Genomic DNA, 72089 nt, shown 5'->3' with positions numbered 1-72089 from the left:
GTAAATCTATGAAACTACGAAGAAATGGAGAAGAAGAAGCAAACCGTGTGATTTACATCCAATGAAAGGGTTGAGAAGAAGAATGATTTTTCCATTGCCATCATACAAACTCCAAACTCTCTCCGACAGAGGGGATGAGAAGAATTGGCGACGATGAGGTTTAGAAGAAAGAGTGAAAAACATAAGAAGCAAGAAGAAGGAGGTAGGCAACCAGTCGATCGAACAAGGAGGAGAAAGGAAGAACGGAAGGCAGAGAGGAGAGAGAGGGGGAGCGCAGGCTACAAAAGGGAAAAATGATTTCCTCTTTCTTAAAACCCATTGTTTATACTTTTAAATTCGGTTTTTAAAAGATTTTTCAAAAAGAGTCCATATATTTTTCAAATATTTCAAACAACTCTATTTTCTGAAAGTATTTTCTAAAAATTTAATTGATTTTATAAAAAGGCTCAAAAAGGGCTCAAATTGCTCAAATTGTCATTTGATGAGAGACTATGAAAACCTTCACAAACAAGCATTTTTAAACCTTTATCGCACATAATTATGCATGATCACCAGACCCGGCCTTATAGGCCTGGTTCATTGGTGGGTCAGGTCGGCCCATTACCCACCACTAGTAATATATATATATATATATATATATATATATATATATATATATATATATATATATATAGTACAAGGAGATGCATTAAAAATGTAAAAATTGTAATGCATAGTTTTAATCACATTACTCATGATAAAAGGGTAATATTTTAAAATATGGAAAATGTTCGCATTGTTCTTATAAAATCACATTTTTTTAAAAATGTTTTACAATTTGCCAAAATTATTTTCATGTTATATATTTATTGTCCTTGTAGTATTTGTGTTTGGTTGTTGTCATGGATGCATTTATATTTGTTTGCTTGTGTTTTAATATTTGACACGGTTTGTTTTTTTAATGAGGTTAAGACTGATTGTGCACAACCTTTCAATTAGGGTGATGAGGTTAGGGTTAAACTAACCGGTTTTTAGTGTAAGACAACAACCATGATTGGTGTAGGTAATTGTGTTGATTGAATGTATGAAAACTATATGGATGAGTACATGTTATTTTTCTTTTATGTATGATATATTGTGTAGTTAGCATAGGTAGATCATGATGACCTCTTAAAGGATTAAAGTGCATTAAAATTTCATTAATGACCCTCATTGAAGATATATAATTATATCAAAAAATAAAATTTAGGACTTTGATGTCTTATAAAACCAGATATGCCAAAAAGTATTTGGGCTTCCCATATAGCTATTTTGTAGACATAGAAAGCAAAAAATGATTGATACTCATTCTTGGTGATGATGATGATATAGACTCTATGTTATGTAGTAGTAATGTTTACTTAATTATTTTCATCGTACTACATGACAAAGTTGAACTCCTTCTTTGACCTTTCTCAATCTTCACTCAAAGTGGTAGCTGTTTCGATGACATCGTTGAATATAGAAGGTCCTTAGGTCAATACCCGGTATCTTAATCCGTCCTTGAGTCCCCAAACAAATTTATTTGTCATGGCCTAATCGTGAGGGAAAAGATATGGGTAATGACATTCCAAGCTTTGAAACTTGGTGGTATATTCCACCAGACACGTATTGCCCTAGGTAAGGGTGGCAATCGGGTCGGGTTGGAGGGTCAGAATACCTCAACCCGAACATGACCCGTTTATTAAACGGGTCAGTTGTGGCAAACACGAACACGACCCGTTTATTAAACGGGTAATCCGACACGACACCATTAACCCATTTAATAAATGGGTCGGGTTGACACTCGATTACACGATGCCGATAGGGGTTTTTGAGTTTTTTCTAGTAGCTGCCGACACAGAACCCCTTTTGTTGGAAAGGGTTTTTTTGATAGGATGCTTGTCGGGGCTCACTGCCTCACCGACGATGTCCTATGTCTCTCCAGGGTTCATCGTCCTGCTGACGAAGTTTGCTGTCGTCAGAGATACAGAAGGAGCTTTTCCTCTCTTCGGTCTCAACGATGGTCGACCATTAGGCTGCTGTCGACGGAAGGCTCCAAGGACCTCTTTCGGAGGCGGCCATCGCAGGGTTGTCGGATGGTCACTGATAAACGACGTGGGTCACCAAGCATTGGCTGACGTTTTCTTCCTTTGACCCCAATCATGATGCTAATGGGGGATGGTTGCCATCGTCAGTGGCCTTTCGGCTGGTTGTCGGTGTCGGTGACCTCTGGCTACTACTCAGACAACGTGGGTTGGCTATTGCTCTCTTGCGGGTTGACAAATTCGTGTAAACAGGTTGATTCACCCGCCTAACCCGTTTATTAAATGGGTCAAACAAGTTGGTGGGTTGGCATACCCCTAACACGAATCTGACCCATTTAATAAACGGGTTAGGCGGGTTGACCCATTTAAGCCAAACCCTAGCCCGGCTAAGAAGCGGGTTGGCGGGTTGGGTCAGATTTTGCCACCCCTATCCCTAGGTGAGCTCTAAAAATTCTTGTTGTTTCCTTTGTCGTGCATGTGGAGGGAAACATGTCACCAGAAAAGCTGCCCTGAAATCTTTCCACATAATTTGTTTCACACTAAAAAATCAAACCCCTCAGACAGTGTCCCACCACTTTTGAGTGTCTCCCTTCAATCGATACATGCCAATGTTTGTCTTTTGGTCATATGGCACCGGTAGAACATTAATGTCTGGCTCAATTTCTTCGAGCCGACTCTCAACTACCTCGAGATCAGTTTTTCTTAAGCATTTAGGGGAGTCCAATTTTAAGAACTTCTCATAAGTCACCTGACCATTATGTGGGTTTGCTTGTACAGGCACTGCCTGAACCGATACTGCATGTCTGGGTTGACTTTGCATGTGCACGTTCAATGTCTGTGCGAGGTTGTTGAGAGCCTCCATGATGAAGCCTCTCTGTTGCTACCACTTATTAGCATTAGTAGTGTTCATGTTTGTATTTGTGTTTGCGTTCACATTCACGTTCCCGTTGGCATTTACACGGTGACTCATCTGCCATTTTAAGCAGCATTCGTCATGAGTGCTAGCCATTACACAACTAACTATTGCAATTTCAAATTAATAGTTTTATTGATGAAGATGGTACGATGTCAAATTAAATTCATTCTTACAGAAAGACTCATAAATAAATTTATTCATCGCGAGTTCATTCATGACTAGTTTCAACTACTAGTAAAAAAACTCATTGTCCTTCACGCGCATTATGAGTGCATCCTAAGGTACTCCCTCGTGTTACACATGCACCTTTGCTTTGGCGGGTGTTCTTTCGCTTCTTTTGTCACTGTGTCGGACAAGGAACGTCCCACCGAGTGACTTGATCTATTATTGACCATAGTTATCACTACAATGCACTTTCTCTCTACAACCTTCCTTATTTGGCAGTCTCTAATTGTGTGGTCCATCTCGCCATAGTAGATACAACCCTCCCTATTGTGGGGGTAGATATATCCCTCCATGTGATTATGATACCACCAACAACCGAGTTCTAGTTGGGCACCTGACTCAGCCACAACTCCAGGGTTGGCACTTCCCCAAACTGTCAGTTGTAGGTCCTAAATAGTTGTGGCCTGTCATTGCATTGTCTTGACCAGATCCTGAATAGCTTCAATCAAAACACTCATCTAGATTTCTATAGTCATATAGAATTTATGAAACAAATTTTTTTATGAAGTAAAATTTCAAAAAATATAGCTTCTACTTACAGAGTGTTGCCAAGTTGCTTGAACAGATCATGAGTTTCATCTTCCCATATTTGGGCTCTGATACCAAAGTTGTAACGTCCCAAATTTTTAGAATTTTTTTTAAATACATAGCAAAAACAATTATATGAAGTTGAAAAATCCTGAGAAGTTACAGGTCAGTGCATCTTAGATCAAACTACTAGAAATAAAACCATACCATCAAAATTTAAAAGTTATTACATCAAAGAGTTCCAATTTGATAAGAAATTTTAAGTTAAATGAACAAGAATTTTCATATCGACAAGAAAGAGGAGAACACCATGACTTCAGTCTAGCATCTCACAACAACTCCCATTATTCTTTCTGACCTAAAAATAGTAATTATTTAGGGGTCAAATTTCATAAGCCTTAGTAGAAAATTTCTTTTCAAGGTACATAAGTAAAGTGCCAGCACATAAGAGTATAATAGAGTTCAAACAAACCAATAACACATTGAATCTCAAAAGAACAATATTTAATGCAGGCATTACATCTATTTTCATTCATGTAAACATTCTTATTTGCATAAAGTAAAATTGTGCAGTAACAATTATGTTTTAGTTTATTAACCCTTTGCAGGTATGCGTAAGTCGTATATGTCAATACAAAAGAGATCAACTGGGGTCTATTATTCTTTGGGAGATTTAATACACCAGTTAGTTGACTATCTGGATCAAATTCTAAAAAGGGTGATATAATGATTGAGAGAAAACCCTTAAAGGCTTAGAGAACAGGATGCATCTGACTTCTGCAGAAGTTTTAAGACCTACCCACCTAGGATTTAATTTTGGTAGTCCAGGTCTCTTAACTCTTGTGGGTGGAGGACCGTCGAGTCATTATCACTCATAGCATGATAAGAAATGTTATGTGTTTCAACAACACCCCCCCCCAGTTTATATCATTTACATTCTCTAAGGTAACATCGAGACTGGATGAGCATGAATTTTATCAATTTAGTGTTTATGACATTATTGTACCTGCCTCTTTGGGCAACCAACGCTTTAGGAGCTTACATACCATACCAGGGTACACAAAAGTCTGCTCTCATGGCTAGAACATGGACTACACTAGTATAGTAGTCAATACATTATTTTATGGTACATTATAATCACCTATCTACTATACTCATGGTGTCGAAACACCGATGAGGTCCATAAACAAGCCCCCGTAAAAACCAATCGGACCATAATTTATGTTAATGTTCATGCACTCATTCATTAATACTATCTTGGGCGTACGTAGAGTACCATGTTGATCCAATTCGACCACATACCCAACTCGATGGGCGGTCACATAGGTGCACTCAGGACACCATCACAACAGAGTATTGGCATGACATACAAACATAATCTAAGTGCTCGTGTGGCACTATAGAGGTTCTATTGAACCCCTTTTGCTCATTTTTTAGCTTTCGCATAATCATGAACCACCACATCTATATAATCTATCAAATACATGCATTCTATATTCGGAACCATGGTCATGACATTCACATGCGAACAATATACAATCTCATGTGTTTGATAGAAAAAGAGTCTGTGAGACCCAATTATGCCAAAAAAAATTTGAAACAATTGTAAATGACTAAGCATCACAATTCTCATAATATATGTCCCAGAAAACCATTTAAGAAAACAATTTAGTCCCTTGATCATGAAATAATAAGTATATCCAACTTTGCGAAAGTACATCCACAGTTAATGTTTTGCATGAAATGATGGCCAAAACTATTTGTTTTTTATTTTTCTTTGTGCTACCAGAACACGATTTTTATACAATAGAATTTATGCATATTCAATCATTAAACATGCACATACAACTAATCAACATCCATGACACATATCTATATGTTTTGTTTCCTTTTGAACACATTATTTGCAGCCATTGAATAAGATATAACCCATTCGGTTATGCGAATGTCATATATATATATTATAGTTACAACCCCGTTGTGGCTGTTCATATCACGGCACACCAGCAGGGTGGCATATCTTGTTGGTGACCCAAAACCGATAAGGAGGCTCAGATCTTCTAACCCAGCTGCTGCATACTGAGGGGGCAACAACGACTGCCACCCTGATGAGCACAACAAACTTAGTCTGTTGTGTTCAGCAAGGTTCAGCAGGCGCACAACTTGAACAGAGGCAGTCGGCTGGCCCCAATCAACCCTAGCCGATCTACCATTGTCTTTTTTTTTTAACAGGTTAGGCAGACTACCAAAAACATTGTGGTTGTGTTGCAACTACAACATCAAGTCACAACTGGGGTCAATGTGACCCCAACTGACTATGCTACGGTGCATAGTGGTTGTCAGCCAAAGCAACGTATGACAATAGGCTGGAAATTCAGAAATTCACGGTATGTTGCACCTGCACTGGATCCTGGCACTCTGACCCACACCGCTCGATTCACACTGAGCCACACTAAGTCGTACAAGTCACACCCGACCAGGTCAGGTCAGACCGAATTAGACCAAGTCAGAGCCGACCAGTTCAGCCACGCTGGTCTAGTGTGTCCCATGGTACAGAAGTACCAAGGAATGTGGGTTGGGGGTCGAGCGGACCCTGCCCTTCCCTGGTTTCCTCTCCATGACTAACATATATATATATATATATATATATATTCATATATTCATATTCTTTTTTGTCATTAACAAAGGGTTTATGCAAAGTGCATGTGCATGTGGACGCAATAAAGTGTAAGGACCATATCAAACATGGATGCATTGCATTTTAAAAAAAAAAATTCTTTCCATGATGCTATTTTAATATCATGTATATAAAGAAGTGCATAGGTGAATCAATGATATCCTGTCAAAAGAATAATGCTCATGGATTATGCCTAAATAATCATTCTTCTTCATTTTTGAAATGATGATTAGAAAGATAATGCTCATGGTAAGTCTTTTCATTTTGATTTTTTTTCTCTCTTCCACTTTTCTAACTTCTTTCTTCCCTTATATTATGGCACGTATATTTAACCATTATCTTTCTTTCCTTATTATTAAATTTTGTTTGAAATATAGATAGAGATATAAAGTTGATCCTCTCTTTGAAGGCAAGTGGGTCCCACAAGTGGGCAACCCATATTTGCTTCATTTACCACACTTCATTCCCTTTTTGTTTTTGAAAAATGGATTAGGTAAGTGTTCTATCCTAATCTAGGGTTTTAGTATATTGTGATCCTATCACATATATAATGTCTAATATATACTTTTATTTTTATTTTTAAAGTTATTATTTATCTAACAAGGTAGGTGGGTCTCAAAGGGGGCGAGTCACCTTACCTTTCTATCTTATATATATATATATATATATATATATATATATATATATATATATATATATATATATATTGCTTATTCTTATTATTTTCAGAATTTGAATCCTCATCTTTCCTATTTGGATCAGGATTCAAACCCACACACTGGACCCAATGACTTTTGATACTGGATCATGGATCATTCTGAATTTAGATCCAATTTATAACCTAATCACCAATTTAAGCACAAAATTTGAATTTCATGTTCTAAATTCCTTAACGCGTTTAATTTTACTTGGACCTTATGATATTTAATAAGAATGATGTTTCAAAACGTTGAATAATTTCTCAATTATAATTTTACAAAATTTGCAGGTCTTACACTCCACCTCAACATTGGTCTCCTCTCTTTGTTGAGGATCATCCTCAAGCCTCTCACCACCCACACTTTGACTCTCCACCTTAACATTAATTTTTTATTTGCTTGAGGCGAATCTTGTTATTTCTCCACCTTCTCCTCCACCTCATCCTTGGCCTTCTCCTTTTGTTGAGGTTTCTCTTCTGCCCTCTCCAACCTTATGGTGTCCACCCTATTCCTCTCTATTTTATCATTGTCACTACAAGTGGCTCTGTCTCCTACTTCCTCCAATCGAGCATGTAGGTTAGTAATGATCAGGAAATCAAAAGTCATTGACACCTTAAACTTTTTACCCATTGATTGCTCAGCAACCCCCCCCCCCCTCACTTTAGATGCTTTTTGAATGAAGACATGATACTAGACATAAAATCAACAATATTTTTGTACAACTAATTTTCTTACAAATGGCTTAATTGGTAGTGCTTTCTAAGACTTTTTATTTGATCACAACAATGTCAGCCTCCTCTTACTAATGATGTATTTTTTGTGAATTACATCAGAAACCCATGCTCTTGGCCATAGAGCAGGTTCTTTGTTGATCCAACAATCAACCTTCTATCATACAACAATGTATAAACCATTAGTCACTGGGTATTTTTTCTAGAAAGATCAACATTTAAGAGAGAGTCACTTCAGTACACTATAAAAGGTTTATAGTAGAAAGAGAAATTCCAATCGGCCTTTTTATAACATGTACATATCTCACATGTTTCTTTGATCGACCAGTAGGTGTTGGTATAATACAACCTAAACAAAATATCAACCAAATTCAAGGATAGAAACTTATCACATTAAAAAAAAATAAGCAAAGGAGACTCACATGAAATTGAATTAAAAAAATATAACAAACTATTGAATATGCAAAAATAACTTAAGAATCATGTCATTATTTCACAAAATAAATTATTCATGGCATTGTTTCTCAAAATAAATGATTCAAACATTAAAATGAGTAAAACTTGTGCTTACCAGAAAATCTCATCGCCCATGATATGTCGGATGCTAAAAACTCACCTTTGATATACCATCACGTGACAAAGTTCAAGCAAGAACAATAACACCTTGCCAGAATAACTTTTCAAAAAACAGGTTAGGGACCCCAAAACTCTCACAAATAAACCTTAATTTATGCAAAAATATCCTTAAATGTGAAACACAACTTTTATACATGCATATACTCACATTTAATGTGTGTATGGAGCTTCACAAACATAACACACGAGGGTCAGAAGATTCACACAAAAGTAATGATAATATTTATGAAATTGACAAGTTCACATGCTGAATATGTGAATGTTCAATAGGCCCACAATTGAGGTCAAAAGATCTACGTATATGAAGAATGTTCACAAGTCATATGCACGAACGTCAGGAGCACATCCACAAATATATAACACGAACATGTCGAACTCGAACAAAAAAGCATGTGAAGGTAAGGACATTTACGAAATAAGCTTAAGACACATGTTAAATAGATTCATGTTGCAATAAAAAGGGGTTCATATACAAAGGAGATTCACAAGTCTTATGTGTGAACGTCAAGATAGAATTTTCAAATGTATGGTGCAAACATGTTGAACTCGAACCAAAAAACATGCGAAGGTAAGGACTTTCACAAAATAAGCTTAAGATATTTGCATGTTAAATATATTCATGTTGCACTAACAAGAGGTGCATATTATATTTGTGAATGCCAAACATTTGTGAATGTTACAACATACATTTGCAGACATCCTCACCTTACGTGAGTTTTTAGTTAAAATAGGTTCAATTGGCGTCTGAACGAAGGTCAAGACCCATAAATGTATGACGTGAATATGTCAAGCTCAAACTTTTAAATTCTAAAAGGTTTGCACCATGCTTACGAATAAGCAATAATAAAATCAAAAGATCTGTGCATTTCAAATGAAAATCTCCTGTATTGGGATTTAAGTTAGTCATGTTCACAATCTTTTTTAGGTTCACAATCTTTTTTAGGTTCATAAATTTTTCATATGAATCTTCTTGTTATTGAGATGTTATGACCTTTGGATGACAGTACATATCTATCATGCAAACATCAACATTTTTGCTTGTGTGAAGGGTAAAAATCTCCCCAAAAAGTCAAGAATAGACCATTTTCAGCAAGAAAAAGATTTCTACAAATTAGTAGGCATTATCATTTTTTAAGGACAATACTTGTTTAAAATAAGCAGTATTTAAAAAAAACAATAAATACGAGTTTAAAATAAGCAGTATTTGAAAAACAATACAATTTGGGAACAAACTTGGCCTATGAAATATCATTATTAAGTATCAATATTTTCATAGTATCACCAACAATTTTTAAAATAGGTATTGAATATGATGAAAGAAATTCAACAATGATCGTCAACATCTAAACAAGAATTTTGAGTAAGGGCTCAAGAGGCCCGCTAAATTTTTTGGCCACAAAAGCCGACCCGATAATTATCAGGTCAGGCTAAGGCCGAAAAACTATTTGGGCTCAATGTTGAAGCCTCTGCCTGAGATATGCCGAATCTAAAGATAAATTGTGTTCGTGTAATGGAAGAAGGATCCCTATTTATATTTTTTCCATGGGCAGTACTTTTCTTTCCTGAACGATGTGAGACTCATTCACCGTACAGGAAAACTCTATGTTTCTTCTTTTTTGAAATGGGACAAAACACTAATTGCACAACATTCATGAGAGATAAAGAGCATTAAATGGTGCTTCTATAAAAAGCAAAACCTTCTCTTTTTTAGCCATGGATGAATAAAACCACAAGAGGAGGAATGGCCCCATTAGGGGTGGCAATCAGGGCGGGTTGGCGGGTCAGAATACCTCAACACGAACATGACCCATTTATTAAATGGGTCGGATGTGGCAAACACGAACACGACCCATTTATTAAACGGGTAACCCGAAACGACACGGTTAACCCGTTTAATAAATGGGTCGGTTGACACGACATGATTATACGACACGATGACCCATTTATTAAACCGGTCAACCCGATAACATAGACACGATAACCGCACAGGCGCACACCATCACTGGAGAGGAGAGGTCTCAGGCTCTCAGTTGCGGGTGGGTAGGAAGGAGTTAGGTGGGTGACTAAAGTATAAAGTTAGGAGTTAGGGTTAGATAAGTTAATATATATATAAATGGGTTGCGGGTTGACGGGTTCGTGTAAACGGGTTGACCCGCCCGCCTAACCCATTTATTGAACGGGTCAAACAGGTTGGCGGGTTGGCATACCCCTAACACGAACACGATCCGTTTAATAAACGGGTTAGGCGGGTCGACCCGTTTACGACACAAACTTGTTTAAGCCAAACCCTAACCCGACTAAGAAGCGGGTTGGCAGGTCGGGTCAGATTTTGCCACCCCTAGGTCCCATATCGATGAGGAGAAGAGGTTAAAGAACTCTCCATTGTTATAAAAGCAAGAACCTTTCCATTTTTCTCTTGGTACACTGGGCCTTCAATATGACCCAAAAAAGTAATATGCTTTTTTTAATGTGTCACATAGGAACCCCACTTAGGCTGGAAAAAAATATGGCGTTTTTTAACAGGGTTGTTGGAAACTCTACTTACATGTGAGAAAAGTTTTAGAAATCGAAAACTCAATGTTTTTGGAAGTTGTGAAATGCATGAGAAACTCATTTCCCATTGAATGAGAAACTCGTTTCACATCAAATGGTAAAACAGTTTATTTTATACTTTCCCTTATTTAGGAAACATGTTTCTCGTTGAGTGACAAATTTTTTAAAATAGAAAGTTGAGATTCATATTTTAAAAAAAGTAATTAATTATTTTAAAAACTGATTTATATATTTTTAATATTAAGATAAATGCAACGTATTGGATGATATAGAAAAATCTCAAATTGTATTGTGGCTGCATTATTTTTACCTTATTTCTTGAATCTATTTTATTTAAACTATAAAATCATAAATTTCATTTAAATATTTTATTTATAATTCATTATTTTATTAAAAGTAGGCCGCCTATGCACTCATCTATTGAATGTTTTTTTCTTAAGGAAATTGTTTTTCGGAATATTTTCATTTTCAATGGCTAAATAATAAAAAGTGCACACGTGGACTCCACCCATGGTAGAAATAAGTCATGAACATCACCAAGTTGAAGGGACATAAGTTGAAGGGACATCATGAGCAGTGTGACAAATATCGTGAGATTTATGAAAATCTCACAATAATATCATGAGAAATTGCCTAAAAGTTTAAAACGACAATTTCTCGCAAGATTTACAAAATATCGCGAGATTTATGAAAAAACATAAATACCGTGATTTAAACGCGATATTTACGTTTTAAACGACTATTTATCATGAAAAAAAGTGTGTATTTTTTTTAAATAAATTTTATTAATATTTGCTTATATATTTTTTAATATTTTTAAATTAAATTTTTTATTGCCGAGATTTTGCCGAAAAGAATGCAAGATTTATGATTTTTTTCAATTTCTCACGAGTTTTTTAAAAACGAGAAATTGCCGATAAAAACGTTTGTCACTATGATCATGAGTTCCAAACCTATGGTGAGGACACCAGGGCTTACGAGCTCACTCGTGAGGTTGTTTTTTATGATTATCTAATAATAATAATAATAATCATGCCCTTGTGTCCTAATTTATAAAAGATTGCATATTTACCACCGAGGTGGTATCACATGTGGTAAGCAGGGTCCTGTGTCAAGCTAAAAGCCCAGGATCGAATCCCTCTCCCACGTGGGTCGGTTGTTGTTCTGGTAGGGGTCCACCTAACCCCAGCTGGACTTTCAAAAAAAAAACTGCATATTTGTACCTTGTATCGTAGTGTCAAAAGTGAAAAACGACAAAAATATTGGCAGCCAAAAACTCGTGGGAATTTGAATTTTTTTGGGCAAAATATCATAGTGATCCTTGTACTTTTTGGCAATAAAAAATAAATTTAAAATATAAAAATATATCTATAAAGAAATATAAATAAAAAATATTTAAAAATAAAAACTACATGTTTTCCATGATAAATAGAATATAAAAACACAAATATCATATTTAAAACATGACATGTATGTTTTTGACGAAAAACTCGCAAGAAATTGAAAATATCATGAGAAAATACTGTTCTTAACTTTCGGATAATTTCTCGTGATATTTTTCACATGAATTTCATAAATCTCGCGAGATTTGTCACTATGCCTTGCATGCAAAGTGTTCGTGTCAATGTGACATAGCTAGAGAGAGAGAGAGAGAGAGAGAGAGAGAGAGAGAGAGAGAGAGAGAGAGAGAGAGAGAGAGAGAGAGAGTTGTCTTCCACTTTTTATCAGCAATCAAAGAGTGGTAGAGAAATGACATATTGAGTTTTATTGCCTCACAATTGATTGAAGCTTCTTCCATCTCCTTTTTCTTTTCTCACTCTTATACACATTAAAATCCTTTGGAGCTTGGCAGTGAGGGAGGTTGTTGACGCTCAAAGGGGCATCTCTTCATGCAGTCGTAGAAGTTATAGTAGCATATCCCGTTCTGACAAAGGTAACAAGTGCGATTCACCTCGCCGCACATCGCGAAGGGTGTTTGGTTCAGATCTGGATCTCTCCTCGCCGTTTGTGAATCATCAACCGGTCCATGTCCTACGTCGCCAGACCACACATCTAAAAAAGATTTCAAAAGATCTCGATTTTAGCTGATCGGGATTAAGCATAAAACATACTCGTTTACACACAAAAACATGGCCAAGTTCAAGAACTTGATCGCTTCTAGTGCTACTAAATTCGTGAGGATTGGTACGCGATCAGGATTTTGAAACCAAACACCTCTCTACTACTGTATAGGTGGCTCATGAACAACTTCATTTTTCATCCAACACACTGAACATATAAGCTTTAAAATCTTGAAAGACTCAAGTCTTCAATAAAAAATTCGATTTCTTAAAAAAACTTGGAAAACATCAGCACATATAGAACTTTAAAAATTTATGAAAATCTATAAAAATACACACAAAATTAATGAAAAACAAAAAGTGCTTAAGAATTGAATTACCCTGAATCAACTAATTTTTTAATAAATATAAAAATTCTTATAAGTATTTTTTAATATTTTTTTAATATATATAACAATACACTATTGCTGGTATACATCAAAACAGTAGTAGCACTTTGCACCTACGGCTAGAATAGTTCCAAAACATTGGTTGTCCCAAATTTTTATCTTTTTTTTTTTTGCATTAAGCAGGAAAATGACTCAAACAAATTTTGACAATATTTTTCTGCTAGAAAATAATTTAAACACTTGATCTATATTAGCAATTTCTAATGCTGATATATATTGGCAATTTCTAATGACTCTCTCTCTCTCTCCTTAACTTCTAGCATGGCTGATCTCTCCCAAAAACCTACCAAACATAAAGGATGCCAATGAATCAGATTTTATCCAATATCCGATCAAATTAGATTCTGTTTAGTTGCATTTGATAAGCCAAAACTATGCCCTATTATAATTATAATTGGATGCAGATATGGTTTTTTTTCTTTTCTGCCAAATCAGACAAATATCCGAATTTGATGGGCATCCAAATCCATTTACATGTTAAAACGGATAAGTATGAGCTTTTCATCATCCATATCCCAATCTGGTTAGCCAACATCCGATTAGTCCAATATGATATTGGCCACATCCGATCCAAATCCGAATAGTTTACATCCTTACCACGACCATCATTGTTCTTCCTTTTGGCATTGGTCTTCTATTTTTGAATAATGTTTTTTTAATTTTCTTCAATTTTTAATGGACGTCAAATAAAATTTATATGCTGATTTTCTGAATCTTTTGGAAAATCCACAAGAACTTTAGAAATCCGGGAAAATTCTGGCAGTTCTTGGATTTCCAAACACTTAATCCGGTTTCGAAGACTTAGGGCATCTTCGTAGTTTTCACGCAAATTCTGAGCTTATTTAAACCTCCGCATGGTCGCGTATAAATAGTAAATGCCACTACTCCCGCGACTCCGCTTGCGTAAATTCCTTCCCGCCTTCCTGTGAGACGTTTGGGGGCGTCGCCGGGAATCTCTTGTATCGTCGCCGGAATTTCTTCGTTTTTCGGGGAGGAAGAGTCCATTCAGGAGAGATCTCGACCGATGGCGCTCGTTGTGATGTGCGGCCAGCCGTGCAGCGGGAAATCGACCGCAGTGTCGATCGTTGCCGGAATCCTCCGGTCGCAAGATCTCAAGATCAGGCTCATCGACGAGTCTTCTCTTCATCTCGATCGGAACGTCGCCTATGCCGGTAGGGATTCCTCTCTTTATTCTTCTTTTGTTCGATTTTGTTCCTTAGGAGTTTTCTTTGTCACGGTTTCTCCATTTGGTCGGGTGTAAGTGGTGCGCTAAAAGTAAGAAGGAGAAAACCAAGATCTGCTATGATGATGATGATCATTCCCTATAGTTCCCTTCTTCATACTTGTATTCCTTACGAATTTGCAAGCCTCGGTTTCAGGAAATTATGCCCTAGAACATGATTGAAACACAACTACTTACTCCTTAGGGTTTTGAAGATTAAAATTTTCTCCGTTATATGATCTGATGTCTCGGATGTTGTTGTTTCTGGTTGCTTGAAGTTGTTTGAGTTAGAACTTAGAAGTTGATGCTGTATGTTAGGGCGAATAGAGAAAACTAAGTTTTGAATTATAGGGGGACCAGTAAATTGATATGACAAAATGGAAAGCCGTGAAAATTGACAAAAATTAGAAATAGGAAAGCAAATATGGGTTATTTATTGAATTAGATGTTGGTGCTGTATTTTAGGGGTAGTAGAGAAAGTAGATTTTGAAGGGAAGTGGGCCACTAAATTGGTATGGCAAAATGGAAGGCTTTGAAAATCGACAAAATTTAGCTCAGGAGGAATAAGAAAAAAACATTGGTTATTTCTATTGAATTGGAAGTTGATGCTGTATGCTAGGCGAGAGAGAAATAAATTTTGAATTATAATGGGCCAGTAAATTGATATGACAAAATGGAAAGCTGCAAAAATTAACAAAATTTAGCAAAGCAGGAATATGAAAAAGCATGGTTTATTTATATTTTGGGTGAGGGTTAAATGTGTGGCACAAATGAAAATAAAATATCATAATTTGGTCTGTATATGCTTTTTCTTCTCTCAAGTGATAATTTTAAACTTTGCAATTGGTTGGAAAATAAGGCTTTATTGAGTAGATAAAAGGACCATGATAAACTAGTGAAAAACAAATAGCACCATTTATAAATAAGCTCCTTGGACAATTGGTTATAAGTGCATAATTTAGTGCGTTGCATTGCCTGCACTGAGATGACAATATGTGATATCATGGAAGACGTATGTGGTCAGGCACAAAAAGACCAACATTGATGTCATACTCTTGAAAAGGATTTTATCTTGTACCAGTCCTATAGCTTCTTTTCATTAGTAGCTAACTGACGATAAATCTATAGTCTAAAATCATCCAAAGCGTGCATGAAATAGTGCGTACTACAATTTAAAAGTGGTGAGTTCATTTCCAAAGTGTAGTGAAATGTTTTGTACGGCATGTTGTGTTCTTATTACCTGGTTGGTATTTGTTGATTTAGTATACTTATGCAAAGTTGGGTATCTTGCTCAGTTGAAAATTGCTCAGGAGGATCATGTATGGAAAGATAACATCCTGTTTGGTTCCCAAACCTAAATTGTGATTTATATTGATTGATCATTAGTTGTAATTGGTCAGGGTTTGCGTAAACCCAGCTTGCCAATCAAAAAGAAAAAAGTTGATGCTTTCACTTGCTTTGATTCCAACTGGAATATCAATGTATTAAGGCAAATGCTTTCCTAAAAAAAGGAATAGAATAAATTTTCACACCTCTTGCACATTAAAATCAGCTGCTTCCTTGTTTTTTTACCACTGATAGGATGTAAAGGGGTGTGCAGAATGGAGCAGGAAAAGATGAGAGTAAATTTGTAATGGTAAATGGCTTGCTTCAAAGGGGTTAACTGTTTTTTATGTTTTCACTTTGTGACCTGAGCTCAATTTATAACCTCTTTTTGGTGTTGCTGATAAGCCCAATGTAATTGGCTCCCCCTTATCCGTGCACTATTCAATTGGGTCTATCCATATTAAAAATTGTTTTGATTATCTTGTTAAACTTAGATGGTCAATAACCTTGTAGTTATCAGATCCCATGCACTATAGAAAAGTGAGCATTACTTATCTTAATTGTATGGGCCCTGAGACACTATGGCCATTTTGGAAATGTAGGCTAATGTTGGCTATATGGCTAATATACTTGTCCATTGTGTATATGTTTGGAAGAATGAGAGCCAAATTTATCTCTTTATGTTGATGATATACTCCTGACTGGAGGGATGCACAATGAGTCGAGCCAGCCCAGACTCAACTCAGGCCGTAAATGAGTCGAGCTTGTACTAGCTCTGAGGCTTGGACCAAGCAAACATGTCTAGCTTGATCGGCCTACTGAGCTTGAGCATTTCGGACCTGCCCTGCCCTGTCCCTTCCCGCCCCACATACCTACCCCTTTTTTCGCTCTCTCTCTCTCCTCTTTTCTCGCTCTCTCTTTCCCTTTCTCGCTCGGGGAGGAGGATAAGGAAGATGAAGAACAAGGAGAAGAGGGGGAGAAGGAAGGAGAAGAAGAAGAAAAAGAAAGGCAGTGGTGGCTCAACGGACCACTGGTGGGTATGCTCTCTGTGTGCTGAGCCCAGAACGAGCATGGGATAGCTCGGCCCATTGTGCTCAGTGCGAAACACTAACCTGGGCTCGGCCTGGTTAAGCTCGGGACAAGCTCGAGCCAAGCTTGTACATCTTTTTTTGGGCAAGCTGAGCTTGTACATGCCAAACCCGACTCGATCCTGACCCATGTGCATCCCTACTTGACTGGAAATGACAATGATATAATTGTCAAAACCAAGACGCAATTAGGTTTACAATGTGAAATGAAAGACATGGGAGATGCATCCTATGTTCTTGAAATAAAGATTACATGAGACAGAAATTCTAGACTTTTATGTCTAAGTTAGAAAAAGGTTTATTGACCAAAATTCAAATACTTACAAAATCCAAATAGACTGCAAGTCAATCGGTACTCATCGCTAAAGGGATCAAACTAAGCAAGAATGTTTATTTGAGTGAAGGACAACAAGAATTAAATATCCCTTATACTCAAGTTGTTGGCAACTTAATGTATGCCATGTTATATACTAAGATTAAATATTAGTTTTGTTGTGGGTATCATGATTCAATATCAAGATAATCTTGGTTGGCCTCTTCCACAAGCAATAAAGAGAATATTCAGGTATTTGAAAGGGACTAAACATTTAAAGTTTTGCTATTAGGCATATTTAGAATTAATTAAATGGTTTGATGCTGATTTTATTGGTAACAAGGATGGCATCAAATATGCTTTAGGTTACATTTTCCTCTTTAAGGAGGTGCAGTTTCTTGGTTTTGCAAGAAATAAGGATGTGTAGCTCAACATATTAATTAAGCAAAATATGTAGGATTCAATACAACTGCTGTATTTGCCGTTTGGATAATATGCTTATTAAGGATTTGAAGCCGGATAACTGACAAACCAATACAAGTTTACTGTGATAACCAGGTTGCTATTAGTTTGATGAAAAGTGGAGCAGATAGCTCTAGAAGCAAACATATAATAGTAAAATACTATTATGTTCATAATATGATTGAAAAAATTATATTACAGTAAGTTATCCGCCTACTTCTGATATGATTGCTAATCCCTTGACAAGAGGCATGCCTGCATGGATTGTTTGTTAAACATGTTTTATACCTGAGTTTAAGATATGTCTAAATTATCTAGTTATGATGAATAAGCCTGTTAATGTCAAACCTCATTGCTAGATTTAAATGCAAGTGAAACTGCTGAATAGTAAGAGGAAAAACATTGCATTATAGTTTGACTTTTATGGCCAAGTAGGAGATGTCTGCCTACATTTCTAAAATGGTCATTGACACCTCATTTGTGTGGGGTCCATGCAGTTAAGATACACAATGTCCACTTATCTCAACTACATAGGATATGATAACTACGAGGTTATCAGCTGTTCAATTTTAACAAAGTAACAAAAACTGTTTCCATATGAATAAACCTATTTGGAGAGTACGTGGTTGGTTACATTGAGCTTATCGTCAACACCAGAGGAGGTTATAATTGAGCCTAGGTCACAAAGTTAAAATTATAAAAACAGCTAACCCCTTTGAAGAAAACAATTTACCATTACAAATTACTCTCGCCTTTTGCTGTGCCATTTTTTTTGGATTTATAACCCGAAGAAACCTCACCCGGCATGAAGACCTGGTCGTGCTGGCTTAGCCTGCCATACCTACGGTCGTTGTGCCGGCAGCATAAAACTCCGAGGCTAGGACCCCTGCCCTCGGGGCCTATGCTATGCGTTGGCTTGCGCAGAGGGTGATGCCCATGAGAATTGAACCTTGACTGCCTGTCTAGCAGCCAAGGTCCCACCCCACTACAGCACCCCCCTTGGGGCTTTTGCTGTGCCATTTTGAATACCCTTTTTCATTCATCAGTCTCCCCTTTATTTTTTTTATGAAATATTGATTAATTACTGAGGTTGTTGTATTCAAAAGTTACTTGTACTATTGATGTTAAGCTTAGTAGTCAAAATTCCGCCTAGGCTATCTAAGCACAAGTCTACTACTGCCTAGGTGCCTAAGCGAGTACCTAGATTGGGTGCACCAACGTTGATATTTTGAATATATATTTATAATATTTAAAACATTATAATCTTGTTTTGGTTATGTATTTTAAAATATTAAGTTTTTAAATTTTTTATTTTTATTTTAATTCATGTGGAAGACCCAGAATGATTTTCTTTTTTGGTTCATATCGCCGACCCCAATTGTTTTGGGATGAAGGCGTAGTAGTTGTTGTTGTTGTATTTTAATTGATTGTTCTTTTGTAAGTCTTTAGGCAATGTGGCTAAACAAAAATTTGTTTAGATGAATTTGAATGTTAGACATGAAATTATGTTTTCATTATTTCACTTTGTTTTTTTAATTGTGTTTTTTTTTAGTTTCAGTTATTTAGCTTCATAAATTATGTTGAATATGTAGTTTGTATTAATTTTAAGAATTTATTATAAATTTTTGGTTTTTCTGTTTTTTATTTCCAACTAGTCCTGCCTAGATGTCAAGTAAGCCTTTTTGGAGAACTGGTGCCTAGGCTCTGACTAGCTCTTTTGACTACTTAAATCTTAGATAATGCAATAAGCAAATTGGGTAAGGAGTCAAAACTCTTTTTTAAGCTTGCACTTGTGTTTTATTCATCTCAAGTATATAAAAATAACTGCCATAATAGAAAAAAGCATATAAAATGGAGAAGGAAGAGAAGATTGAGAGAAAACACAAGGCAGTTCCCACGTCCTTGATGGCAGATTTGGCAGCACCTCTCAATGTTATTATATTTGATATAGTTTTGGAGCTAATGTCTTGCCTATAAACTATCTTATAACCAGTACATGCAATGAAGATCACAAGGTATTCGTAATAGGCAAGCACATATAAAGGACTCAAGTATACAAATATTATAATATTGCCACTAAAAATTGATGCCTAAGGGTGAAATTATTGCATGTCCCTGGTGTATATTCTTAACAAAGTGGTCACTGTCCTGCTGAGGGAAACTATGCATTTTTAATATCAAGCTTCGAGTAGAAGCCATTCACTCCACTTTGAACTTTGAACAGATCCATGTATTTTTTGCATCATCTTTGATCCATCACGACTCTATTTTTACTCCTTGCATCATCATTCTTATCCTAGTTTAAATAACACTGGTCAAGCTACCATGGGAATGGAAAAATCTAAATTAATGTGCAAAAGATGATCAATAAATGTGTCTGTCATATGCATTAATACAAGTCTATGTATTATGTAGCTACACTTTAATGATAAAAATAAATAATCACAACATGCAAAAAGTTCCAGCAATTGATAAACAAGATTTACAAGAAAAGTTTGGGATATAGTGGATTATTGAAAAAAGAGTTTTGGTTATAGTTGCGTCAAGCATTTAGCGATGCAAGCTAACCTTCTGCCAGTTGCTAAGGTTGACACAAATCGGGCCAAATTGCTGACTCACATAAGATTGACCTTAATGCGCTTCAATTAGGGACCAAATGGGGATTGACTGAAATTTTGTCCAATCTGCGGATCCCATTCTAATAGGTAATTCACGGCAATCTTATTATTTGATTCGGAATGACCAATTTTGTGTTTTGGAATGACCGATTTTTGCTTCAACATAATTGATTTAAATCGGTCTTCACAATGTAAAAGACTAAGATCCAGAAGATTTGTCTCTTTGGAGAATAGTCATTATTTCCAATGTTTCTTGCTTCATGTTTTAGGATTTCCCTTCTTCTTTTGGATTAAAACATGATTAGATTAATACAATGAACTCTCGATTTTGATTGTTTTCTGTGCCAAAAAAATGTTGGGAATACAATATCCACTTTTCCATAATTTTGATAATAGATACAAACACACAAGGGAAAAACACATTCCTCTTTGTTGTTTGCCTCGTTTTCCATTATTGAAGTGTTTTCTTCATCTTCAAGATTTTTCTTGTAAAATTTACTTCTTTTTCCTATGTGGATATATTCCGGCCAGCCTGTTTTCCTCTTAAACTGTTAAATCTCTCTCTCTCTCTCTCTTGTGGGGCTATGGTGCAAACAGATTGGATTTATTAGACCTATGGCCAAATTTGATAATTATTCTCTTGGATTTGGGCTCAGATTTAGATCAATTCTTTCTGTGGATCTTTATTCAGGTCTGCATCTTTGTGCTCTTATAATTCCTTTTTTCCAATTTCTTACTGGATCCAGTAATACCATATAAATTCTGGATCCATATTAAATTAACTATATCAGATCTAATTTGGATCGATATTCAGACTTGCACTTGCTTCTTAAAATCCAAATTTGGATTCATATATACAATGACCTGACCTGTATCCAAACCATTTTCAACCTTAGATCAGTGTGATTTTCTTGGCCAGTATCCATGACCTAGATCCAGTTGAAAACCATGGTAATATGAGTTCAGATTTGTGTGGATTGGATCAGTGTCACCGATATCACCAATATTTTGAAAATACCGCGATATTATTGGCAAATTTATGTCAGTTGATAATATTGGCAAAATATCACAATATTTTCAACATATCACCAGAAAAAAATATCGCTATATTATCACAATATTTTGAAAATGTTTCTTATTTTTATATATTTTAAGCCTAATTTTTTGTATTTTTTTCTTTTTATATTTTAAAAAAATTCAAAGTTATTTCCTTATATTTTCCCTAGAATACCTGTTATTTTCTTAGATTTCTTATTATTTTTAAAACTCCCAAGATTTTCCCAAGAAAAACCAATTATTCGAAAACTCTCCGAGAAAAACCGTCACCTAGAAATTACCATGAATGATATAGGTGACTATATAGGTGACTATGGATTGGTTCCATTGAACAAATTTGTCTAACAAGCACAAGAATTAGTTGTCGGTATGGCTAATCTTAACCAAGTTTCTTATGCTAATTCAAGTCCAATAACTAAAAGACATGATGGTATAAGGGCTTAATACATAAATTTAAATGAATCATATTTTTTTCTGATATTTACACGAAGAAACTGCGCCCAAGATCAGAGACCTAGCCACACTGGCTCTGCCTGCTGTACTTACGATCACTGTCCTGGCAGCGTAAAGCTCCGTGGGCTTACCCCTTGCCTCCAGGGAAAATGAGTCATACTTAATCCCTACTTGGGAGTTGAGACCCACCAGACTTAAGGTCCATTTAAGTTAGCTTGAACATGTTTTCACTATTTAGTCAAATTCATCTTAAGTATGTGTTTCTTTTAATTATTATTTTATTTTTTGCTAATTGTTCTTTATTTATCAATTTTTAATTCAAATATCATTTTAATAAACAATTCAAAATCAATGCAGTTAGATTTATTGAATCACTGGGAAAACCAATTCACCCTTTGAATTGGTTTTGACTACATTGCTGGCAATGAGATCATTGTTATGCATGTTGAATGGATGGGAGGCGGTGCAAGGAGGGTTTGCTTCTCTTTTTATTTTTTTCCTTTTTGGTAGAATCTTGATGCTAAGCTACGCCATTGCCCTCAGCAATTTCTTATTTTTGTGCTTGAGTTGAACCGTGAGATAATAGTTGATTTTCTTGTGTTAGATATGACTGCAGAGAAGAACTTGAGGGGGGTGCTTCGATCTGAGGTTGATAGATCTTTATCAAAGGATAACATTGTTATAGTTGACTCTTTGAACAACATTAAGGTGAATTAGTTTCTACGAGTGTTAAGAAGCAACTATTTTAATGTTTCTGATTGTGTATATATTTGCCTGATAACTTTTGTTGCTTTATGTTTCACATAAGCACAGTAGAAGCCACATGGGATGCATATCTGCACAATTTGTTGTCACTATAGTTGGTTCAACTTTTTCAAATTTTATTGGATGATAACTGATTTGTTAGTCATCTATGTTCATTAATGTCCTTATTAGGCCCCTTTTGAGTAATGCAAAGTTGAATGAGTAAGCAGCAGCAGTTCATACTTGGGTGGTGAAAGCACTAGCAAAGCATTAGGTGGTGGCCTCACCAAGATTTCTGCTCAAAATGAGCAAAACAACTTTCCTCAAGGAACAGAGCTCTATCTAATATCAACTATAAGATCAGGTTGACAATGATAAATGGTGAAATGGTCGATTCTACGGTGTCTCATATAAGGGAAAGCTGGAGGAGGAAATGTATCTCAAACAGGTCAAAGAACATAAGAAAGCAAGAGGTAAGTGGCAGTTCCAGAGACAAGAAACGTGTTGGGTATTCAGGGAAATCAAAGTTGAAGCGTTAACAAAACGTTTTTGAATGATTTACAAAAATTTCTATTTGATCGGGGGTTTCAAAAGCTCATGAAAGGATCTAGGGGAAGGAGATGCTTATAGCCCAACATTTGTATTTCTTTACATCAACATTTGATGATGGCTGCATTATGGGTGCCATTATTAATCGACAAACAAGTGAATGACAAACAGTGTACTCAAAACACTTGAGGCGAGTCTGGATGATTTTGGACAAGGTTAACTAGCTTCCATTTCATCTATGATATTGGTGGTGTGAAAGAGGTGCCACTTTGAATTTCAAGAAGTGGGTTCTCTATTTTTTTCTGTAACTTCAGCAGGTGAAAGAATAATTCCAACCTTATTGTTTGCTGTAGAGGGGGATATGGGGATCCATTATTCATTGGAAGGTAGCTGAAGCTAGACCTAATGGTGATATTGGTACCCCAAAAGTCCTTACCTACCACACAGCCAATAATGGAAAAGATTGATAGTATCTTCGTAGGCGCCTTCCTGATAAAGACTGAATATAAGTATTGGTAAGCTGAGGGAAGGTGTGTACATGACATGGAAAATTGAAATCATCCACATCAACCTACACCCCTAAAGGTTGAGTTTCCTGTTTTTTAGCAAGGGAGCACTTCTCAAAGTATTGAGGAAATGGTCAAGTCTCTTGTCATTTTCCTAGTTCTCCAACATTTGGCAGAAAATCTACCGATCTGAAAGGAAGCTCAATAACCAGGCTTGGCTTGCACTAACCAATTGGGAGGAACATAGAAGCCCAAGGGAGAGTCAGCAGTTGTAGAGTACTGAGGGGGGAATGTGGAAATATGAGAGACTTCAAAAATTAATTTTGGCTTGAAAGCTCCTGATAAAATTGTAATTTGTTGGTGGAAGCCGTCTAATAGAGAAATAAGAGACAAAAATGTGTGTAAATCTAGTGTAGTCTAGGAATATGGAACCATTACCCTTGTTCATATGAAGGGATATGCATAAGGTCAAACGTTAAATGAGATGGACATTGAGCTGGTCTACCCCTGAGACTATTATGACAACCGCAAATCTGGTTAAGGGAGAAGATTGAGAAATTCAAGATTCCGCATGTGAAGACCCTAGATCAATTAGTCAACATTCTTATGAAAACAGTCTATAAAACAAGACACATGAGACTTTTAAGCAAGGTGGGGCTGATTGATCTTTTCACATGGAGTGTTGTAAGTAGGACATTTTCATGATTTCATCTTAATATGGTTCACTGGTTTAAGAAAAGGGTTGACTTTTTTCTAAATGTGTATAATAAGTGTATAAGAGCACAATATAGTCATTTTGTACTTATTACCAACTTAAATAGATGAATGAGAGGTCAATCACAATGAAACCCTCTCCTTTTTCTTCTTTCTATTCATTGTCTCTTCCCTAACCAAAGATCTCTCAACCTAAATTCTATTCTTTTCAAATAAACCTTCTAACCACTCTTATAGGGTCTTATTAAGAGACCTACACCATTGAAACACTTATGTTGGGGGCCAGTGGGCATGACTTGAAGGCTATGCTTAAGCTCTCACCTTTCTTTTATGACAGGAGAAACCACTAGTTTTTAAGAATACCCAAAAGAATTTTGTGTTTACTGCCACCTTCGCAAGGCTCTCTGGTGTAAAACCCTCAGGGTACTCCTCCCCTCTTTTGCACACTAGGTAAGTCTTCTATGGTTCTATTCACTTCAGCACTAAGGTCATAGGTGCCCATCCCATAACGTAGTATTCATGTTACCATGGCTGTCATGATGTACTAACAACAAACGAATGAAGCAAAGGAGGATTGAGAGAGAGAGGGAGAGAGACAGAGAGAGAGAGAGGGCAACAGTGTATATTATTCTCATTCATTATCTCAACATGTACACATTACAAGAAAACAGGTTGTGAGAAAAATGCCCTTTGTAAAGAAATAAAAAAAGTCTATTTACACTACTAGTAGAATAATGACAAACATTACCACAAAATGGAGCGCCTATACTACTCTTTAAAACTCCTCAACTTCGGGAGAAAATATCCAACATCCCCAACTTGCTAATGAGCTCTTGTTTAGATTTATCCCCTTAGTCAATCAGCCAGTTGAATGAATGTACAAATATGGTGCACGGAAAACAAATTTGCTTCAGTCTTTTCTTTGATGAAATGGCAATCCTAGGTTTAATCTTTTTATGATATGAGTGTTAGATGCTATTTTAGTGGTTGCCTTGTTATCACAGGATTAGGGGGATGAGCGCCTTAACATCAATCCCCAACTCTATGAGCAAGGATCTCAACTGTAAGCCTTTACATACTCCTTGTGTTATGGCTTTATATTCTGCCTTAACACTTGATCTTGCCACCATGGTATATTTTTTTCTCTTCCAAGAAACTAAGGCTCTAATTAGGAGTTGTAGTTGGGAGCTTTGAGGGGGGATTCACCAAATCCCAAGCGTCTCCGTTGATTGGAATCACCGTTTTTGGGAGAGTCAGAGATGGGAGTGGTGTTGGGATGGGAGATGGTGTTATAAATGGGTGGATTTCAAAAGCGTCCCCATGAGGTTGTTGTTGCCAAATCCACTGATGCACCACTGTCATCACCGCTCCCAACAACGGCTCCCAAACAGAGCCTAAGGGGGCATTTGATCGCGCGTTCCACACTTAATTTTGAACACCGCAGTTAACAAACGGTGGACACGGCGGACCTACGAAACACCGTGTGCGTGGAACGATGAATCACCGTTCCCCCCATTACGCTGAGAACGAGACAGGGGAAACAATGATTATAAAAAAAAGAGTCGGGTGAGGGGGGTCTATCCCCGACCCTCTCTTTCTCTCTCACCCCTGTGCAGCAGCCTAGCGGCATGACCACCTTTGAAGGGTTGGTGATGACACCCTACTCTCTCTCTCTCTCACCCCTATGCAGCGGCCTGTCGGTGAGGCGACTTGCGAAATGCCAATGATGACACCTTGCTGCCTCTCTTCTTTCTTTCCCTTCTCTCTCTCTCATCCTTGTGCAACACCCAACGACGAGACTCAGATCTCTCTCTATTTTTCTTCTTCTTCTCTCTGATTAGGGCTTTGATTAGAGCTTTGTTTAGGGCTCTGAATAAAAAATTTCTTTAATTATGGCTTTGAATCAAAATTTTTTAATTAGGGCTTTTTATATTTAGTTTGATTAGGGTTATTCATTGATTTTCTTTGATTAGAGATTTGAATCAAATGTCTTTAATTAGGACTTTTGATATTTAATTTGTGTAGGGATTTTCTTTGATTTTATTTTATTAGGGCTTTCAATCAAATTTCTTAAATTAGGGTTTTTTATAGTTAAATTGATTAGGTTTTTTTTTATTTGATTAGCTTTTTTTTTCTTTGATTCGGGTTTTGAATCAAATTTCTTTAATTATGATTTTTTATAGTTAATTTGATTAAGGCTTTTCTTGTATTTGATTAGGGTTGTTTTTCTTTGATTTTCTTTTAGTAGGGTTTGATTTAAGGTTTTTATATTTTTTATTATGGTTTCTTTATTTTATGGTTTATTTTTCTTGTAGTTTTGGGTTTTTTGGTTTATTTATGATTTATTTTCTTGCATTTTAGGGTTTTATGATTTATTTATGGTTTTTGTATTTGTATATAAAAAAATTGAATTCTTATTTTTTCTTAAATTACCCAAATTTTAAACATTTTTTGGTATTTGGATCCGGTTTGAGATCCATATTCAGGGCTAAAATCCATAATTTTTGATAAACCTTCATAATTAGATCCAATAAGACACCAATTAAAGCATTTATATATAAAAAAATATCAATTCTTATTTTTTCTCAAATTACCCAAATTTTATATATTTTTTGTATTTAGATTTAATCCAAGATCCATATCCGGGGCTAAAATCCATAATAAACATGTTAAAACACTCATACGATGGGGTGGATCGAGTTGTATGATCCAAAACGAAGTTATCCAACCCATTATCCATGTGTCTAAGTTGTCCTCACAACGTAAAAATCAAACGCCGGACACAAGAAACACAACTTCATGTCCAGTTGAAACAATCACTGGACGTAGTATAATTGTTGTAGAACATATAAAATGTGTTCTGTTATGTTCTGTTGTTCCATCCAATATTGGACAAACGATCAAACACCCCGTAAATTTTCCTCAATCGGTTGCACAATATCAGGATGTAGATCTTTTATCTTCTACTGCTCTTGCCCAGTCTACGTCCTTATTCAACATAAAGAATTCCTTTCCTAGATTCAACTTCAAATGTCTCGATAATGACATTCATACGGGCTGTTGAAGGAGTATGCATGAATTACTATACTCACAACATTATGTAATATCAGGTCTAGTAATAGTCAAACATATGAGCTTATGCTCAAGTCTTTGATATCTCCCTGCATGTTTTGTCATCTTTCTGTTGCCCCAACTTATGATTTTTCTTAATAGGAGTGTTAACAGTTTTACATCTTAGCATTCTGACCTCATCCAACAAGTCATGAACATACTTTCTCTATGACAACAGTATGATCTTCTCTGAGCTCAACACTTCTACACCAAGTGAGTATTAGGCCTGCACAAAGCATGGTCCAAGCTTAGGCTCGTCTAGGGCCTGACTCATTTAAGCCTGACCGACCTCATTCGAAATGGTAAACGAGCCAAGCCCTAGAAGATATGACCTGTGGTGATATGAGATGAGTGCATAGAATATCAAAATTCCTACAGCATCCTGTTTGCCTTTGTTTTTCATGCTTTATTCATATTTTTAAGTTCCTGAGTGATTGTGCTTACGTGCGACGCAAAGTCCTTTTCTTTGATTTTCAGTGTTGAGTCTAGTCATGTGACGACTTTGATGTTCATTAGAGTCGTTTTTAATTTCTATTTTCATGTTTTGCTATGACACAGCCCTCATCATTTTTTTTAAATTATTTGTTACCTTGGTTTTAAATATGCTTGTATTTTAATTTGTATCTTCTTATGTACTTGTGCAGGGCTATAGATATGAGCTGTGGTGCCTAGCTCGAGCTGCTGGCATAAAATACTGTGTGGTAAGTTGTACACCTGTTTCATTGCCCCTCATTTTTCTTTAGGTAGTACGTGCTTGTGTTGTTTGAAATTTGAATGATCACCAACTTGACTACTTTGTATATTCTGATACTAATAGTCAAACTCTTCCCTTTTCTCTTAATGTCTTCATAAACCTGAAAATATTCCATTTTATAAGGTTCAGGAATGTCTAATTATGTCATCATTGTTGAGAAAATTTTTAAGAAACCTACTTTTGTTGTTTTTTGAGGTTGATTGCTTATTAGCCAGTGCCACCTTATCCAATTTCATGCTCTTAGTAACAACATGGGCCCAGGGTTACCAGAAGTGCCATAGGACATGGGGAAGCGCGAAACGTGATGGGAAGCGCCAAAAAAATTTGGGAACCATGCTTTCCATTTAGGAGAAGTGCACTTCCCAATTTAGGGGAAGCTCGCTTCCCCTTCTCTTTTCATTTATTTTGTATTTTGTATTTTTGTTTTTATTTTCTTTTTTCTCTTTTTTTGCTTCCTAGATCGCTTCCGGTTCGCTTCATAGGTCACTTCTGAGACGATTCCTGTTTCGCTTCTAAGTCGTCCTGCATTTCCCGCTTCCTAAAATTTTGGAAGTGCCTCGCTTCCTGCTTTCGCTTCCCGAATCGCTTCCCGCTTTCTCGACTGACAACTCTGCATGGGCCCAAGGTTTAAAAACTCGGTCACTTGGACTTGATTTGTTTGGTCTCAACTTTTCTTTAATATATAAATAATAAACTATACACATATAAATAGAAAAAAATATGTATAATAGACATATATCTATGTCATCATAAGGGGACAAGTAACATTTATTAATTTACCTTGTGCGAATATAAGAATAAGAAATATATAAAATGTAAAATATATAAAAATATTAAAAAGTAATTTTTTTGTTGTGTTATATTGTGATAAAATGTGATTTAAAAAAACAATATTTTGAAATACCATGTTTTTTCAGCATGACATCAACTTTTGAAAATATCGCAATAAAAGCAGTGTTCTCCAAATATCACTGAGAATTGTTACATAGGTAAGAAAAGGTAGGTCTGCAATATACTCCACTAAAAACAGTATAGTAATATATACAAAAGTAGGGTAACACAAATCTGTATGCATACAGAAGCAAATCTCATTATATAGAGAAGAATAGAAATGAAGGCACATATACTACTTAAAAATGCAACTGAACCTATGGGAAGCATAGACAACTCCTGCATTTTCTTAGTAGATCACAATTGAGTTGCATTGGGCAGGTACTTTCCAGAAACGGGCACAGATATGAGGTAGTGGTACTGATATGTAAGGGTGATAAAAGTTTTAAGTACATTTTTATTTGAAATGCATATTGATACGACTCCAAAAAATATTGATACGAGTCTCTAATAAACATTGATGCAATTTCTAAAAGAATTGGTGTAAGTTTCTAAAAAGTTTATACAAACTATATATACTTTTAATAAAGATATGTACAAACTAGGATAATTAAATATGCATATGTAATCAGTCATTATGTATAATATTTTGTTTATAAATTACAATATGCAAAACTCTTAATGAAAAATAATGTCTATAAAAAAAACTTGTTTTTATGCAGAGATCCTATTAGAAACACACTTCATACTTATAATTAATAGAAGCGAGTTTCTATCATAGATGGTACGCATTTCTCAAGTAATTAGAACGAGGTTCTTAAACATTTGATAATTCTATTTGTAGTTTCAAAGTGAGTTTCGTACCGGTATCTAGTACAAGTATGCCTGATGCGCAATAGGCTAAGGTGTATAAAGTAGTAACGCAACAATGATTGGAACAACTTAGACCTCTTTGAGGATCTATCCCAGCTCAGTGCCATCCTTGCTCTGAGTTGAGGCTTGTCTAGAAATCCAATATATTTTACAATTTAATTTTCTTTAACTGCCTTTTTTTAATGAAATTGCCTGAATAGGTTTCTTTGACCTGTTTTCATTTATTTATGTGCAGATATATTGCGATACAGAAGAAGATGATTGTAGAAAGTGGAATAAGGAACGTGGCGATAAAGGAGAAATGACCTACACTGATAAGGTGTAAGTATATTTGCTTACAATTCTAAGATGTGCACTGCCAGTTTCATGAGTTTTGGTAATTTTTCCAACATAGATTCCATATCATCATGCCATTCATTAATTTGTTTTGTTTTATTTTATGTTTCTAGTTATTGTCCCTTTGGTAGGGATAAATATGTTATTGTTCATCACTTTTTTATGCTTGAGTGGGGCTGAGGAGGCCATCATGTCATCATCATGCCCAAATAATTTCCCCTGATTTTTATTTTGGTATTTTCTAATATGTAAAATCTCATTGATGGATGTAAAATGGAGTCAAAACCAACATTTACGTGTATAGAGTCTATTAACAACTTCTGGCTTTGTGCTTTCACAGGTTCGATGATTTAGTGAGAAGATTTGAGAAGCCAGATAGGCGTAATCGATGGGATTATCCACTTTTTGAACTATTTCCATCTAAAGGTAATCCATGTCCACTGAGATCTGGGTGGTTGGAAAGGTAGGTTTTCTTTAGATCTTTGTTGGATCTGTCAAGTTTGCAAGACAGAGGAACATTTGGTTCAAAATGCTGGTCTTACCGATTAAGGAAATTTTTTGGTATTGGGAGCGATCATCCAAGATTTCTTACTTTTTGTTAGTTGTCTAAGTATCAATGACATGTAGAAAAACATGCATTACTTGTTTCTTGAAAGGACAAAGAGTTTTCTTTCATCTAATGGTTAGAATTCTCTGAATCTGAAAAATTGGCAGGTGTCAATGAGAAGATCCAATCTGTGATAATCACTCATGATTGTGATCAGTGCCTAGAATCTTCTCATGAAAACGATTGCTGTGAGTGTTGTTGAACTGAAAAGGATTCTGTGGGGAAATTTAGTCTATTTCTCTTGCTTGACAGTCCAACAATACTTCTCTGGTGCAATGGTTTAGAGGCATTGTCTTGCTAAAATAACATTAGGCAGTTGGATATTTTTTTCTCTATGGGTGCCTTTTGCTTTAGTGGTAAAAAAATCTATATGGTAATCATCAGATTCACAACACTGGAAATATGTGGTGGTATTTTTACAAGTTATTTGTTATGTTTTTTGTTTAAAGTTTGTTATCTGTTGAGCGAAGGAATAGGCCATCGGGTTTTAGAATACCAGTCTGCTGTTGGGTTGAGCCATACCAGGATCTGTTGCAGTAGCATATATCTTATATTTATTATGTTTTATGCTATTTCCATGTTAAAATTATATGCCATAACCTCTGTGCAACCTCTAAACTGATCCTTTTGACATTTGAGTATATGAAACTTAATAATTTTTGAGTTATTATCTGATTTATCTCTGCCATCTTATCAGAAGGGGTAAAAGAATCGTCTGAAGCAATCACAGATGCTGTCTCTTACTTGACAGCAAAAGCCACTACTAAATCTAGAGATCTTAATATCCTCCAGCCAACAATTGCAACTCAGAATGTAAGCACTTGAATAGTGTTTGCCTTTTAAATTGTGAAAATGAATAACTACAGAACTAGTTGTGCTTCATTTCCTAGGCACGTGTATCAGATGCCAATTCGCTTTATGAAATGGACCAAGCAACACAGGTATTGCAATTAGAATGAAACTACTTGCTTGTTATCTTTTGGTGCTAATCCGTATCTCACTTCACTTCTATTTGTTGTTATTATTACTGTTATTTTATAAATTGAAGGAGGTGATAAATGCAATTGTTGAGTCACAGTCTCGTGGGCTTGGAGGACCTTTAAATAGGATTGATATTGGTCAGAGGTTACCAACTATATCCTTTTATTTTATGTGATAATTGGTTTATTATATACTTTTTTCTTTCTTAAATTCTCTGTATAGTGACATAAGAAAACCATGAAAATTTACCTGACCTTGTATAAAAATATGTTTATTTCAGTTATATATTCCTGTGACTGTTAGAAGTGTGTAATTGCCCCCCCTTAGTTGTTTGACCTTATTCAGATTTCAGACCCACAATCATCCTGCAAGCAAATTAAAACGTTCTCAGCTTGGTTAAAATCCCAAGTGCTTTTACTGTTTTTAGGCCCATAGATACACACACATACACACACATCTATATATATGTATATATATATGTGTGTGTGTGTGTGTAATGACTGAGATACCTGTGAATAAGTGTAATGTCTTCCCAATTATGAAACAAAAGTCAAGGGTTATAAACATTGTAGAATGATGTACCGAACCCTAGGGAGAGAGAGAGAGAAAGGAGGGAGGGAGAGAGAGAGAGAGAGAGAGAGAGAGAGAGAGAGAGAGAGAGACGGCAGCACATGAAGAGAAACTCGATATCTTAACATTAGGGCTCTCTCTATGTTAAATATAGAGAGTCCAAAATAATAAATTACATCTAAGTTCGATATTTAATAAACATTTCAAATAACCTCCAAACTAAGAAGGTTTAACCTTAAACCACCTACTCTCAACACTCCCCCTCAAGCTGAAGCATAGATATCAATCATGTTCAGCTTGTCACAACATTTTGAGAAATTTGGTCTAGCAAGGGGTTTTGTAAACATATTTGCAACTTGATCTTCCGACTTTAGATATTTGGTATTGATATGTCCAACTTGAACCATATCTCTTACATAGTGACAATCAACCTCAATGTGCTTTGTTCTCTCATGAAAGACAAGATTGTTTGCTATATATGTTGCAACCTTGTTATCACACATCATGGTCATAGGAGAGGAAACCTTCACCTGAAGATCATGAAGAACAGTACAAACCCACATCAATTCAGCAGCTGTTTGGGCCATAGCCTGATATTCTGATTCTGCATTTGACCTAGAAACCACATTTTGTTTCTTACTTCTCCAAGAAATCAAGTTGTCTCCCAGAAACACACAAAATCCTGTGGTAGATTTTCTATTCACTACAAATCCTGCATAGTCAGCATCAGAATAGGCCACTATCTCCAGAGTTCCACCTTTCCTGAACAATAACCCTTTTCCAGGAGAAGATTTTAGATATCTGAGAATCATAATAGCTGCATTCCAGTGTACCTCAGTTGGTTTGTCCATAAACTGACTAACTTTGCTTACTGCTAAAGCAATATCCAGTCTGGTCACAGTCACATACAGTAGCTTCCCTACTAGGGAGCGATGGCTTTTGCTATCAACCGGTTTTGACCCTTCTTCAAACAACTGAACTTTATGGTCCATGGGAACATTTGCTGGTTTGACTCCCAACATTCTCGTTTCCTTTAATAAGTCAAGAACATACTTCCGTTGAGACAAAACCATCCCTTCACGGCTCCTGGCAACTTCTATACCCAGAAAACACCTGAGTGAACCAAGGTCTTTTGTAACAAAGTGTTTTTGAAGATGAGCCTTTGTGGCTTCAATAGCTTTCACATCATCTCCTGTAAGAATGATGTCATCCACATATACCACCATAACAACTATGCCAGAGCTAGTTTTCTTGATAAATAGTGTATGATCGGCTGCTGACCTATTAAAGCCAAAGCGTGACATCACTTCAAACAACTTTTGAAACCATACGTGAGGACTGTTTCAAGCCATAAATCGCCTTTCTCAATTTACACACCTTCTGACACTCCCCCTCAACCTCGAATCCTGAAGGTTGTTGCATGTAAACAGTCTCAGATAGATCCTCATATAGAAACACATTCTTCACATCTAATTGGTACAAGCTCCAGCCATGCTGAACAGCTACTGAGAGAACAAGACGAATGGTACCCATCCGTGCAACAGGAGAAAATATTTCAAAGAAATCAATTCCATATGTCTGAGTATACCCTTTTGCTACTAATCTGGCCTTGTACCTTTCAATAGAACCATCAGATTTGTACTTTATTGTATATACCCATTTACATCCAACAATGTCAGCATCTGCTGGGGAATCAACTAGATCTCATGTATGTTGAGATACTAAAGCATCCATTTCTTCTTGCATAGCCAGCTTCCAGCGATTATCAAGTTCTGCCTGCTGATAGTTCAGAGGAATAGTTTCAGCAGATAAGGCTGAAAGAAAAGACTTCATCTGATTTTCAATTCTGGCATCGGAGACAAAATGAGATATGGGATATAAGGTACATTGTCGTGTCCCCTTTCGTAGAGCAATAGGCCTGTTATCATCATCATGAAGATCACTATTGTCAATAGAACTTACCTCAGGGGAAGAAGAAGATGAAGGCTCTTGCGGAGATGGAGCTCTACGCACATATACCAATGGAGGATTATTAAATCTGGAAGAGGATGAAGTTTGGTTCAGTAATGAGGGCACAGATTCCAACGGAAAAGGAGGTATAGGTAATGGAAAAGACTCAGCTGGATCAACCTGCAGCGGGGAACCGGTACTGGAGTAATATGGAGTGGATTCCAAGAAAGATACATCCGCACTGACATACTCTCGGCGAGAAATAGGATCATAACATCGATATTCCTTTTTATTTTTGGGATAACCTATAAATATGCATTTTGTAGCTTGAGCAGCTAATTTATCACGGTCAGTGCCAAGTTTGTGTACAAAACAAACACATCCAAATATTTTGGGTGAGAAAGAAAAGAGTGGGGCATTAGGTTTTAGGATATGTAATGGAATTTGATCACCCACAGAAGACGAAGGCATGCAGTTGATCAGATCGCAAGCAGTGGTAATCGCATCACCCCAGTATAACGCAGGAACATTGGATTGAATCATAATAGTCCTGGCAACATCAAGCAAGTGCCGATGTTTTCGCTCAGCCACCCCATTTTGTTGAGATGAATAGGCACAGGAAGTTTGGGGTTGGATGCCATTATCTTGGTAAAATTGTAACAGACCTTTTGATTTAAACTCGAGAGCATTATCAGTGCGAATAATCTTGACAATAGATTCAAACTGAGTTTTTATTTCAAGAATTAAGGATTTGATAATACTTGGAACTTCAGATCGTTTCTTTATTAAAAACACCCATGACAACTTAGAGAAATCATCAACAATAACAAGATAGTAACGCCACTGAGTCCTAGTAGGAATCTTACTAGGACCCCATACATCTGCATGAAGAAGTTCAAAAACTTTATTACTAGACTGACTCTGACTCGAAGGGAACGGGCTTCGATGATGCTTGCCCAGTTGACATGCTTCACACTGAAATGATGTGGTGGAAGAAATTTGAGGAAAGACCGAACGAAGCTTTGACAACGAAGGATGACCAAGACGACGATGCCACTGAACAAGACTGGATGAATGTTCCACAACAGCATGAACATTACCCATTGGATGATGTAGGTAGTAAACTCCATTTGCTTCATAACCTCCACCAATCTTCTTCCCCGTCAGCAAATCCTGAAAATGACAACCCATCGGATCAAATATTACTCTACAGTTTTGTTCTTTTATAAGGCAACTAACAGAAAGTAAACTTTGAGGAAAGTTTGGAGCATGAAGAACATTTTGCAACTGTAATGAGGAGGATATAGAAATATTTTCCTGACCAACAACAGGGGAGGAACTCCCATCGGCTAATGAGACTCCTCGATGAGCATTAATATCCTTTAGATCTGAAAAAACAAGAGAATTTCCACACAAATATCTGGATGCACCAGAGTCAATAATCCACTTACTGTCAGTTGGATGTAGATGATTTCCTGTTGAATAGGCAACACCAGCTACAGGAGGGGTGAAACTCACAGGACGAAGAGCTATCAGCTCATCATATTCAGCACGACTGAGGGTGATACTACTGTCACTTGCAGAGATATTTTCCTGTACCTTTGTTGCCTCGAGAGTAGTAACATTTGCTTTAGGAGCATATGAATTTGATGAAGAAGAGGTTGGCCGGCCATGTTTATCCCAGCACCGATCTTCTAAATGTCCAGATTTTCCACAGAATGTGCATTGAAGCTTTCCTCTGCCTCCCATACCTCGTCCACGACCTCGTCATCTGATATTCTGAATATTTTCACGCCCATAACCAGAGGAGACAACTAGAGCAGATGACTGGGTCACAGACTGTGATTGTGGAAGAGATATCACAAGTCTACTCAGGCGATTGTATGCATCAGAAAGAGTAGGTACATCTGATCTAGTCAACATTTGGACTTTTGCAACAGAGAATTCTGAAGATAAACCTGTAAGAAACCGAGCAACCATAGTCTGTTCTTGATGATCCTTCTGCTTCGAACAACAAAGAGGCCTGTGAGCAGAGTTTTTCAAACGCAGCTTTTACTGATGCATAATACTGGGCCAAGGTCTGATCTCCTTGCTGTAAATTATATATCTCCTGTTCGACTTGCAGGATACGACTCACATTAGTCTCTTGTGAATACATATCTCTAAGATTGTCCCACATCTGTTTGGCTGTATTATAATAAATTAAACCATCTGCAATATGGGTTTCGACACTATTCATGATCCATGACATAACTATGTCATTATCTTCATCCCAGGTAGCATATTTTCCCAATTTTTTAGTGGGTTCTTCTTCCAACAAGATATGTTTTCTACGATGTCCAGATACCGACATCATGAACGTTCTGGACCACCTGGCAGAGTTAGTTTCATTCAACCTTACAGAAGATCCGTACGAAAAGGGATTGACAAATGCCTTATACTCTCCAACATGTTCCAATTTGGAATCACATTTAGAAGTTTCAGCCATACTGAAGATATACTTCTGTTTCAACAGAGATAAAAAAATTGGACAGACTTCAATCAACAGGGAATAGCGTGTGTTACACTCACACGACAACCAGCAGTTGTTCACACACACAAAACCACGACAGTAAGAAACAACAGCCCACAACAAGCGTAATTTCCCAGCACAGCAGGGAATCAAGCCTGCAGTTTCCACGACAGTAGTGAACAGCAGCCCACACACATGAATAATATTTCCAATTTTTTTTTTCAGCACAGCAAGGAGTCACAACCAACATAACTCTGTATATGCATAAACTGAATCATACCAGAGGTTGCTCCCAGACATATAGAGCTCGAAAGTCATATCTCAATCACCAGCACAGCACAACAAGTGCGATTGCTGTTTCTCCCAAATAGCAGGAAATCACGACAAGAAATAAACAAAACTCGACAAGAAGATTGCTGTCGTGCCCAAACATCAGGATATTACGACAATAAGAACTTGGCAATCAAAAACATCACGGTAGGAAATCTAGAAAATCACGACAACAGGAATCGTGGCAACAGGAAATCACGGCAGGGAATCACGACAATAGTAATCACAGCAGGGAATCACGGCAACAGGGAATCACGGCAGGGATATCACGGCAACAGGGAATCACAGAGAGAAAAAAAAACAGGAAACTAGAGGCACGCATCCTGTTCCCTTAGATTTGATGACAGATCTGGGCCATGACCTTGGTCAAATCCCAGATCTGTTATCAGATCTTACACAGAAACACAAACAGCTAACCTGAAAATTTTTTCCTTCGCTGGTGTAGAGAGAAACTCGACAACAGTTTGATCACGATCGAGTAAGTTCCCACGATTGATGCTCTGATACCATGTAGAATGATGTACCGAACCCTAGGTAGAGAGAGAGAGAGAGGAGGAAGAGAGAGAGAGACGGCAACACATGAAGAGAAACTCGATATCTTAACATTAGGGCTCTCTCTATGTTAAATAGAGAGAGTCCAAAATAATAAATTACATCTAAGTCTGATATTTAATAAACATTTCAAATAACCTCCAAACTAAGAAGGTTTAACCTTAAACCACCTACTCTCAACAAACATAATAAGGGAAAAAGACTCTCTCTTCCCATTTTTGGTAGGGATGGCAGTGGAACGGGGGGAAATGGGGATCCGTTCGAACCCGCCCCGTTTGGGGCAGGGATGGAGGACATGAATCGAGGATGGAGGTGAAAATAAAAACCCGTATGGGGATGGAGGCGGGGATGGACTTACGCTTTCCCCCGCCTCGCCTATCCTTGATCCTCGTTAGTAAAATGACTAAAATACCCTTAGTTATTTAATAAAAGTATATACAACTCCTATATATTCTTAATACTAAATTTCTAACCCTAAAGCCTAAAACAACCCTCTCGGCTTCTTCAGTCGTCCTTCCTCTCCTTCCGGCCACCGTGGTCGACCCTTTTGGCCTCCTTTCAAGGCTCCTCGTGCTGCTCCCCGTGACAACTCTCGACCCTCTCGGCGGCTCGGCCTCTCCGTCCTCTCCTTCTCCTTACTCTCCTCCTTCTAACGAACGCAGTGGTAGCGACAGCCAGGCGGAAGCAATAGCCAGGTGGTTCTGAAATGGTAATCCGGCCTTCTTCTTCTTGGCAAGAAACTCGGTTTTTCCCATTTTCTTGTTGGTGATTTTAGAGTTTTGCCCTAATTTTTTGGAGAGATGGATCCCATCATTGTTGGTTTTCAGTATGTAGTTCATTTCCCTTCATGGTACTAAAGAAAATATGTGCTCTGATCTGTGAATCTGCTTTGTGTCTATGGGCATCGAATGAAATCAATGAATATTGGCACAATGTGCGATGTTCTCCAGTTAGAAATGTAGTTTTTAGCGTTTTTGATATATGTAGGAAGGTCTCCTTGTAAATGATGTTGGTGTAAAAATGAATGATATCACCTATTTAGAAGCTTGACTTCATCCCCATTTCATTGATATATGTTGATTTAATCACCAATTTATTTGAAAGAATGGTAGGTTATTAACAGGGTTTGTGTTTGTAGCACTTTTTTCCCTTTTCCTTTTCATGTGTGAGGTCTTGGTTGCAGAGTTAAACGTGGTTTGAAGAATGGCTACTGCATGCAAGTAGCAGAGGTTTTCTAGGATCTGTTGATGCCCACAGTTTGGTCTAGCCTGAGTAGGGGCCTAATGGGGCTAGTTCAATTTACCATGACAGATATTTGTTTTTTGCTTAGAAGTTCACATTCTATTATGGATGTTGTATTTGCTGCATTAATCTTTCGGTCTTGTTCATATCTCTTCATGCTTACTGTCTTTGAGACGGGGCGGGGATGCAAATACAAGTTATCATGTATTTGCTGTATTTGGTGAGATGCGGGGATGGGAACGAGGACGGGATGGGGGCAGCGGTGGGGATGGAGATGGGGCCGGGGTGGAGGTCCAAAGTCCCCCTGTCACGGGGATGGAGGTCACTATTTTGAGACGGGGCGGGGATGGAGACCTTGTTCCCTGCACTCGCCCCGGTCCATTGCCATCCCTAAATTTTGGTGAATAGCATCAATAGTTTGGAGAAACACTGGACAAATAAAGTCGTGTGTGACATAGAAAGAAATGGACAAAATGCTCCAATGTGAAAGTATATGCTAAAGATTGGTTACACGTTGCTTTCGCTTTAACATAATGATAATCTATGCCATACTGACACTTCACTTAGCATGTGTGTCACTTTTTGACATGTCATGACACCTATGTCACATAGGTGCGGGTGCGGCGATGCAGCACTTTAAAAAACTTGGGTGCAGGGTTGCGAGAGGGTATATATATAATTTTTAACAGTTTAGAATCAGATCTGAGCCTAGATATAGATCTGAATTAGTTGAAATCAGATCTGGACTCAGATTCAGATCTGATTTAATCGAATCAGACCTGAACCCAAACCCAGATCATTGAATGAGACCTGGGTTCAAACCCAGGTCTCTTTTCATTCAGCCAATGACATGAATTAGACCAGATCTTATTCATGTCAAACCAAACCGACTCCTAGCCCTGCAGAGCCAAGTGTTTGTGTTAAGTCAAACCAAAGAGTACAAAAAAAAAATGAAAAATGATGATTTCTACTCACTAGTATGGTACCTTCAATAGTAGCAAATATTTATGACACACATGTATATATACCATAGTCACCGATATCGGCGATATTCTGAAAATATAGATTTTCGAAGAAATTAAGGTAGTTGATATTATCGGGAAAATATCGCGATATTATCACAATATTTATGAAAAAATTCCCTTATTTTATATATTTTAAGCTATTTTTGTTTCTTTTGTTTCTTTTGTATTTTAAATACTTTCCAAACTTATTTCACTATATTTTGCAAGAAAAAATGATACAAAACCTATTATTTTCTTATTTTTCTTGTTATTTTTTATATTTCTTTAATTTTTAAAAGTCAATTAGGCCATTTAAATCTTGTGAGTCAAATTTTATGATCTTCCTCAAGAGGCATTTATCGAAGTTCTGAAAATTCCATCATGCACTTCTATGGGTTGCTTGAAATAAAACTATAATGGAGAATCTAAAGTCTGCAGCAGCTATGTTTACCTTGACTCTGTTAAGCACATTACTATTCAGAGGCCCGTGGGGTTGCCAGAACTACGCCGTCTTAGGAAAACTTTCATAAAATTAACAGCACAGACTAGTTTGAGCGGCCCTCCTCCACCTTCGGATGCAGACAGCGTCAAGAGAATGTTTGCAGACTACCTGAACAGGGAAATTGGAACTGCATGATAAGTCCAAGTAGGTAAAGATTCTCTGTTGCTGTGTTACATTCTTGTTTCCCAATGTTTTGTTCCTTCATTTTAACTTTTGCATAAAATTGTTCCTCATCTACTTATTATCCATTTGATGCCAGTAAAGTATAGGTGGTTTCATTTCTAACCATTCCCAACCAATTAGTGACTTCCCATCCGGGGATATCCCCGAGCTTGACTGTATAAAAAAGGAGGAAAAACCAATTAGTGACCTCAAAGGGGTGCATATCCTGTTTCTCATGTATGCTAAAATTGGCCTTGGTGCCACATTTATCAAATGTGAAGCTCTGTTATTTGTGATTATTTGACATAAAAATTGATGTTGGACAATGTACATATACTTCAGTCGTCTAAGAGATAATGCTTTCCAAGAACACATCCTTTGCTCACTTATCAAATCTTGTTTCTAACTTAATTTTGACTTCCCAAGGAAATACCTTTATTGACTTTACAGTATATATATATATATATATATGAAAGGCAAGCTGGATTTAGGCAGACCCCTACCAGAACAACAGCCGCCCCATGTGGCAGAGGGATTCGATCCTGGGCCTTCAGCTTGACACAGGACCCCGCTTACCACATGGGATACCACCTCGGTGGTATTACAGTACCTATAATTGCTGCAGTAGGTTCGCTTAATTTATCAAATCATGTTTCTAACTTAATTTTGGCTGCCCCAGGAAATACCTTTATTGACTTCACAGTACCTATAATTGTTGCAGTAGGTTCACTTCACTTATCAGATCTTGTTTCCAACCTAAATTTGGCTGCCCAAGGAAGTACCTTTATTGGCTTCACAGTATCTGTAATTGTTGAAGTAGGTTCACCATGCAATGCAACCCTTATCAGTGCATGTCATGCATTAGGAAGATTGGGGTTTTTGCTGCCACATCATATGACCTTGCAATGCATTGAATCTTTCAAACTCATTTCTATTGGGTAAATGAGATGGTGTTCTTGCTTTTGCATTAAATCTTTATTTCATCAAATCTGCTCTACTTAGAAAGAATAAAATTCCTAATCAGAAAATCAATTACTGTATGCTACAATTGGAAGTTCTGCACCAATTTACTTTGGTTGTTGTCAGAATGGAAGATACATGCTGTTTATCAGCTCTTGCAATGAAATGTCCTTTTCTATAAATAATAACACTTGCATGGATCAAATATTGCAGACTATCCGGTAAGCATCTGGGACTTGCAGGTGTATTTGACCAGAACCTTAGATGTCAATATCAGCTTCATGTAGTTCCGCTGGACTTATCGGTTAGGACTCGATGTTGCCCATGCGCAAAGATGTGCTGGTTGAGATCCAAAATGTTAATTGATTCATCGTAAATTCGTGTTTGTGACCAAGGGAGAACTGACATGGCTAGGGTTGCAGTCTGTTGTACTTGTACCATCTTAATTGGGATTCCATATATACAGGTTATGTAAAACAACATTTGCTTGGACTTCATTGTTTAATGATCTCTCTCTCTCTCTCTCTCTCTCTCTCTCTCTCTCTCTCTCTCTCTCTCTCTCTCTCCTGTGTGCCTGGAAGCACGTGCTCTCACTCATCAGAGTTGTAACTAAATTATGGGGTTTGATGCAGCAGTGAAGCCAAATTCCCTAAGGCAAACAAGGTATTCGATTGACTCTTTAATGGTCTTATTAAGGACATGGAGTCACATCCCATCCCACAAGGGCTCTGCTCATCTGGTAGGGGTGACTTGTGAATGTCACCAAGTTGACGGGACACGGGTGGCGTCCCTTGCCGCAAGGTCGAAGCTGGGTGTACTCCCCGGTGGGCACGGCGGGACCTTAAGGGTTTTACCATCCCCGTTTGCCTTTAAAAAAAGAGAAAAGACATAGTCTACACGCTGGATTACAATTGATCAAATATTCATGGGTTGCTTTGGTACATGAAAACACACACATGGGCACACGAATAAAGGAAAAAGTTGGATGCCATGAATGAAAAAAATGAATCAGTAGATCTCAAACGTCTTGTTCTTTAGGATGCCCCACGCTATGGTGCAAGGGATTTTGACATGATGGTTCTACCCGGTTACTACTGTGGTCTTCTTACATCTTGTACCAAAAGTGCTGATGATGGCTGTCGGTAATCTTTCAATCCACCGTATATGTCATTATCAGACCCATGACGATGTCATTTTTTATTCATCGGCGCTGCATCCTTAGCATGCAACTCTGCTGCTATTACCATCCATCTCAACATTTCTCGAGATGGATGCTGCATATAATGTGAATACTTATATAAAATCACGAGACCCCAATATTCAATCGTACCACTGGGGTTTTAACCTGCAACGTCCCACCACAGGGAGACGTGCACTGACAGCTCCTACCAACCACATTGTGCACTTTTAGATGCACTGACAGCTCCTACCAGCTCCAATCCCTAGTCACTTTTAGATATATTGATCTTAGTCGCTTTTAGATGTTCTCTCTCTCTTTCTTTTTCTCTCTCTCCATCATAACTATACTCTTGATTTACTAACTAACCGTCTGTTACTATTTTCACGTTTCTAATATAAATTTTAGAGATAATGAAACTAGGGCATGCTTCTTCTGTTGCAAACACTCCAGGGAGTTGATGTGATACAACTGAATAAACCAACTAGGGTTTTTAACGAGCAATGGTGGTCCAAGATTAAGACTCTAAAGGCTGGCAGCAGACACTGGGCTTGGCCCGGGGCCAGGCCAGGTTTTGGACTACGGTTGGACTGATCAGGCAAGACCAGGACCAAAATAGCAGGCCGGGTCAGGTCTAATCTGTCTCATTCCCTACACCCTGTCCTAATCAGCACTAGGACCAAAATAGTAATGTTGTTAAAATCGGTTCACTAGGTGGATCCGTTTTTTAAAAAATCCTAAGAATCGAATTAAATCTTTTGCAACAATTTTTTACCATCAGATGACGTGTCATTAAACAATAAAAACTATTTAAAAATATTAATCAGTTTTTTAACCTCTTAAAAAAATAGTAGAAAAGCATGAATTGAAATGACACGTGAATCAAACCCTTTTGAATTGGCCAAGGACCAATTGCAAAATAAAAGCATGCATTCCTGCTTAGCTCAGGAGAGAAGGTGCCCCAAGCCGTGAGCCCTTATCATCATATCCAAGTAGTGTACCAGAAAGCAGTCCAATTCGGACAAAAAATGTTTGGTTCTCTTTAGACACAGATTGCTATTGGGTAAACAAACACGTTTAGATTTAGGTCAAAATCAGCTCTAACTTAACTCAAACGATACAAAAATGACATGTTTCTCAAAATGCCTTGCAATTTGTAAAATCCACTCCTCCTTGTCCAAAATAATGTGCTCAACTTTTTTAGAACCTTTTTACCCTTCGCACTAGCAAACCTCCACTAGGATATCACAAACTCTCACTAAAAAGTAGATTCACACGATACTGTATAGACCTCACGAATTTTGTGTAACAAAATTTGTGAACATGATAGTTTTAATCTGAAATAGATTTATAGATACCGTACGACATTTACATATATAATATGACATTCACGAACTACCATGTAAAAGATCTTTTAAGTAACTGATTCTCAAGAAGATCTGTGTGTGACGATATTCGCATATATATTATGACATTCACAACCTCCCATATGAAGCTCCTTTAAGTCGCCAATCCTTAAGAAGGTTCGCAATTGTGTGGCGACATTCGTATATAAATGTTGCAAACTTCAACAAAGTTCACACTGATATAAATGTCGTAAATACGATACTACCTTTACAAATGATGTATGATATTCGTATAGTTCTTGCAAATTTTTGTTGTAGATGTTCGTACATTCATATGCTTGTTGATTCATATATAAAGTCATTGTGGTTCTATTTTTTTGGTTTTTTCGTTTATTTCTGGTTTGAACCCTAACCCTTTTCTCTCTCCCCTTGCATCTATTCTTGTGAAATCTTTTTGCAGCATTCTGATGACTTTCTTGGTATCCTTAATAGTTGTGGTATCTATTTCACTGACTTTTTCAGTTAGGTCAAAAGGTGAGTTTTATACAAATTATATATGTATATATTTCATTCTGATTTTTTTTGTAGATATGAGCATTTAATAGCTTTATAGTATTTATATTTGGTTGTTGTGATGGATATTTTATGTATATTTTATTTAAAATTTAACATTGAATTTATCGTTTAAGGTTTATATATTTGTTGGTACATTTGTTTGCTTATCTTTTATATAATATTCAGTGGTTTTGCGTTGGTGTAATGGGGCTAGAGTTGACTGTGCATAAAAATTCAATTATTGTGATATGCTTAGAGTTATTATAGGTAGTTGGTTTTCAAAATAGTTGTTGTATGTAGCTTTATTAATTGAATGAATAAAAGATATATGAATAATATTTTTATTATATGCTATTTTCATTAGATGAATGATATATTGTGTGGTTGGTGTAGGCAATTAATGATGACTACTGAAAGTGTTAAAATATACTACCATAACATTGATCACTTTAATTAGAGATCTATTGTGGTATCAAAATATCGTAGTTTTGAAGAATTTAATACTTTGATGCCTCTTAAAACTAGATATGTGAAAAAGTTATTGAGCCTTCAGTATATTTATTTTTCAAACATAAATAGCTAACAAATATGAATAGATGTTTTGGACGATGATATAAAATCGATGCTATTTAGTAGCGATGTTTACTTAGTTGTTCGCAAAGTTAAACAAGAAACATGTAAACAAGAAGCAGTTGATGATGAGAATTCTATGAAGAATACGCTTCTATCTCAGGCACTATCTATTAAACTCAATCATTTTGACAAACATCCAATTGTATTGATATTCTTAACATGAACACAGAGGACATGCATTTGTATAAACAAATTAAGGATATAGATATTCGATGTGCAAGCAATAAAGAACTTTCACAAATAATTGATGTACATGATCAAAGGATCACTGCAGATAGATGACATCTAATATTTTAAAACAGATGACATCTAATCTTTTAAAATAAATAACATAACTAGGTACAATTTGTTTGACTTTGTAGTTTCATGGCAGATGACATTACATGGGATGTGCTAATCTACTTTGTTGGGATAAAAACTATCCATATTCATAATTTTGTTTATGCAAAATTTGTGAGGTTCACATAATTATCGTGCAAATCTACTTTTTGGTGAGAGTTTGTGATATCCGAACAATGTATTGATATATCACTTGAACTTTAGGTGGTTCGTTAGTCTGAAGGGTAAAAAGGTCCTAAAAAGTTAGGCATTCACATTTTTGGACATGAAGCAGATTTTGCAAATTGTGGATCATTTCAGGAAACATGTCAATTTTACAAGGACAGTATGGTCATTTTCTGTTTTACCTTTTTAATGTGAGAACTACATGCTTTACTCATTTTAATCTAATCAATTGATCAGGATCCAGTACTTACATTGCCAGATCCAAGTCAGATTCAGATCTAAAACTTGACTTACTCTAAAAAACTGTACCCAGTGTGGGTTCAAACATGAACTGTCGCATCTCCAGCCTGTTTGCATCCTTACCTCTAACTCTAGGGACAAGACTTATCCTGAGCCAGCTGGACCTGGGCCCAGAACTTGGAACCAAACTTGAAAGCCCTAGATTGGGTCTCTCTAAGTTCATCAAGTACCTATCCACCACACTAAAAGGCTGTCTTGAGTCAGGTATTACCTGATCCACCTGGATGCCGATCCCACACTAATCAGAATTGGACCCACCAAGCATATTCAGCAAGCTCGATGGATCCAGTATTCAGGGTATGAACTAGTTGGACCTGGATGCTGTTTCAGCTTTTATAAACCAGGCCCAGGACTAGTTCAAGATTCAATTAACATACAAATCCCTCATAAGATAAGTGGGGGTTTACCACACAATATGAGAATGTCAGATACGGCTCTTGAACATTATGACCTGGAATTGTTTAGGACCACGCAAGATGGTCCAATTGGATCCAAGTCTGGACCCAATAAGGTACCTTAAAGTTGGATCTGGGTCTAAACGTCCCCATGTCTTAGACATGGATAAGCCCAAAGAAGTAATATATTATATAGGATATGGTAGGGAATAAGGAGGTGGTGGTGCAGATTGCTCTCTCTCTCTCTCTCAAAAGAGAAAGGATTCAAGTAAGAAACAAAAATGACCATTATTTTTGTCATGTTCATGAAAAATGAAACCAGAACGTAACAAAAAAAATGTGGGAAACGGATCCAATTCTCTACAGAGATCTAATCTTTGATTTATTTAAGCCCACTATATAGCCACTTGTCTTTATATTTCCACCCCCAACACCCTGCTGACCCCTTCTCTCTCTTCAAAAACTCATATAGTAAGCCCCAAGGGGTTGCCGTAGTAGGGTGGACCTTGGCTGCTAGACGTCCGGTCAAGGTTTCATTCGGGTGTTGCCTTTCTGCGCAAGGCTAACACGTAACATAATTCTATGGCAGACTGAGCCATCACGGTCAGGTCTTCGTAACGGCGCAGTTTTTTTTAAATTATAAATTAAAAAACTCTTATAGTACCGAAACTCATTAAGTATATACATATAGGAAAATGGGTTTATGTGTTTTGTGTGGCCCGAGTACTTGGTGAAGTATTCATGCCCGATCACCTAACCATGCCTCAATAAAATGAGCTGCTCAAGGTTGGGCTAGCTTCTGTTGAGCTTGTTTGAACTCCTAAGATAAGCTCCCCAAGCCAAACATGAGTAATAAGTGTTTGTTTCAAGCTCAACTCGTATAAACTCATTAAGTATATACATATAGGAAAATGGGTCCATGCTAAACCCATTTGGTGCTAAACTGCGTGCTAAATGAGTTTTTCAAGCTTCTTCGGTACTTTTTATGCGGTTTCTGCCCAATAAATGTGTTGGGCATGAACGATTTACTAAGAATCCACACCTAGGTGAAAAAAATGATGTTTGGAGCATAAAAAATTTACAAAGATTTGGACCATTAATTTTTCAAACTTTAAAAACCCCACCCATGTGTTAATCAAACGCTTCAAGAGCTGATTCCTATAAAATCAAGTACATAGTTCACATCCATACGGTTAGAATTTAAAAATAAAATGGGTTTATCACGAACTCATTACTTTATATATATATATATATATATATATATATATATATATATATATATATATATATGTGTGTGTGTGTGTGATAACTAAACATATTAGGTCCCACTTATAGAGAGGGTGGTGTATGTTCGCCCCCGATGATTCACTGAATCCCACGTCTGTGTTCGGGGGTCCCAAAAAGCACCATGTATATAAGCACATGGGGCTCGTATTCCCGTGTATGTTGACATCACTCAACATTGGAGTCTAATAGTGTGATAGGTATGGAACCACAGCTAAAATAGCATATTTTTTTTATCTTTTTATTTAATATTCATTGCTTCAATAATCTCAAAAATATTTTTTTCAATTGCATCTTAATTTTAGGGTTATTATAAGTGTTTATGTCAATTTTTATGATTTTAAAATTTATTTGATATATTATTTAGTCATTTCATAAAAACAGGATGCTCGTGGAGTTTTGATTTAACTGAAACAAGAGTAAATTTTATTCTTTTTTGCATATTTTATTATTTTTATTCATTATTTTCATGATTTTAGAATTTGATCATCTTTATAATCATATTAAGGTACTCTCCACCCGATTTGTCATTGTTTTGAATCCGTTTGATCATCAAATTAAGCGTATTACAAAGTTTTTTTTTGAAAAACCCTATTTTTAACCTTGTTTTGCAATAAATATCAAATTTTAAGGGTATTTTGGTTATTTTCTCCAAATTTTGAATTTTAAAGTTGTTTATTTTCATTATTTATCCATTTCCGTATCATCCATCATGTTATTTGATGATTTTTATTTCACAGAAGCATGGAAAAAGACTTATATCCATATAAATCTTTAGATATTGTTTGATAAATCCGGAAAAGCCGACATTTGTCTACTAACAAGTTTGCTAATTTTGTAAAAAAGCTCAAGATTGTCTTTTTCTTTATTTTTCTTTAATCTTTATTTAGTTATTGATGTAAATTATAATATTAGAATAAGAAAATTTACTTTCTTGCTTAGATTAGGATGCATTGACATATAGTTTGATTTTAATATTAACTGTTATGTTTGATCATTCATGCACATATTTCAAATCCACAGTGGTCAACATGAATGGCATGTGCACCACCTTCTAGGGAGTTGATAAACTCGGTGGATTTTGTATTGTGGCCATAGTCAGAATATGAACGATACTCAGATTTATCATCTTTTTTTAAGTTACAAACAACCTACAATCTTAAGCTATCTTAAAAAATCATTGCATATTTTCTAAAGTTTTTTTTCCCTGAGTATTTATCTTTTTAGAATCAAATGAGATAAACTCAATATATATTTGTGGTCATAGTCAGGGATATATAGCAAATTTATTTCATCTAAATTCTATAAGGCACAAAAATCCTTTTTCAAATGATTTTCTCTCAAATTCTTCTAAAAATATTTTCACAAATTATATTCATATATCATCTAGGTTTAGACAACATCATGAAAAGATTTCACAGGGCCACACACCCATCCCTGTTGATTTATTTCAAAGTTTAAATTCAGAAAAAATGATTTTATCAAAGTTGCTCAGGTTTTCCTCAAAAATATATATATATATATATATATGTGTGTGTGTGTGTGATAACTGAACATATTAGGTCCCACTTATAGAGAGGGTGGTGTATGTTCGACCCCGATGACTCACTGAATCCCACGTCTGTGTTCGGGGGTCCCAAAAAGCACCACGTATATATGCACATGGGGCTCGTATTCCCGTGTATGTTGACATCACTCAGCATTGGAGTCTGGTGCGGTTGCAAAGACTTAAGTACCCTTTCTTGCTATTCTTGCCATAAAATGACGGTTTGAGAAAATGACAAAAAATGTACTTCATTCAAAAAAGGAAAACAAACAGTTCAAAAAAAGGACAAACATGTCCTTCATCCAGAAAGTCGAGGATGATGTTGACTCTTCAAAGTGTACACAGCGAAACGAACCTTAGCCAACGATCTGATGGTGATCCAGCAAAACGATGGTGAGCCGACGATCCGATGGTCATCCGGTGAAACGAACCTGAGCCATCAAAAATGTCTGTTTGAACTTTTCATTGTCATCTTCTTCTTCTTCTTCTTCTTCTTCCTTCTACGTAAAACACTGTAAAACCCTCTCTCTCTCTAGAGAAGAAATCAAGGGAGGCAAAGAGTTCCCCCTAGAGAAAGCCATGAACATCAACCCTCTCACTCTCTCTCCCTTCTCTTTCTACTTCTGTGCACATCCAGCAAACGATCCTACATTGCTCCATCAAACACCGACTGACCTGCACACTGACTGTAGCATCGTTCAATTTGATCAGTTGTGGAGCCTGATTCATAGTTTTTGCCCTTACAGGAGGGGATTTGAGGGCTCCTCCCAACGTGGGTAGCATCATTCAACTTGATGAGTTGTAGAGCCTGATTTAGAGTTTTTGCTATTACAAGAGGGGGGTCCGGGGGCTCTCCCCCGGTGCGGGTTCCACTGTGCGGTCAATGGGCGGGGGTCCAGGGGGGCGCCCTTGACGGGGGCTCGGGGGGCAACGCCCCCCGAACCAAAATTTTTTGGGGCCTTGTATAATTTTTTTATTTTCTTTTCCTCTTTTAACTATCGAAAAAGAACAATAAAGTGTTTTGTTTAATCGTGGGGCTCATGTTTCCTTCAGTTGTTTCTTGCTTGAGGTTTTCGTAACACCCCTTCCCACGATTTTTCTATTTTTCTTTTTTTGTTTCTTTCCCACAATTTTTTCAATGACTCCCCTACAACAATTTTTAGTGTTGTCGGGTCTCCAACGAGCCCCACCGCGATTTATAGTATTGTCTGGTCTTTTAACAGCGATTTGTAGCATTATCAGGTCTTCCTACAACAATTGGTAGTGTTTTCGGGTCTCTAACGAGCCTCACAGCGATTTATAGTGTTGTTCGGTCTTCCAACAACGATTTGTAGTGTCTTCCACAAATCACTATAGTGATTTCTGGTGTTTTTGGGTCTCCATCGAGCCCCACAGCGATTTGTAGTGTTGTTGGATCTCACGATAGTGATTTGTAGTGTTTTCTGCAAATCACTATAGCGATTTGTAGTGTTATTCAGTAAGCAAATCGCTACCCAAATTAGGACCAACTTGTGAGGGTCATATCTCCCTAATCGGAGGTCATATTCCAAATTCGTAAAAAGTGGTGGTGTCTTCGTTATTGAGTTTAATTTATTCCTGTCAAATTTTAGCGATTTTTATGGTCATTTAATTTTCCATTTTAACTAAAAACCAGACCCCTATTATTCTGTGTTATTTGAGTTGCATAACACTACAAAAGTGTAGGCATTGGGAATGTACATGAAAGTACATTTGACTATGTTCCGGTAGAAGGAATGTAGTTTAATAATGAGGAAACTGTATATAAATTTTACAATGATTATGCCTTAAAAGTTGGCTTCACTATGAGAAAGTTTTCTTGGTCAAAAAATGCACATGGTATCATGGTGAGAAAGACATATGTTTGTTTCAAGCAAGGTTGGAAGAAATCAATGGGAAATCCAACAAGGAGCATTCCAGAATCAAGATGTGGATGTCAAGTGCGAATGGTTTTGAGAAGACATCCGAATGAGAAATTTCTACTTCGTACTTTAATCTGTGTTATTTGAGTTGCACAACACAGAATAATAGGGGTCTGGTTTTTAGTTAAAATGAGGAACAAAATGATAATAGAAATCGCTGAAATTTGACAGAAATAAACTAGACTCAATAACAAAAATACCACTTTTTACGGATTTGGAATATGACCTCCGGTTAAAGAGATATGACCCTGACGAGTTAGTCCTAATTCGGGTAGCGATTTACAATGATTTGCTTACTGAATAACACTATAAATCGCTATAGTGATTTGCGGAAGACACTACAAATCGCTATAGTGAGATCCAACAACACTATAAATAACTGTGGAGCTCGATGGAGACCCAAAAACACTATAAATCGCTATAGTGATTTGCAAAAGACACTACAAATCGCTGTTGGAAGACCGAATAACACTATAAATCATTGTGAGGCTCGTTGGAGACCCAAAAATACTACAAATCGCTGTAGGAAGGCCCGATAATACTACAAATCGTTGTTAAAAGACCGGACAACAATATAAATCATTGAGGGCTCGTTGGAGACCCAAAAATACTACAAATCATTATAGGAAGGCCTGACAATACTACAAATCGCTGTTGGAAGACAGGACAACACTATAAATCGCTGTGGAGCTTGTTGGAGACCCGACAACACTAAAAATCGCTGTAGCGGAGTCATTAAAAAAATCGTGGGAAAGAAACAGAAAAATCGTGGGAAGGGGTGTTACGAAAACCTTGAGCAAGAAACAACCGAAGAAAACATGAGCCCCACGATTAAACAAAACACTTTATTGCTCTTTTTCGATAGTTAAAAGAGGGAAAGAAAATAAAAAAATTATACAAGGCCCCAAAAAAAATTGGTCCGGGGGGCACTGCCCCCCGCTAGGGGGAGAGCCCCCGGACCCCTCTCATGTAAGGGCAAAAACTATGAATCAGGCTCCACAACTCATCAAGTTGAATGATGCTACCCACGTTGGGAGGAGCCCCGAAACCCCATCTTGTAAAGGCAAAAACTATGAATCAGGCTCCACAATGCATCAAGTTGAATGATGCTACCCACGCTAGGAGGAGCCCTCAAACCCCCCTCCCGTAAGGGCAAAAACTCTAAATCAGGCTCCACAACTCATCAAGTTGAATGATGCTACCCATGCTGGGAGGAGCCCCCAAACCCTCCTCCTGTAAGGGCAAAAACTATGAATCAGGCTTCACAAGTCATCAAGTTGAATGATGCTACCCACGCTGGGAGGAACCCCAAAAACCCCTCCTGTAAGGGCAAAAACTATGAATCAGGCTCCACAACTCATCAAGTTGAACGATGCTACCCACGTTGGGAGGAGCCCCCAAACCCCCCTCCTGTAAGGGCAAAAACTCTGAATCAGACTCTACAACTCATCAAGTTGAATGATGCTATCCACGCTGAGCGGAGCCTTTAAACCCTCCTCCTGTAAGGGAAAAAACTCTAAATCAAACTCCATAACTTATCAAGTTGAATGATGCTACCCACGCTGGGAAAAGCCCTCAGACCCCCCTTCTGTAAGGGTAAAAACTTTGAATCAAGCTCCACAACTCTTCAAGTTGAATGATGCTACCCACGCTAAGAGGAGCCCCCAGACCCCTCTCCTGTAAGGGTAAAAACTCTGAATCAGGATCCACAACTCATTTAGTTGAATGATGCTACCCACGCTGGGAGGAGCCCCCAAACCCTCCTCCTGTAAGGGTAAAAACTCTGAATCAGGGTCCACAACAGTCAATGTGCATGTCAGTCGGTGCTTGATGGAGCAATGCAAGATCTTTTGCTGGATATGCACAGAAGCAGAAAGAGAAGGGAGAGAGAGAGTGAGAGGGTTGATGTTCATGGCCTCCTCCAGGGGAGATTTCTTTCTCGGATAATCTTGCAGTGCAGAGACTGAGTCTTAAATAATCATCTTCGGGGCACTTAAGTCTTTACAACCACTCCTTTTCTAGAATCGTCATTTTTTTTGCACCAATGGAGGAGAGGGTACTTAAGTCTTTGCAATCACATCAAACTCCAATGCTAATTAATGCTGACAAACATGGGGATACGAGACGCACATGCTTAAATACGTGGTGCTCATTGGGACCCCTGAACATAAGATGTAGCTAACTGCCCTCTTCGGGGGAGAACATATAATCTGCTTGCCCACTTATAGTGTAAAACAAATGGGTGAAGAAATGGGCTTAGAGTTCACATATATATATTGCTTTCAACAATTACAATAATGCACTTTATTTTTAATTTTTTAGAGTCAATTAAACTAGGTTCAATAGATCTGAAGTTCAAATCCTATTACGTCCAGCTTTGAAACAATGCATTTTTTATTATAAAAGAGCAGCTCAAGCTCAGGTTCATATTGAACTCGAGCTCAGCTTGACTCTATTGAGCATGAGCACCTGAAGCTTGGCTTATTCAGCTTGTTTACCAGTCATACAAAAGAAAGTAAAAGGCCTCCGACTGAAGAAGCTCATCCTCCTTTGCCTTTACTGGTTGCCCTTAGAATCGGCCTGATCTATCGAGGTTGAGATAAAGAACTTCGGCATCGGTATCATTGTCAATGTCATCTTGTTAGTTAGGCTTGGATTCACTTTCATATTAAATTGGGTCGAGTATGTGTATCCAAAATCGAACTTAAACCCTTTTTTAAAGAGAAAATTGTCACCCAAAGAAAACCAAAAAAAAAAAAAATAGTGAAAAAACAAAGTCAAAAGACAAAAGAAAAAAAAGAAAGATCCATGTAAGAGGCCATAAGTTTCGTGGGAATCGCCACCATAAGAACATAGTTTTCATGAGCCAAGCTAAGAATTAATATGCCTTGCGAAAGAGAATAACCGCACAAAGAAATTCCTCAATCATCAATTAACCAAGTGAAGATGTTGCTATTAGTCAGCATATCACTCAATGCACCACACCCCTCCCTAAAATTCCATATTTGCACAAAGTGGATCCCGCGGATTGACGTCGCAGGAGATCCTACCTCACACAACCACCAAAAGGTTGAGACCACCTCCAATCTTACGGGAAACACCAACATCAAGTTTTCACCTGGTGAGAGAATGGGAAGCTCAACAGATTGTCATTGTTGTCACCATTCTTGAGGCCCTTGAGCTCATAGCAGCAGATGCAGAAGGCGAACCAGGAGGTGCTTCTCCTGTCGGACACTACTGAGGACCCGCAGTGCCACCATCGCCGAGAGAGAGATAGAGAGAGAGAGAGAGAGAGACGAAAAAAACATCAACATTACTAAGTCATGGGATCAACAAAAAGTTGAGCCCGCGAAAACAAAAAACAACAGACCCCAAAAAAAAAGAGGTCGAATGCACGAAGGCAAAACATAAAAATAGAAGAACACAGAGATCAACCAGGATCTTGAGGAAGAGAAGGCAGCTGAAGGGGGTGGATAACATCTGAAGAAAGGCGCAAAATTGCGTACACATCAGCCAAGATGCAATGGATGAGCTTATTGAAAGCAACAGGAATTTGACGAAAGATTGCATTGTTGCGAGTCATCCACACAACCCACCAAGAAGTAAGAAGCCAAGTTCTCCAGATCAGCCGCCACCGCTTGCAACTGCGAACCTGCGGTGGACCCCACAGAAGGTCGAGCGAGAATGATTCATGTCTCACGATTACTTCAGGTTGATTCCACATACTTTTAAAGAGATCCACAAAGATTGGGCAAGCCCAAAACAGATGGTAGGTTGATTCTTCCGCCGCTTGACAAAGGATGCACCTACTCGGATAATGAAAACCCACCTTCTTAAGGAAGCTCTCTGTCTGTACCCTATCTTGTAAAATTAACCAGGCTAAGAACCGAGAGCGGGGAGTTGGCCCATTCACCCATAAAAGACGCTCAGGAAGCCAGTCAGCCCCAGGAGGAAGAAGAGACTGATACAGAGTTCTGGTGCATAAAACGCTGCTAGGCGTAATTGTCCATTGTAAAAACTGCGCATCAGGACCGGGATCACCATCTTGCATGAAGACGAAAGATATGGCCTTAAGTCATATGTGACGCAAGTGCGAGATATGTTGCCTGTAGGGACGACGAATATAATGGATCGACTCAAGGAAACCGTACTTAGCATGGAGCAGAGGAGCACACAGATTGCCTAGATGATGCGCCATCCAACATTGTTTCACGACGAGAATAATACTCCTTAGTCTGGGAGTGGAGATCCCCAGACTGGCCATACGCCTTGGTAACAACAAGGAGTTCCAACCAACCAGGTGGCGCTTTGTCCAAAGGTGGCTACCAGACCAAAGAAAATCTGCCATCAAACCGGAGAACTTCTTCTCCACACCCTTGGGCATCAGAAACATGGACATAAAAAATTCTGGGATAGAGGACAAGACATGCCTAATAAGGGTAAGCCGACCGACGATAGATATGTAGGATGCCTACCAGGAAAAAAATTTTGTCTGGACTTTTTGGATAGTGGCAGTCCAAGCGGCTGAGGGGATGCACTTTATTTGTAAAGGAAGACCCAAATAGGAAATAAGTAAATCTGAAGTTGTGCAACCAAAAATCTGTTTTCCGACGGTCAACAAGGAATATGGGGCATTGAACATGGACAAACAACATTTACTGTCATTAAGGGATAAACCCGAAAGAGAGAAAAAAAACTGAAGGATGAGCTTGAATCTCAGCATCTGTTGCACGGAAGCGTGGCCGAAAATGATCATGTCGTCAACATAGGTTAGAATATGATGGGAAAATTCCTGGATGCCGATGTGATCGATTATGCCTTTATCTGCTGCCCTCTTGAACAACACCACGAGTCCCTCAGCGATGACATTAAATAACAAAGGGGAGAGAGGGCAACCTTGCTGAATACCGCGCCCAAGCTTGAACTGCCTACCTCTTGCTCTGTTAAGCTTAATCAAAGAGTGAGCATTTGATACCAGCTCGCGCACCCATCGAGAGAAACAGTGACCGATGCCGAAGTTGGTAAGCATGTGAAATAAAAAAGGCCAATGGACTGAGTCGAAGGCTTTATGGAAGTTGAGTTTGAGAGAGAAGAAAGACTGACCGCTGAGATGCAAAGAGTAAAGGACTTCTAATGCCAAGATGAATGAGTGTTGAATCCGCCTGTGGGGGGATAAAAGCGAACTAGGAGTCCGAGAAGATTTGAGCAACGATGGCTCTAAGCCTATTGGCCAAAACCTTAGCAATAATGAGGTAAAGCGCACTAATAACCGAAATTGGACGGAACCTCGAGATATCAGAGGTTGTCACGTCCTTCAGGATGAGAGAGACAATGGCTAAGTGCGTGTGAACTGGCAGCCGACAGTTGCGATGGAACTTAGCGAAGACATTGATAATGTCATGCTGAATGCAAGACCAAAAGATACAGAAGAAATCCATGGGAAAGCCGTCGTAGCCAGGAGCTTTCCATCCTGAAAGACCGTTGATAGCTGAAATGATTTCAGCGTCAACAAACTTAGATTGCAAAGTTCTAGCTTGAGATTGATCGATAGCCCGAATGAGAAGAAGGCCAATAGTGTCGTTAGAGGAGGTCTGGGCAACATAGAGGGTCTTGAAATATTGAAAAATCGCGGGAAGGACATTATCGACAGAGTAGCTAACTCCCCCAATGGAGATAGAGGGAATAATGTTCCTCCTGTGGCGGTGCAAAGCGTAGGAGTGGAAGAAGCTAGTATTGTTGTCACCAGTCTCAAGCCAATGCACCCTCGCCCGTTGTTTCCATCTAATTTTATCCTTGATCTGCCATATTTGCAGAAGCAAAGAAAGCTCAGTGGACCTGGCCTTTAAGCTATGAATAGTTGAATCAGAAAGGGATTATGGGAAAGACATAGAATGATGAATGTTCGACAGCTCATGCTCCCAGGCATCCATTTGCTGGAATTTACTGATATTATGATTCAGAAGCCAAGCTTTGATATCGCGGTTGAGGAAAAAAAGCTTCTCATGGCACCGAACGGCGACCCTGATCGCAGTAGAAGGTTTGCTCCATGAACGATGGACCACAGATTCGAAGTCGGTCTCCTTCAACCACCACTTTTTAAAGACGAAAGTCCTTGCAGAGGTAAAACCTTTCCCCTAACGAGTGACAACCTGACTATGGTCCGAGACAGAAGGAAGAAGCAGGAAGCATGTGATGTCGGGGAGGATCTCCAGCAGATCGGGGGAGACGAGCACTCGGTCTAGCAGCCTGTAGCACGGGTGAGACCTTCTATTCGACCAAGAGAAAGGTTCACCGGTAGGAGGAACATGGTAAATCTATTGTTGTTGGACAAAATCCTAAAACCCCCGCATAGAGGCACTTAGAGAAACAGGAGGATTTAAGTCATGAATAGACAACAAGCAGTTAAAGTCCCCTATAAGAAGGTGCAACTTCCCAAAAGAACCAATAATTCTACTCAAATCGGACTATAATGTGGGTCGAAGGGGATGATGGTTTGGGTCATAGACAATAGTGATCACCGTTGTAAGGGTTTCCGCTTTCAAGAAAAGGGCAATTGGAAGAGAGAACATGCCATCGTCGACTTGAGAGATACGCAGAGAAGGCTTTGCGAGAATAAGAATATCATCAGCATAGTGGACCGCAGGCTTAAAGAAGAAGTCTACCCCTCTTCAAATTTTAGAAACGACAGAGCGAGAGACATCTTCTATTTTTGTTTCGTATAGGGCAATAAGATCTGGCTTTTCCTGGTGAATCCAGCTTGCCAGGAACAACCGCTTGTCTGGAGAGTTCAACCCTCTAATATTCCAGCATAGAGTCTTCATAGTTGAAAGTCAACAAAACTCTGAGGGGTGCGAGCTCTGGTTGAACATCAAGGAGAACCATCAGCATGGGAGGCCGAGGTGTGCAGGTTGCAACGACACCCTCGACGGGCAGAACTGGCCCCAACACCTGATTGAGGGAACAAGTTGGTAGTCGGCATATGAAGAACGACCCCAGATAGGGTTGCCGCAAAAGAGGGGAGAAGGTCGGAGACCGCAACAACAGATGCGAGCATGACGTCTGAGATATGAAGCAATTGTTGTGAGGAAAAAGAAACATCGAGAAGTCGTGCAGTTTCATCAACTTCGATACCCAGCATAGAAAAGAGATAACTTTGCCCTACTGTAGGATCAACACCCGCAGAAGAAGAGTCTCCAGAGGTAAAAGTAACCGGCTTCCCAGATGAACTGTGGCCAACTGTCAGATGCGAAGGGTGGCAAAACATGAAGTCCGCGGGAAATAGGAGGAAAGAAGCTTGCAAGCTGATCACCATGCAGTTAATAGCTCTATAAGATAGGGCATTGAAACTCATAACGTGAACCGTCACAACGACCTTGACACCGCTCATCTCAAGAAAGCATGGGATGGGCGGTGGAGAGTAGGAGTAGGGACGCTGCATAAAATGTGCTCTCCTTCTTTGATAAATTAGCATGAAGGATGAGGACGGGTTCCTCCGCTTGAAGGCATCCCAGGTGTAGCACCAACAGACATTAGTCAGCACAAGTGGGACCCAAGGAGGACCGCGTAGCATTACTTTTTTGAAAAAAATGATGATTTCGGGGGTCCATATTTTCAGAGAAATAGACAGAAAAGACACTTGGAATTATGGCCCACAGTAAAATTCATTTCACACCACCTCTCCGATCATGCAATCTCCACCACAACCACTATATCACACCCAACACCAGTAACTCATAATCTCATTGCCCACTAGTTTTAGGCACCACCCATGTCACATTTTGCCACAATATATAAATGTTACCGGACTGCATATAAAACTACTTCTACCTGCAAATTAGGCCCTCCATCTATCACCAATTCAGTGCAACTGCTTGCGTAGGAAAGGATCCCACATTTTCTCAAATTAAAAGGGAGGAAAACCCGCAATTTTAGTCGCTTCTGTCATTTCATATCCTTCTTCAGTTCATAGTTCACCATCAAAATCCCATTTCTAGCTTTCAGAATCCACATTTCCTGCACACAGCAGCCAGGGGAAGAAATGCATGGTTACAGCCAAATCAGGTCCAAGAAGTCCAGATCCATGGACTTCTCAGACCTCTCTTCCCTCACCTACCATCCTTCAGGGCAATATTTCTCCACATCTACAACACCAAAAGCCAATGACCATGCAACCCAATCTGCAGTTTTTCCAGAAGAGGAAGAAGTGGAGGAGGATGAGCAAACGCTTGGGGTTGTTCTTTGCAGGAACTCATCTGTTTTCTCGGAAAGAGTGAAGGGTGAAAACTCCAACATTTTGCATTCTACTGTTAGGAGGGCTTTCTCTATGAGGAATTTTTGCAGTGGTTCTGCCTCATTTTCAGGAGGCATCGGTAAGTCGGGGAGTTATTGCAGAATCCATAACCAAGTTGGCATTGATCATTCCCCTGCAGATGTGATCTCTAAGACTAAGAAGAGAGGTAAGGTTTTGAAGGTCTGGAGGCGCCTTTTTGGGCTCAAGTGAATGCAAACACTCATATAGGGTGATAAGCCTTTTCTTCTTCTATTTATCACCTTTTCTTGTATTTTTCTTTTTATCCCGTTAATGAATGTATTTTTAGTTGATGCTCTCTCTCTCTCTCTCTCTCTCTCTCTCTCTCTCTCTATATATATATATATATATATATATATATATATATATATATATATATATATATATATATATATCATAAATTGTGATGGCCCAACTTACTATGGCTAATAAGGATGAGCAACTAATTGGATTATTAGAAAAGTGAGCATACTTCTTGATCTCATACGAAGAGCCTAATTTGATTCTCAAAGGAGAATTCCGATTCCATGTTTTATCATATACAATGATCAATTAGTATAGCCAAACTATGGTGAGATTTTCAGCAATATTTGAGATTTTCAAATATTATTTGATTAGTCTATGGTGGGGATGTGCACACGATATCAATGAGTGGAAACAAACAATATATTATTGCTCGTGTTCTTTTAAGTGAATCCAACCTTGCCGGTATGATCTGCATGGTCTGTTTGATAGGGATTGATTTTTGAATCACCATAATTCAGCGTGTATAGTTTTTTTTGCTGATTAAAAAATCAACGGTTATAAATACACTAATTTTTCATGACTTTAAAAGTTTTTTTTTTGTTGAAAAAACATGATCAGTGGGTCTCTAATAAATTGATTAGGTTGAACATATCTATAGGGTCAGATTGAGCCAAAACAAGTTGCACCTATGAGTTTAACTCATTGATACCGTATGCACATCTGCACCAGAGACTTATCCTCCATATATGGCTTTTAAAAGTTTGGAGTTTAATAATTTCCACCACTGCAAGTGTAATCTTTGCGAGCTCCTCACTGTTGTAATCATCCGGACAAGCAAGCAAGTTTACATGTTTCCAAGAAACAAATCACAGATTGTGATAGAATAAAAACACAGAAATCCAATCTTCTGATTCAAGTTTTACAACAGTTGGCCGTGCTTGTTATCTGTTCTGGACAGGCATACAGAATGCCTTTCGCCTATGATTTTTCCTTGGACAAGATTTTGTGATAAACATTACTACATAAAAAAACATGGATAAACAAGACACGAAGGAAAGGTCAATTGAATAAAGTCAGTGGAGAGTATGAACTGTTGAATTTGAATACTCAGTGGAGAGTATGAACTGTTGATTTGAATTTTGATAGTCAATATGATCTGCAACATACCATGTTCACTCTTCTTTCAGATTCATACTGAATCATTTCCAACAGAAAGACTGAGTTGAATGTCTAGAATTCAAGCAGTGACTGCATTGATCATGTAAAGCTCAGTGTCTCCATCAACTAAGTATGCCCTAATAATTTTGGGGATATGTTGGACTTTGAAGTGATCTTTACCTCTGTTTCTCCTGAATCTATCTATGAAGTCCTTGGGCATGAAGCCCCAAAGGGGGTTTGGCGTAGTGGGATGGGGGCATAGGCCTTCATATCCCATGGGCGTCATTCCTTGGACAAGCCGGAGCATAGCGATTCTCTGGGGACAAGAGGTAAGCTCACGGAGTTTACGCTGCCAAGACAGTGATCGTAAGTACGGCAGGCAGATCCTGTAGGCGTTTCTCCGTGTAAATATAAATAAAAAAGTCCTTAGGCATGTCTCTCAAGTACCCTCATTAACTTTCTACAAGAATATATATTAAGAAAATGAAGTCTTGGCATCTTATCTTTGCTCCACTATACCCTTCTTAGCTCTGTAAGCTTATATCGTCCTAGTTCCTCAAGTCCAAGGAATCATTTTCTTTCATTCCGCACCTGCCAGCCACCCTTTTTTAACGTTTTCTTTGAAAATAGGGCTGGCTGGCCATTTTCTAGCAAGCGACCGTCGGTGACCCCAGGCCAGCCATTTCCCTGCATGTCATTCCCCCTTTTTTCACATTTTAATGGCTGACCGGCCATTTTCTGGCCAGCCACCGGCTCAGAAATGGCCTGGCTGGTGTCGCCCGGCAAGGGCAACCAAGTCAGGACATTTTTGGGCTGGGAAATGGGCCACATTTTTTTTTCTTTTTTTCTTTTTTGTGACCAAAAACCTGACCAAAACAACCTTTAACAAAACCTGGGTTGGTGAAAACCCAAGAATCAAATATTGACAATTGTGTTGTACAGTAATGCTTCTTGTTGATGTTGTTTTTCTTTTTGCTGTTGAACTTGTTGATTCTTGTTGTTGTTGCTGATCCTTAAACCTGGTCATATGTTCTATAAGTGCAGCAGCCTTCTTCTTGGCCCTTGGGGTCTCAATAATCCGTGCCACTTGCTACTGCCTTTGGTGCTTCTGCCAAATGACCATTAGCATCCCCCGTACAAAGTGCCAACCAGCCCAAGCCAATCATCCATTGCAGTCAATCTGTTGCTCACTCTTCCAAACCATAGGCCTTAGAGGACCCTTCGGCTATGATTGTAGAAATCACCACTGATCCACTTATCATATTCGATGCACAATTAAAAAATGAGATTAGTTTTGAAATCTGAACGGGGTCCAATGAAATTAGTGAAATGTAGGGATGTCAGCTGGTCGGACTTTATCCCACATCTGACCTTAATCCGACTCTGATTAGTCGGATTCAGTAAGCTAAATCAAATTCGATTGGTAAACTGATTTAGATTCAGTTTTGGATTTTGCTATTGAATCTGATGGATATTCTTATCTGATGTATGTCCTAATCTAATTACATGTAAAAAAAAAAAAGATTATGTATCTGCATCTGAAAACTCAACTTAGAATTTGAATAGCCAATATCCAATTAGGTCGGATACAATAAAGTGTACATCCAACCCAAATCCAAGCCATAACAACAACTTCAACCATTTATATCTGTCATTGTGGTACAAAAAGCTATATGTACAGTAAACCATAAATCATAAAAGACACATCTAACAAACATCTTCTGCTACTTATATAAGGCTGCACAATGGAGCCTCTATGGGGAACTATATATGCCATAAAAGAAAAGAAAAAGGAAACATACTTCATGCTGAAAAGAGATCTTAAAATACCTCTATCACCTTGTACAAACCAAGTGCATGTCATAGAATAAAGATGGAACCAAATTTTATAAAAGATACACCACGTAGTATTCGCTCACCCAAGAATGTTAGGCATCAAAGGCAACCTCCTACAAATTAAAAATCAAAATTGATTCAAACCTACAGGAGAACTACAACTTCACATTAGTAGATACATTCTCAACTGCCCATTAAAGCAGATTTTTATCACTTAGGAAAAGGAAAGAAGGAAAAGAAGGGGGGAAAAGGACACTCAACTCTTTCCCAAGATTGCAACCCAGAATACTTATTCTTCTGACCTATTTTCTTCATCATCCGTTTCATCTTCACCGTGGCTGTCAGTCTCATCCTCTTGTTTTGTGGTCGTGGCCGCTGTGTCCTGCTGCGGAGGGGCTCCAGTTACAGTCTGCTGGTAGAGAACTCCCCCTAGAAGAGTGAAGAGCAAGCATACCAATCCCAATGGGCTAGCGTGCTTATCCCAGATCATAACATTAATAGCCACTGTAAGAAACTTATTGACGACACCAGTGACAGTAAATGCAGTGGCAGAGATTGCCTTCCTTGCTGCAAACCCGAAGAAACTGATCGCCAAGCCAAATGCGCAGGACAATGAGACTGCAAAAAATGCACCAGGTTTGATCCAATGGCCAGTCTCACTCCCATAAATGGCAAAGAACACATCGGTATACTCTCCAGTTACGATCCAAAACAGTGGTGCCATCATCAGCGACAACAAATTGTTGTAGAAAACAAAGCCCCAAGTGTTCAACCCCAGATTTGTGACCATGTGCTTGATGTACACCATCTCTATGGTGATTGTGACCAGATAAGCAAATGCCCATGAATATGCAGCAAGGGTGAAGGCCGAATCTGTGGCAACATATCCAACTGCACCCGCCAAGATGATCACCAAAGATGCAAAGGTACATTTAGATGGTAAAGGCTGTCTCCTAAAGACAGTATCAGCAATGGCAACCAAGAGGGGCGTCAATGATCGGAAGACAATGAACGTATCCACATTAGCGTGGCGGAGAAGGTTCGTGTTTGTGAAGATTGCCAGGTAGAAAACGAGTGCAGCAGGGAGGAATTTCTTGGCAGTCTCAATGGAGAATGGGTCATGGTAAAGAAGCCCCAATTCCCCCAGAATCCAAACACTTAATGCAGATGTAAAGTACTGAAGGGCAGTCAATAGTCCAGGGAAATTGAATTTTGTGATGGCATACTTGTTGATCACAGCAAGGAGGCTAGAGCACACAGCATAACCAACAACAAGACTACTTGTGGCATAGTATTGCTTGGAAGCCTCAAATTTTGATGGCACCATCGTCCAACTTTCTACCTTCGAAGTTATAATCACCAAACCCCAACTTCCAAGCCCTAAAAGCCCAATATCACGAATCACCCCCAAAACTCGTGCTAATCTATGAATGGAAGCTATCAATGAACCAAAAATCAGGTGCCACCCTAAATCTTAAGCAAATGAAACAATGGTACCCACAAATCTGAAAGATTTCAATAGCCCCAATTCAATAACAAACCCTAATCCTCACCTTATAACCCAACTCCATGTAATCTACCAAAATTTAAGCTAATCAAAAGACGGGTGTCTCTATATTTAGCAGATATTCACCATCTGTGAAATTCCAACGCTAAATTTATCAGAAATCCACATCGAAAGAAAATAATTTCTACCAAAACAAACTGCAATATGCAACCAAACCCTAGATTAGATTAATCAGGAGGGGGGAATCGGAATATGAAGAAATCGAACAAATGGGTTGTCCTAATCTTATCATTTCCGCAAGAAAAGACATCAAAAGTACCATGAATTTAGTAGAAATTCGGATGGATCGATGCTTACCTCAACCATTTTTCTCTCTCAATTTCGATGGGAAGGAGCGATCTTCTTCTCACTTCCCCTTGTCTTCCCCGCCGTGGATCTCAGGGGTTATATGGAGAGCAGCAATTACAGAAATGCACATGGACTCTTTCCCCATGGACATGAACGGCCTCTCATGTTCCCAACTCCCAAGGAACGTTTGGAGTGAACAAAATGGTCACATTGGGAAAGCATTTTCTTGTTCAAACTCATACTCGAGCTTCGTCGAAATCTCGGGAAATCACGATTTCTCGAGGTGGCGTTTGTTTCTTGCCCTTTCCTTTCCTACAAAAGAGACTCTATCATAGGAAAGAGAGCAACTTTCTTATAAAAATTTAAACAAACAAGTTCATGAAAAATATGTTGTAGGAGCCACATAATAAATTAAAAAAAAAAACAGATTTCCTGTCAAAATGGGTTCATACATCCCCCCCCCTCGAATTGTCTTTGCAAAATGGTGTATTTTTTCAAATACCTTCCAATTTGCAAAAATCCTTTTTAAAGACATTTTTTTCTTTTGCAAATATGGTAGGACTATCGCAAATCAATTTTGTGAATGTCACTCACACTGTCTAAAACTCATTTAACTATATAATCCCGACGCACATCCACAAATATAGTACTAACATTCGCAAATCATGTTTGTAAATGTCCTCAAATATGTGACCCACTTTTAACTAAATTTCATGAAGTATGTCATGACCTTCGTGCATCATTGTTGTGAATGTCTCCAAACCATGTGGACCTTCTTTAACTATATTTTTTGACGTACGGCACTAAATATAGTGAGTCTTTCGCAAATCATGTTTGTGAATGTCCCCCAAAATATGTGAACCTTTAACTTTATTTCACGAAGTACATCAACAACTATAGTACGACATTCAAAAATCATTCTCAATATCATTTTGTGAATGTTTCTACCTTCACATGCATTCTTATTCATATATAAAGTCATTATCATTATTTTTCTTTTCATTTTTTTGTTTCTTGTTAAAACCCTAACCTTTTTACCTTTAGAACCCTAATCTTTTTCTCTCTCTTATTTGCAGTGATTCCTGTAAGATTCATCTTGCAACATTTCAGTGAGGTTGCAACATCCTTTTTGTCAACTTTTCATCTTTCAGTTAGGTCAAAAGTTGAGTTATATATATATATATATATATATATATATATATATATTGTTTTGTTGTATTCTTAACTCTTTTTGTAGATATATATATTTAATAGCCTTATAGTATTTGTATTTAGTTGTGTAAAAAAGCACACAAATATTGGTGCTAATCAAGTCTACTAAGGACTCAATACGAACATTCACTCATAAGATGCACTAAGACACATAAATATCACAAAATGCACTAAGGTACACATACAAAATATCAATCTTTATTAAGAGGAATCCTTACTAAAAATCACACTTTACAATGGGGCATTTACCTCAATATATATACACAAGAGAACAGGGATTAGCCGTTGGGAGCTGCCCCACGGCTAGTCAACAAGTCAAACAAAAAAATGAAAAGAAATAAAAATAAAATAAAAAATTACAAAAGAGAATTCATCTATATATAACATACACTTATATGTATATATATATATATATATATATATATATATATATATATATGTATATGTATATATATAGATATAGATATATATGTACAAGACATGAATTTCTAATAGTCCCCCTCAAACTTACGGTGCAAACACCAAAAGTTTGTCAAAAAAAAAATTGAATCTTGGGGAGCACAAAGCCTTGGTGAAGAAATCAGTAAGTTTGATATTCTGATGTCATATAAGGAAGATCAATAGTCTTCTTTAAGTATTCTTCATAAACAAAGTGGCAGTCCATTTCTATATGTTTAGTCCATTTATGAAACGTGTGATTTCGAGCAATGTATATGGAACTCTTGTTGGCACATCATAATCTCGTAGGATTCTGAATATGAACTCCCATATCTGAAATTAGTTGTTTGAGCCACACGATCTCCATAGTGGTGGTGGTCATTGCTCTATACTCAACTTCTGTAGATGATAACAATATTTTTTGTTACTTTTTGCACTTTCATGAAATCAAGAACTCTCCTAAAAATACACAAAAACCAGTTGTTGAATGTCTTTTATTCGGATCATCTCTCCAATCCATATTTGAGTAAGCGATGAGGTTTAATGAGGAAGAAGAGGATAGAAAGACTCCCTTATTGATGATGCTTTTAATGTATTTGATGATTCTAATGACTACACCCATATGAGCTGATGTTGGAGAATGCTGAAACTGACTGGCCACGTGAAAAACATAAGCTGTATAAGGTCTTGTAATACTTAGATACATAAGAACTCCAACCAGTTGTCTGCAGGGAGTTGGATTGTCTAAATGAACCCCATCATCAACTCACATCTTCGTTCCAACAATCTCTGGAGTATCAACAACTTTGTCATATGATAATCCTGACCTGTCAATGATGTCTAAAGCAAACTTTGTTTGTGATAATATATATCCTCTGTTAGAATATAACACTTTTATTCTAAGAAAGTATGTTAGAAAACCAAAATCAATCATTTCAAAAGTATTTTTCAAAAACTGTTTTACTTTTTTAATTCCTTCTTTGTCACTTCTTGTAATCAGCATATCATCATCATATAGAAGAAAAATTACAATATCTACAGAAGAATTTTTGACAAACAAAGTTGTGTCAGTATAACATGGTTTGAAACCATATTTAGTAATAACATTGTTAAATGTGTCGAACCAGGCTTTAGGTGTTTGTTTGAGCCCATACAAGGCTTTTCTTAATCTAAGCACTTTGCCTTTAGAAACTATCAAGTCGGTGGAACATCCATATATACTTCTTCATTAAGGTTGTCATTTAAAAAGGCATTCTTAACATCCATTTGAAATATATTTCAATTTTTAACAGCTGCAATAGCTACAAGGGTTCTAACAGTTGTCATCCTAGCAACAGAGGCAAAGGTTTCTTCATAATCTACTATATATTCTTGAGAATATCCTTTGGCAACTAACCTGACTTTATGTCTTTCCAAGGATCCATCACTCTTTGTCTTGACTTTAAAGACCCATCTATAACCTATGGTTTTCTTTTTGGGAGATAAATTTAGAATTTTCCAAGTGTTGGCACCTTCCAATACATCTAGTTCCATACACATGGCTTTTTCTCATTCAGGAAGACTTTTGACTTCATTGTAACATGAGGGTTCAAAGTATGAATGAATGGCTAAAAGGCATGCCTTATGTTTAGGAGAGAAGAGGTCATAAGAAACAAATCTATTGGGAATCCTTGGAGTTCACTCAGATCTACGAATGATAATTTGTTCAGAGGGAGCTTTTAATGATTCGTGACCATCTCGATTTAGATTTTCAGTGGATATGTCCATATTCTTTCTAATGTAAACTATTGGTTTAATTGTTGTTTCACTTTCAATAAAAGACTCCATAGAAGTGTCTTAATTATCGTCACATCCATAATTAGAAAGTAATTTAAATAATGAGTAATCAACATTTACATCTTGTGACATGCATCCTTCAAATCCACTTTCATTTTTAACAAAGTTAACATTCCTTGAGACTAGGAGCATATCATTTTTGACATCATAACATTTAAACTCTTTTTGTGATTCAAAATAACCAATGAAAGCACAAGAAATAGCCTTAGAAGATAGTTTGTCTCCTTTATCATTTAAAACATAATACTTGCAACCAAAGATTCTAAGTATTTGATAATCAAGTTTATACTTAAACAATTTTTCAAAGAAAATTTTATTTGATTGAGATTTTGAATGCATCCTATTTATAAGAAATACAAAGGTTAGGGCAGCTTCGGCCGAAACATTTTTGAAAATATTCCTAGAAATAAGTAGTGTCCTTGCAGTCTCTATAATATGTCCATGTTTTCTTTTTGAAATTTTGTTTTGTTGTGGTGTTTTAGGACACGATCTTTGGTGCAAAATCCCTTCATTTTTTAAGAATTGTTTGAAATCATTTTATAAATACTCTCCTTGAGAGTCTATTTTTAGGATTTTAATCTTACTTTCAAATTGAGTTTTGACCATATTATGGAAGTTTTTGAAGGATGCAAACACATCGGATTTAAATTTAAGACAATAGATCCAAAAGTATCTAGTATAATCATCAATAAACACGACATAGTAAGAGAATCCTCCTTTGGAAAGTATAGGAGCAGGACCCCACATATCCAAATTAACCAACTCAAAAGGCATGGAAGAGTAAAAAGTCCTTTGTCCAAAAGGCAAAGATATCATTTTTCCAAGTATGCATTCCTTGCATTCAAAATTGTCTTTGCAAAGATCCTTAGTAATAGGTACAAAATTTAATTTCCTTACATTTGGATGACCAAGTTTATGATGCCAAACTTTGATATCTTTTGTTTAGGCTATATTACAAAAAAATTCTTTTGGAATACAAAGAGAGTTCATGTAATAAAGATCTCCTTGCCTAGAACCTTTCTCAATTAATTTTCTAGACTGACGATCCTGCACCCAATATTTGTTTGATGAGAATACAATATCACATCCGTGATCCAAGATTTAAGAGACGAAAAGTAAGTTAAGATGTAATTTTGGTATAAATCTAACTTTTTTAATGTAAAACTTGTTGTGTTTAGTCAAATCGTTTTTAAAATTTCCAACATCCTTTATTTCCAAAGAAGTTTCATTGGCAGTAGAAACAAAAGATGCATTTGAATTAGGTTGACATTCGAATAAAATAGACTTATGTGGGGTTATATGAAATGAAGCTCCATAATCAAGAAGCCAAGAGCACATACCGGGAGTCGAAGAAGATACACTGACCGCCCCTGATGTAGATCTTTTAAATAACGATTGTAATGCCTTCGTCAATTGTGCCAACAATTTGGAGAGATTTTTAAGACTTATGGTGTCTTCTTCTTGCTTTGATTGAGCCGCAACAACCCTTTTTCATAAGGTTTATAGTTCTTTTTGAATCTAGGACATTGAGGTTTAATGTGACTGAGCTCATGACAATTATGATAAATTACTCTGTATTCTCCTCTATTTTGATTTTTATTGAAGTGAGGAGGCCTATAAGGCTTGATATAATTTCTCGGTATGGAGGCGACAAGAGCACAATCATTTTCTTGAGTGTTACTAGGTGTAGCAAGAATGCTATCACTTTTGCTCATATCAAGTCTAGTATCTTCTCCACTAAGTTTAGTGAGAATTTTATGAATAGGAAGAGGTGATGAGGAAGATATAAAAAAGGCCCTAGTTTGTTCAAACTCGGGTCTCAAACCATAAAGAAAGACAAAAAGTCTATATTCTTCATTAATTTGGGCCCTTCACATCTCAATGCACTTTCCTTCCCATTTTGGTTCAAATTGTGCAAGTTGAGTCCAAATGGAAGATAATTTCATAAAATAATCTCTAACATTCTTATCTCCTTGTTTGATGTTTCTAGCCTTTTCTTGGAAGTAATACTTATGAGTCATATCTTTCTCGATGAACATACCTTTAAGATATTCTGATACCTCATTTGCCTTTTTGTAACATAAAAGATTTAAGGCAATCTTCGTCTCAACCTCACTTAGCATCCAAGATAGAATTTTACCATTTTTCGTGTCTCATTCATCTAATTTTTTATAATATTCCTCCATTACTTTTTCTTTTTCTTTTCTTTCGAGATTTATCTCGGCATCATTTTCACATGTAATAATTTTAGAAGTATGTTCAAAGATAGTACCTCTAACATACCCCCATAATCCTTGACCTTTTATAAATATCTTTAAGTGTCCCACCCAAATGATGTAGTTGCTACTGTCAAGCTTGAATGATGCAACAAAGTTGGAGTTTCTTAAGTTATAAGACAAGAATCCAGCCATGTTGAAGAGAAAGGAATCACAGTCAAAGAAATATCACCAACATGCTTTATGAGGCAACCTCCACGAGAGAATATAATCAAAGTAGCCAACCCAACTCTGATACCATGTAAAGAAGCACACAAATATTGGTTAATATCAAGTTTACTAAGGACTCGATAAGAACATTCACTCATAAGATGCACTAAGGCACATAAATATCACAAAATACACTAAGGTACACATACAAAATATCAATCTTCATTAAACCACACTTTACAATTGGGCATTTACCCCAATATATACACAAGAGAAAGGGGATTAGCCATTGGGCTACCTCCCAACGACTCTAAGAGTTGCCCAATGGCTAGTCAACAAGTCAAACAAAAAAATTTAAAATTAAAATTAAAAATAAAAAGAAATAAAAAATAAAAAGAAATAAAATAAAAATAAAATAAAATAAAATAAAAAATTATAAAAAAAATCATCTATATACGACATACACTTAATATATATATATATATATATATATATATATATATATATATATATATATATATATATATATATATATATATATACATACATATATAGTCAAACATATACTTAAGTAAAAGACATGAATTTCTAATAGGTTGTTGATCGAGATGAGTTATATATGTTTGCTTGTATTTTATTTAATATTTGACACCAAATTTTTTGTTTATGGTTGAATATGTTTAGGGTTTTCATAGATATATATAATTGTTGGTGTTATAGATGATTTATGTTTGTTCGCTTGTCTTTTATTTAATATTTGGTGGTTTTATGTTGTTTGTTATCATATTTATGTTTGACTATACATAAGCATTCAATCAGTGTAATGAGGTTGTGGTTAACTATGCACAAGCATTCAATATGAGTAATGAGGTTATTATAGGTAGTTGGTTTTCAAAGTAGTTGTTGTAGGTAGTTGTGTTAATTAAATGTATGAAAGGTATATGGATGATAATTACATATATGTTATTTTCATTAGACGAATGATTTGTTGTGCAGTTGGTATAAACAGTTAATGATTGCCTTAGAAAGAGTTATACACTATTGTCTCATCGATTCCTCTTATTGGAGATCCATAATGGTGTCCAAAAATAGCAGATTTAAAGAATTTATGGCTTTGATGAAACTAAATATGCGCAAGTTATTAAGCCTCCAATATAGTTATTCTTCAAACATAGATAGCCAACAAGTATTAATAGATATTTTGGATGATGATGTAGACTTGATGTTACGTAGTAGTGATGTTTACTT

At 37.3% G+C, this 72089-nt stretch overlaps 2 protein-coding genes and 1 pseudogene across 7 annotated transcripts; 1 reads left to right on the top strand and 2 right to left on the bottom strand.

Annotated features, from left to right (window-relative positions):
* The first annotated feature begins 14436 nt into the window (after positions 1 to 14436).
* LOC149838186 (KTI12-like, chromatin associated protein) lies at positions 14437 to 42374 on the top strand. 4 transcript variants are annotated; one of them, XM_090007616.1, is made up of 10 exons: positions 14437 to 14690; positions 22661 to 22764; positions 28325 to 28381; positions 30374 to 30459; positions 30815 to 30900; positions 31779 to 31894; positions 31972 to 32022; positions 32130 to 32216; positions 40692 to 40868; positions 42060 to 42374. In XM_090007616.1, exons 1-9 carry the CDS (start codon positions 14543 to 14545, stop codon positions 40857 to 40859), a joined length of 903 nt encoding a protein of 300 aa, XP_089863742.1. In that variant the 5' UTR covers positions 14437 to 14542; the 3' UTR covers positions 40860 to 40868; positions 42060 to 42374. The 4 variants fall into 4 exon arrangements, with proteins under 4 accessions (XP_089863742.1, XP_089863739.1, XP_089863740.1 ...); XM_090007613.1 differs by lacking the exon at positions 32130 to 32216 and having other exon boundaries at positions 40704 to 40868; XM_090007614.1 differs by lacking the exon at positions 32130 to 32216 and having other exon boundaries at positions 40704 to 40872.
* A 12582-nt stretch (positions 42375 to 54956) lies between these two features.
* Positions 54957 to 55577, bottom strand: LOC149838185 (uncharacterized). Its single transcript, XM_090008203.1, has one exon. It carries the CDS (start codon positions 55575 to 55577, stop codon positions 54957 to 54959), a length of 621 nt encoding a protein of 206 aa, XP_089864329.1.
* Positions 55578 to 62861: 7284 nt separating this feature from the next.
* Positions 62862 to 65000, bottom strand: LOC149838184 (GDP-fucose transporter 1 pseudogene; annotated as a pseudogene). Of its 2 annotated transcripts, none has more exons than XR_016432169.1 (2): positions 63336 to 64993; positions 62862 to 63187 (listed from the first exon to the last, which is right to left on the bottom strand). The product of XR_016432169.1 is annotated as a GDP-fucose transporter 1 pseudogene, transcript variant X2 (transcript). The 2 variants fall into 2 exon arrangements; XR_016432168.1 differs by having other exon boundaries at positions 63123 to 64710; positions 64939 to 65000.
* Between the last annotated feature and the right edge of the window lie 7089 nt (positions 65001 to 72089).

The sequence above is a fragment of the Nuphar pumila genome, chromosome 5 (genome assembly GCF_984573655.1).
Source record: "Nuphar pumila chromosome 5, dmNupPumi1.hap1.1, whole genome shotgun sequence".
Taxonomy (NCBI): Eukaryota; Viridiplantae; Streptophyta; class Magnoliopsida; order Nymphaeales; family Nymphaeaceae; genus Nuphar; species Nuphar pumila.
Note: the sequence above shows the minus strand (reverse complement) of the source record. Positions and strands in the feature narration are given on the sequence as shown.

What these genes read in the sequence shown, in the direction of transcription:
- LOC149838186 (XM_090007616.1), top strand. Translation starts at nt 14,543, where the DNA reads ATGGCGCTCGTTGTGATGTGCGGCCAGCCGTGCAGCGGGAAATCGACC. An exon ending in ACTCTTTGAACAACATTAAG is followed by an intron (nt 22,765 to 28,324) that starts GTGAATTAGTTT and finishes GTACTTGTGCAG; the next exon opens with GGCTATAGATATGAGCTGTG. An exon ending in TGAACTATTTCCATCTAAAG is followed by an intron (nt 30,901 to 31,778) that starts GTAATCCATGTC and finishes CCATCTTATCAG; the next exon opens with AAGGGGTAAAAGAATCGTCT.
- LOC149838185 (XM_090008203.1), bottom strand. Translation starts at nt 55,577, where the DNA reads ATGCAAGATGGTGATCCCGGTCCTGATGCGCAGTTTTTACAATGGACA.